The 72,089-nt window shown below is 41.6% G+C and overlaps 1 protein-coding gene across 2 annotated transcripts; it reads right to left on the bottom strand.

The window, feature by feature from the left end:
• Positions 1-1,646: 1,646 nt before the first annotated feature.
• LOC147454611 (uncharacterized) lies at positions 1,647-37,701 on the bottom strand. Of its 2 annotated transcripts, none has more exons than XM_086516506.1 (10): positions 36,367-37,701; positions 7,289-7,488; positions 7,076-7,202; positions 6,718-6,786; positions 6,500-6,634; positions 6,288-6,380; positions 6,010-6,197; positions 3,626-5,327; positions 2,741-3,473; positions 1,647-2,655 (listed from the first exon to the last, which is right to left on the bottom strand). In XM_086516506.1, the coding sequence occupies exons 1-9, from the start codon at positions 37,429-37,431 to the stop codon at positions 2,766-2,768; spliced, it is 4,287 nt and encodes a 1,428-aa protein (XP_086372632.1). In that variant the 5' UTR covers positions 37,432-37,701; the 3' UTR covers positions 1,647-2,655; positions 2,741-2,765. The 2 variants fall into 2 exon arrangements, with proteins under 2 accessions (XP_086372632.1, XP_086372631.1); XM_086516505.1 differs by having other exon boundaries at positions 5,977-6,197; positions 36,367-37,699.
• Between the last annotated feature and the right edge of the window lie 34,388 nt (positions 37,702-72,089).

The raw sequence follows: 72,089 nt of genomic DNA on the forward strand, positions 1-72,089 counted from the left end.
TGTTTTCCCAAGAAGCTCCTCTTCATGTTTGTCTTTCCACTTAACATGGAGCCCTCCTCCATGGAGTAGTGCTCTCTACAAGTGTTGTCATGACAGTCCTCTTTGTCCTTGCCTACTACAATGGTTTTTGATAGCTCCCATTCGAACGACTCTCTCATGTTAAGATCTTAGGTAGGCATCGCCCCTTGAAAAGATAGGTATGAAAATAGCGTAAGAATGCATAGGCAAGCTTTTGAGGTTCTTTGTGAACAATATCCATAGAGACTCTAGATTTAAAATTGGATCTCTCCCATGAATTTGTTATATAGCTCTCCTCTAGAAATTTTTTTAGAGGTGTCCCAATTTTAACAATACGGCTACTACTTCTTGATGCCTTTGAGGGCACTTCCAAGCTTGACAAAGTGGATTGTCTCCTTTTAATTCCTTATATAGCTCTCCTCTAGAATTGTTTCTAAAGGTGTCCCTTTTTTAACAATACGGCTACTACTTCTTGTTGCCTTTGAGGACACTTCCAAGCTTGACGAAGTGGTGGTACAAGATCATAAATGTATGTAGTGCTTTAAGGTTGAGAATACCCCCAATGTGTGTAGCTCAAACCTTCAAAAACTCAATTCAATCAAGGTCATGTTTAGTTGCAAAAAATCTTTTTGCATTTTTTTTAAATTTGTGTATCAAATTTTTGGTCCTTTTCGAATCATGAGGATGCAAGGTAGTATTAGTGGATGATATGTCGTAATGGCATGCAATGAGTGCCTTGGAGTGGCATGATATTGGTGCTCATGTTTTTCCTACACAAGTCAAGTTTCTTCACCAAGAGTGGGGTGCCCAACCTAGAAGGTGGGTCCAAGTGATTACTAAAACTACAAAGGCTCGTATCAAAGCAAGCTCTACTTCTAGTAGTTTCATATACCTTGAATCGAGTGGGAGCGATGGCACACGAGGGTCAACTCAAGATTGAGGACAAGGATTATCAACATTGGAAGTGGAAGATGCAAATTGAAGATTATCTCTACCAAAAGGATCTCTATTCATCATTGGGAGACCTTACAAAGAAGCCCGTAACAACCATTTATCAAAAGGCATTGGGAACATTTTGGCTTTGCTTAGCATCAACGATGGCATTCAACGTTTCAGAGATGATGACCATAAATGACTTGATAAAGTCGCTTACGAAGCTTAGAAGATTTGCGATGAAGTAAGGCCACTAGCAAGTAACTAACCCACAAATTACAAGCAGTGCACAAAACTAGCACTATGCAATAAACATATGATACAAGCAGCGTAGAGATACAACCAAAGAAGCTTAGAAGATTTGCGACGAGAGTAAGGCCACTAGCAAGAAACTAACGCACAAATTATACGCAATGCACAAAACTAGCACTATGCAGTAAACATTTTACGAGCAATGTAGAGATACAACCAAGGAAGAAGAAATCTTAATGCAGAGAGAGAGAGAAAGAGATGGGGAAATTGTAGGTCCATTTCAAGTTCAAGGTGGGATTGCTACCAAAAGGAAGAAACAAGATTGGCTTTCATAAAGACACATATCATGATCAATAACTCATCAAATGAACCCTCAACTGCGATGGAAGTACTTCCTCAAGAAATCGACTGTCACAAATTCTTTTCTTGATACTTGCGTACTCGCTTGAATACCTTTCTTCAATATTTCACCTTTTATATCAGCAAAGCACCAATATGGCACTGTACAACAACACAGTAGGACAAACATATGGTCCTCGTGTGTGTGTGTGTGTGTGTGTGTGTGTGTGTGTGTGTGTGTGTGTGTGTGTGTGTGTGTGTGTGTGTGTGTGTGTGTGTGTGTGTGTGTGTGTGTGTGTGTGTGTGTGAGAGAGAGAGAGAGAGAGAAACAGAAACCCTGCTCTTTTTGAAGGTATTAGAGTTAGGTAATAAGGCAGGGGAAGTTATGGAGCTGAGGCATCTGCAGCTAGAGTTAAGAGCAGAAGACAACATGGTGTCACCCCATTACATGTCACAATTTCTTCCCCTGAATATTCAATGTATCTTTCTTCAATATCTTTTCGGTAGGAGGGTACCGATGCGGTATACCCATTCATATAGTACAACACGAAGTAGGACAAACATATGGTCGTGATGAGCCTGTGAACAAGAAACAAACTATCAAAAGACCACACACACAGACCCCTCGGTTCTTTTTCTGGTATCAATAAGAAGTTGTGCCAAGGGAAATTCACACATCTGCTTCTAAAGTTAAGAGCAGAAGGCAAAGCAATCACAGCCCAAGTCTTTCTTTCATGATGATGCCACCCCATTACATACAAATTGTCCTGTGGACCATCCAAACTCTGCTTCCCGCCTCATTCAACAAGGCAATGAATTGCTCACAAATGCGAAGAACAACATAACTTGTAGTGCTGCTGCCTTGAGTCCTGTAAAGGGCTTCCTTGCAGTAACTGCATAGCTTACTGCTTTGCAGAATGGGTCCTTGTTTCTTCCTCTTTTAATATACAGGGATATCAGGGCTGTAGAATGTAAGACAGTTTGCTACCTTAGCATTATGCTATCTGTAAAGCTACAAATTCTACATCAAAAATTGGCTCTCTATGCAAAAGAGCTAGAACTAATGGCCAGACTTCTGTAAATTGTATGCACCCGAAATTGCCCAAGAAGAGACTGCAGCATTAACCAAAAACATCAGGATCAAAATCGACCAAAATCTCAAATTTCTCAACAAAAGAAAAATGAAAAGCCCTCTCACCTCATCTGGATCACAGAGACTTGAATCAGCCACTAGCCCACCTCCTTTTGCGAGGCGGTCTCTCTTGCCTTGAATCATCCTTCTCCATCTGCTGATGCTCTTCTTGATCCAATTTGCGGACATTGTCTTTGTCTTCCACAGGAACTTTGAAGCGCTCTTTCCGCTTCTCCAATTTCGCTGCCATGTTTGTACGAGGCATTGCCGCATCCTCCTGAGGATGCTCAGGAAGATCTGTAAAATCCTTCTTGTCTGCATTTAAATCGACTTCCTTACTATGAGTCAAAGTATCCCCTTTCTCTTTAAGCTTTGAAGCTTTCCCATTTGCTTGCTCTGACGAAGAAGAATGTTTCCCACTCTTCCGATCTGCAGCGTGATGTCGATTGCCCTCCTCCAAATCATCACATAATCCAGATGAATCACGATGCTGCTTGTCTCGAGAGCCTGGCCTGAGCTTGTCATCTCTTTTCACCGCAAACTGTGATGACAGCCTTTCAGATATCATATTGGCTTCCAAATCCTTGTGACTCATCCAACGCTCAAGCTTCGACCGACCTCTCTGTAGCTCATCTTCCCCAGAGGATCCTCCATCTCCAGCATCAAAGTGTCGTGCCTTGGAACTAGGTCTACTGAATTTAGACTGATTCAACTCCTTGGTCTCCTCAGGGTGGGCTTTAATGCCTTGGCTATCTCTGGTCTTTGCAATCAAGGCGGCGTCCATTTTCTTCCGATGGCCCTGCTAAGCAGAAAGTATCTGGTTCAAATTCTTATTGAACTGCCCATGCTTTTCATACAAGTAAACAGCTTCTTTCCTAAGGCTTTACGTTATCAAAACAAAGAGTCTTTCCACCATAAACTAGACAAGTAGTAGGGCCAAAAAAGTCTCACCTCATTCTTTTCAGTTGCAGATCGTTTCCTCTTATTGGTGTCAGTAGGATCTCCTGATTGAGTTGCCAGCTCACTCATTTCCCTATCGAAGTCTTTGGTTCTTTTACTATCAAGTTTGTGCTTATCGGAGTGCAACCCTCTTCCAGAAATCCTGGGGTCGTCAGACGACCTTGTATGTTTTGAAGAATCTCTGTCATAACTTTCTGAAACTTGAAGGCCCTCGTGATCAGCAGTAGACCGAGCCCGCCCATCATGTAACCGGCTTCTTTCCTTGCCATAATCATCTGGACCTTTTCTTCTATCTTTTGAATGACTTCTGGCCTCAGCCGATCTTGTGCTGTCACTCATGCGGCTGTCATCCCTTCCACGCCATGCTCTTTCAGCTCTATCCTCATCGTGGCGTCTGCTGCTCCTACCAGAATGTGGTGCTCTTTCATCATCCTTATGAGCTCTTCCATGTGAGTCCTGATAATCTATATTTCGCTGTCGTTGATCTTCACTATCTCTTAAGGTTCCATCACGTGTCTTAGCTTTGTGACGATCTTCATGCCTCTCTTTCTTTGATGAATCTTCTTCTTTTCTACGCATATGCTGATCTGAGCCTACAGCATTTCTCTCTCGATCCTTCTTAATGGCAGCATCCTCTGGTCGATCTTTTCGCCTGTAATCATCCTCTTTCTTCCTCCTATCTGAATTATGCCAATCTAAAGGCTCCAATTCTTTGTCTCTATGCTGAATGTCTCTAACATCCCTGTGTTGATTATCTTTTTCAGGCCTATCTCTTTTATCTTCTGAATCCCTTCTCCTTGAATCATGTCTGTCCCTCCTTTCTCCCTCCTCCTTCCTTCTTGATTCCGGCCGACTTCCTGCTTTGTCTCTAAAATGTGTTGTTTCTCTGTCTTCATCATCTCTTTTCTTTGATTCAGATCTACTCCCTGCTCTATCCTTGTGGTGTACTGCCTCTCTGGCAAGGTAACCCTTTTTCTCAGTCTCGTCTTCTCTTCCCTTTGCACGACCATCATCTCGGTCCTTCGAGTGCCTCAATAAATCCTTCGATGTTACTTTTTCTGAGAGCCCCTGTTTAGGCCTTTTATGGGACTCTAAAAAGCTATCAGAATGAAGGTGGACTTCACTCTCCACTTCGTGTCTGCTTGGAACTTGCTTTTTATGATAAGATTCGGACTCCTGTCTGAGATCTCTGTACTGGTCTCCCCTGCTCACTTCAGAATAACTACGATGTTTCTTTCTGTGTCGTGAGGCATCTTCCCTAACATCCATAGCAGATTCTCCACTATCTCTAGACTCTTTCATGTATGCTGCACTTCTAGCTGATTTCTGACCATCACCATTATCCCACGATGCTGTGTGAGAACCCTCAGGAGAGACCAGTCTCTGTCTCTTTGATGAGCATCCAGAACTCTCAGCTTGAACCTCCCGTGAGAATCTCTCTCTGGATGTAACTACAGTAGAATCTTCTATCCTTTGACCTGCAGATTTATCATTGAGACGCTCCTCATCATGTATCTCATCACCAGCATCTTTATGACTCTCAATCTCCCCCTTGTCTAAGGGCCTTGGATCTTTCTCATGAGTATCCCCGTCCGGCTTGCTTTCAGCATCTTGATGTACAGTTGCACTTTGGCTCCGGATGAGCTCCAAGTCCCTTCTCTCTTCAGCTGGGGGTTTGGATGTAGCTCTTAGCCTTAAAAACAGAAAACAATTACTTTAAACGTCAGTCACTTGTTACAAAAGACATAAAACAGGTAGAACTCTTACATTGCAAACATAATCAACTACAAAATGTTTGTTTACTATACTCCAGAAAAACTGGTCCTTCATGAACCTAAAATTCAAGTGTACACAGTTTTCAATCCAGATCCACATTTCTTGTGACCAGGTTATGCATTCACACTCTCAATCAAACATGATATGATTGCCACCTAAGGCTCGAGCCAAAAAAAAATTGGGACATGTTATACAGCGAACTACATTGCCAGTTAATGGACACTTTAGACCGATGTCTAAGAGTTAATAAGACGATTTTCAACGTGTGAGAGCAAGAGGATGGTCCTTCACTGACCCATAGCCAATAAAGATATTTCCATTGCCCCATCCCATGCAGCTTGTTACATAGCTATGGAGCAGTCAGGCATCAACCCCCTTATAATATGGCTTCCTAATGCATTGGCAATGCCTGATTGGAAACGGCACTGCATGACCTGGCTGACGCTTAATATGTGAACCAGATTGAACCCACTTATAAGAATACCTTTATATACTTCAATCTCTCAAGACTCTCTATGCTCTTATGTTAGTGCAGGCAATGAAGCAAATAGACTCTTGTGCCATACATTCTTTCTTTCTGCCAAGGATGTTGCTCTTGCCTCATCTTAAACGCGGCCTTTGGCTCCTCTACTAACTGTTCTTCCTCTTCATCTTCCTGATCCTCGTCCTGCTGCTGCTCCTCTTCTAATGCATCCTTGTCTACCTCTCCATCCATTGCTTCCACATTCTCCTCATGCAATCTTTCTGTTTCTAAATTCTGTATCTCAACTGCATCAACCAATAGTATCTGCTCACAAAAACCAGGTTCAACCAATCAAACACAGCATGCTTACAATACAAAGAATTCGAACACGAACGTAATTGTATCCCAACATACACTATCAGAGTCCCGAATTCGTTGCTTCCTTGAATCGGCAGATGGGCGTCTATCTCCTAACCCACCCTCTACCTCAATAGGCCTCCCTAATGGCTGCACACAGAATTAGCACATCTAATGTTTTAGGTGACCATCATAAGTATTTTCCAGCTTTTGCACAACATGCAGGCACATGCAATTCATACAAGCATAAGACCAAACAGACTATAAACCATGGGCATGTAGATTCTTCGTCCAGGAGCTGTTGCAGTGGAGTCAGTGTCCAATAGCCTATGCTGTAGCTTGTCGCCTGCTTCCTGTAACCCAGCTGCCACAGCTAGCTCTGGTGGTAGATCTGGATCATAATCCTGAAACAAAAAAAGGCAAGCTACTTTATGTGATTCATCGTAGCAGGGAAGTTTGAATAACTGAACAGCGTAAGACCAATCACCTGTTCATTCCGCCCACTCTCATACACTCTTATTTTGCTCTGCATGGTGGATTCCAATCTCAATTGAGCCTGTCACAAATAGATTGACCATAATAGGCGAATAAATTAAAAAACGACCCTATTCCAAAACAAACACCTAATGAGTTTACTAAATGCATGGAAAAATAAATGAAGCAGCCATTAACACCCTACACTTTCTGCATCAGAAATGATCAGGAGAAGTGTAAAGGATGCACCTTCACGGTGGCTTCCTCCTAATACTATGTTCTCTCATAGATCCTTGTGCTACAGCACTTTATCTGGGTGCTACTCTACCCAAAAAAAAGCTTAAAAACCAAAAAAAAAAATTGCCGGCTACCAGTTGCTTGCAGTAATCCTTCCAGGTTGTCTCATCAAAGCCAAAATTGAAAAAATCAGAAATATCAACAGCTGACTGCCGCCAAGGCTTCTCTTCAAAAGAATCCAGATCAATTTCAAACACTGTCCTGCATACAAAATCTGCAAGGATCAATGCCAGCCAATGGAAGTATTGCCAGCTGCATATCTGTTGACAGGAAGGACCTGCACGTACATAGAGGGTGGTAGAGTGAACTCGAAGCTTGACGGTGTGGACCAGGAAGAGAACTGCGATGTAGAATGAGGACCAAAGGTGCTCCTGCCAGGACCACGCCAATCTCCCCTCCCATTGACAAGCTTTAAAGGACCACCTCTGCCTCCTGGAGTCTGCCCAGTTGACCCATTATACACTATTGCAGCACCTGCTCTCACATACTGAAAAAGAAAAAGAAAGTTCAGCATAAATATGTCATATTAGGATAAACGTTTAAAACAATGCTTAATATTCCAAATTTGTGACCAGCACATCATGGTCTGAAATAAATTACCCTTGATTAGCACAGACACAGACAATGCAGCACACATTTCATAGCATGAATCAGCTAGTCCAACTCCATGATGCCTTTTCCATTATCAAACCGAATCTCCTTTTCAGGACATTTTATATGAGAAGATTTCTAACTGCTGCTCTGGAATCTGTCATAATTATCTTCCCTAAGAGCTTGAACTTACTCTTAAGAATGATCCATGGTTCCCTACATGGTTTTCGTGTCCCACAAAATATATCTCCATACCTTTTAACACCTTGAGAGCACATATCCCAAGGTATGAATTTACAACGAATTCCAAGCTCTAGGACTTGGGCTTTCAGTCTATCAGAGCTCCTAAGCTCAAAAAAGAAATTGCTCTTCAATTTTCTGAAATGGCACCGCAGGGAATACTCTCTCTGATGAACCTGTAGAATGAGTGGTACTAGGATAGGAGGTGAAGCAGCCAATAAGGAGGGTCTATGTAGGTACATCTGGGGCATAAATCGCGCTACTCATAGAAACGACTCACGCCCCAAGAGTTCACTAAGCTTACAAATGGAGTGAATAGCTTGGTTAAAGTGAAATCCGCTCCTTTTCTAACTCTGATCTATGTTTCACCTTTGCACCTTCATGTGGCCTCCCCTTGTGACTCTGCTACATCTCTGTCTCTCTTGCATCGCTGCCTGCTTTTGCTCTTTGTTAACCGGCAAGCCACTTGCAAGGCGGTGAATCAACCCCTAAGTCATGCGCCCCGCACAGCTACTTTTGTAATGATAATCCACAGAGTACAACTACCGTGGAGTCACTCTACAGATGCACAACCATTCACTGATCTGTTGAGAGTGGCCCCCTGGGCCTCCTCATAAAGGCACACGGGCCCAAAAGCAAGACTACTAAAAAATTGGCAACCCAAAAAGCACTCGTGCTTAGAAAGTCAATGCTTTCAATAACTAGTGATACAACACAGCCACCCTAATAGTACGACCCTGCCCAATATCACCCGGAAGTCGTCGCCAACCTTGGCTCCATTGTTCCTTCAATCACCTATGATGTCTACATCCGGTCTGTAAGGTCATGCCACATCATCACTTTGAGAAATATACGTCAAAATAGAGAGTGGAAGATGCAATGAAGACAAGAACTGACCTCCAATCCAATGGACACCTCGACTCCAATCTGGATCAACTTCGAATAGATCCTCTGACACGAGAACACTGGCAATGCCACATGAATGAGCAAGGCAACTATGGAGAAGACAAATCACTAAGGTAGAAAGGGACAGGGCATCTAGCTGCGTCTGCATAATCAGTCGTATGTGGACACAAAAGAGTTCTATATCATGCCGTTGGAAGGGTGCAATGCGCTGTTGGGAATCCTTTGGATGTTCCAAATACATGGTGTGCTAGATGTCTTCGACAAAAAGATCACCCTTCAACATGTCAAAGGTGGCAGCGGAAGATGCAATGAGGACAAGACCTGGCTCGTGATCCGGTGGGTGCCTCGACTCCGATCTAGAACACCTGCAATGCCAAACACATGAACAAGGCACACCTGTGGAGAAGAGAGATCACATAGGAAGAATGAGACAGGACATATGAGAATGAGAGAGAGAAAGAGAGAGAGAGATCTGGGAAAGGCTCTCCATGTTGATGACAATCTGCTCATACAAGTGACCAAGGGTGGTCCGGCATAGAACTCACATAGACCCGAGGACACACACAACTGCCACTGCTACTGACACCTACTGCAATAACTGTGGAAGAGCAATCAACTGCCTGACTGGCTGCCCCTCCTACTGCACACCTCCCCAACATCTGCTCATGGTTGGCTGCCCAAAACACAAGCATGGAAGGCTGCCTGCAAAACGCTAGAGCTGCCCCCCACTCATGCTTGCTGTCTGCAAGCCTCTAGGCAAAACGCTAGGGCTGCCTGATGGGAAAAAGCCAAAACAGCAAGGAAAAACGCTGGGCTGCCTGGTGGAAAAAACGCCAGGGCTGTCAGCTGCCGATCTCCATGTGCTGCCCACTGAGGCACCCAAGAGAGGGCGCCCCCCTGCTGGGACTGATCTGCATTGTGTATAGGCTCTCCCCCTCCCCTGCTTATATAGGACACAAGCCTGGCTGCCCGACCCAGATAGCCAACCCCACGACTTGGAAAAGAAGGGTAAAACATGGGAAGGAGGGGGAAAAATAGGGTGAGCCTGGGATAAAATATCCCAGGCCTCCAGGAGCCAATGTGACCATGGAACAGAGCCAAAACCAGAGCTAAAAATGGATATACATGACCTGACATGAGAGAACAACCTCACACTGACCGGGCACAACCACAAAACAGTCCCCCACTCCCTAATCTGCTCCTGGGAGATACCAGAGCTACCACCGAACAGGAATATGAACTCTAACACAGCTTAGGGGCAAAACTCATATTTGGGATGTAAAGCTTAAAGGGGAGTCTGTCCCTATTGTATCAGCTTTGGCTATCACTTCTGTAATTAAGAATCATCTTTCTACGTACTTGATTTTTACACGTGATGTTTCAAATAATTGTCAGTCAACTTTATCTGTGTTAGATAAAGAAAGGTCAGCATTTTTGCGAGAGTTTAATGACTGTTTTTCTAATTCATTATCGTCACAATTGCCGCCGGAGAGGCCCGAGGACCATGCGATCGATTTGGTGCCAAGGCTACAGCAGAAAGAGATTATGGGCCAGGTTGAGGAGCTTTTACAGACGGGGCTGATTCAGCCTAGTTCTTCACCTTTTTGCTCCCTAGTGCTGCTAGTGTAGAAGAAGGATGGCTCTTGGTGCATGTGTGTTGACTACCGTGCGTTGAATAAGAATACCATCAAGAACAGGTTTCCTATTCCAAGGATTGATGATACCATCAGATTCGTATAAGGCTAGAGGATGTGCACAAGACTGCGTTTAGGACGACATTTGGTCTCCATGAGTTCTTAGTGATGTCGTTCGGTCTTACAAATGCTCCTGCTACATTCAATAGCATGATGATCAGATTTTCCGCCCACATCAAAAGTTTGTCGGCACATTCTTTGACAACATGATAGTCTACTCAAAGAATGAAGAGAAGCATAGGCGTCACTTGACCATTGTGTTCGAAGAGCTACGCAGTCACGAGTTACTTGTCAATCCTAAGAAAAGTGAGTTCTTCTTGGAAGAGATTCGCTTTCTTGGCGAGATAGTGTCAAAGGATGGTGTCCGAATGGATCTTGCCAAGGTTAAAGCAATCAGGACATGGCCAGATTTGAAGACTGTGCATGATGTCCATAGCTTCTTGGGCTCATGCTCTTACTACAGAAGGTTTTATCAGGAACTTTGTCGAGACTGCTTTCACCCCTACATGCTTTGCAAAACAAAGAGGTCACGTTCAAGTGGACACAAAAAGAGATTTCAGCTTTTAATCTCGTAAAGGAAAAGATGACTTCGGAGTAAGATAGACCTTAAGAGCGGGTACCATCAGATTCATATAAGGGCAGAGGATGTGCACAAGACTGCGTTTAGGACAACATTTGGTCTCTACGAGTTTTTAGTAATGCCATTTGGTCTTACAAATGCTCCTGCTACGTTCAATAGGATGATGGACTAGATTTTCCGCTCGAAATTCATAGTCTATTCGAAAATGAAGAGGAGCATAGGCGTCACTTGACCATTGTGTTCGAAGAGTTGCGCAGTCATGGTTACATGTCGTGAATTCTTCTTGGAAGAGATCCACTTTCTTGGTTGGTGTTCGAGAATCCCGCTAAGGTTGAAGCGATCAAGACATGGCCAGACTTAAAGACTGTGCATGATGTCCGAAGCTTCTTGGGATTGTGCTCTTACTATAGAAGGTATATCATGAACTTTGCAGAGATTGCTTCACCTCTACATGATTTGCAAAAGAAAGAGGTCACTTTCAAGTCGACACAAAAAGAGGTTTCAGCTTTTAATCTCTTAGAGAAAAAGCTGACTCCAGATCCAGTAATTGTTTTACCAAATCTTAGGAAATCATTTGTGGTCCAGTGTGATGTGTGCGGCAAGATGGTCAGGTAGTAGCTTATGAAAGCAGAATCTTGCAAGGGCCGGAGAAGACTATGCAAATCTATGAAAAAGAGTTATTGGCCGTGATTCATGCGCTTTCCAGTTGGAAGCACTACCTCTTAGGTGCTGATTTTGTTGTCCCGAGAGACCATCAAACCTTGCAATACTTCCTAACACAATCAAAGTTAACGGAAAAGTATATACGATGGGCAATCATTCTTTCTATGTTCCACTTCCAGATTATGCATGTGGAAGGCAAGAAGAATGTTGTGGCTGCTGTGTTATCAAGAAAACCACAAATTTCAGTTGTCTCAATTCCTTATTATCATGAACTTGATGACATGAAGGAATGATATGCAACGGATGACGATTTCGTGAAGGTTTTTGAACAGTTGCAAGAAGGACAACGCCATGAGCACTACCTCCTCAGAGACGGTTTTATGATGATGCATGGCAAACTATGTGTCACTAGGCCATTGCAACATAAGGTCATGGAAGAAAGTCAAGTCCCATTGTATGCAGGGCATCGTGGAATGATGCGACAGTGAAAGCGGTAGAGACATTCTTTTATTGGCCTACTTTCAGGAGAGATGTGGATGCCTTTGTGTGAGCATGCTTGATTTGCCAAAAGGTCAAATTTGACAGGCAAAAAGCACCAGGGTTGTTACAGCCACTGTCGATTCCGGGTAAGCCATGGGAAAGCATTGCTATGAATTTTATTTTTGATCTTCCAAGAACGCCGACAGGAAATGATGGTATATGGACCATTATCTGCACGTTCAGCAAACATGCCCATTTCAATCTTGTCAAGAAGAAGACAAAATCTAATCAGATGGCACGGTTGTTCATATACAATGTGTTTAAGTACCATGGTATGGCACAGTCAATTGTCAATAATCGTGATCCTCGCATGACGAGTTTGTTTTGGAGAGGATTGTTTGAGAACATGGGCACTACCCTGAAGTTCTCGTCTTCATTTATCCACAAACTGATGGACAGTTAAAAGAGGCTAATTCTATTGTCTTGGATCTAGATTCTACTGAAATGTTGTGTGTCAGATAATAAGGGCAAGTGGGAAGAGTATTTGCCTATGCTGGAGTATGCGTACAACAATATGGTGCATTCGTCCATAGGCAAGGCACCTTTTGAGATTGTTGAAGGTGGCAAAAAGGTTCCTCCTATTTTGCATACATAGGACAAGATCTTTGAGGCAGATCGATATGTGAGAACATGGATGAAATGTATAAGAAAATTGTCACAAACTGATGACATGTCAAAGCCCACTTGCAGATGTGGGCCGAGGGGCCTAAACCCTAAGTGAAGAGGCAGAGCAGCAGGAAATAAAGCAGGGCTCACACACACACACACACACAAGAACTTGCGAAGCGGGCTGATGACGTGGCAGATTTTCGAAAATCACACTAGCTGATGATGTGGCAGAACTGTACGGATTTCCGCTTTTCACGCTGGCGATGCTGACGTGGCAAGACTGTACGGATTTCCGTTAATTGCACTCGCAGCTTTTTGGCCAGATGCTTTTGAGTTTGAAGGCTTTTCACTGTAATTGCTTTTTAGGCCAAGGGCCTTTAAATATGAGGTTAGGGCTCATTCTCTGGCATGCTTCCTGGAGAAGATGCAGAGTCTGGAATACCGGCTTGTACTGTGCTGATGCAATATAAAGAAATACTGAAAGGGGCGCCAAGGTTTGGGGCCAATACTCTCTGGGGTGGAATTCCGCCGCTCTGTGTCGCATGTCGTCTCTCTCTCTCTCTCAGTTCAGTTGTCAATGAAGTGCTAAAAGTCTGTTAAGTCTATTCTTTTCTATTGGCACGTGATACCCGCTTGTGATAAAAATCAAAGTTCCTTGGAGAAGACTCAAGCAAAGCAGAAAACGGTTGCTGATCGTCACCAGCCTGAACTGTTGTTTTCACCTGGTGATTGGGTTCTACTGAGGTTTGAAATGGCAAGGTTAAAGAAGATGAAGGGCAAGGAACGGTTGTTTCCTAAGCTCAGTATGCGTTACTATGGGCCTTTTCAAGTGCTCGATAAGATCAGCGATGTTGCTTATAGGCCGAATTGCCTAACACTTGGAAGATTCAAAAATGCGTTTCACGTGAGTCTTCAAAGACCCTTTGTGGGTGATGTGCCAGAAGATATGCCACAAAGAATCAGCCAGAAGTTGATGAACTTCATGAGATCTTGGTACCTGAGCAGATTTTGGCACATAAAGAAAGAAAAGTTAAGGGAAAAGTTGCACGACTTTCTAAAAATGGCTTTTAAAAGATGCAAAGAGAAGAAAATCTCCTTGAGCCCATTTAAGTCAATATTTATGGTATAAAAAGGCCAACTTTTAGGACATATTGTCTCTAGAAATGGTATTGAAATGGCAGAAGACAAGGTTAAATGTGTTCAGCAGGCCAGAGCACCAACCACAATATCTGAACTAAGCTCACTCTTGGGATATGTCGAAGATTCATTCATATGTTTGCAACAAAGGAACTTCCTCTATATGAATTAACTCAGAAGGAAAAGAAGTTTACCTGGACCCCAAATATGAAGCAAGTTTCCAGTGTTTGAAGGAGGCGATCACAACGAAACCGACACTTCGTCAACTAGACTAAGATGTTATTTTCCATGTCCAGGTGGATGCGTTTGGAATGCGATAGGAGTAATATTGGCCCAACCTCATGGGAAGACAAACTACTTCGCCAGTCGCCGGTTCAGTATAGCTAAACAAGATTATTCCACAATAGAGCGAGAGGCACTGGGAAAAGTCTTTAGTGCTACGAAGTTCAAACGTTATCTTTTAAGCAAGCTATTCCACTTGCCAAGAAAAAATATATATATTGATCCCCCTCTGCAAGGAAGAGATGCTAATGGACGTCAAGAAGACACTATGAGTTACAACAACCCGTAGGAGGAAAAGACGAAAAGAGGTGTTGCAGGCCACAAGGGGATCTTCGGATCGGAACAGTCAGCCTACATGAGCAAAGGCCCGGAACAATAACACTCTTTGCTGTCTCTGTGCTACGGCTTAGACACTCCAAGCAAGAAATCAATGTTGGGTTAAAGGCCTAAATAACCCCTTTTTGTACATTTTTAAACTTTGTCCAGGTTCATAGAACCCATTTTTTTAAAGTCACTTATAATAAAAGTGGGAAAACACAAAACTCACTTATTGAGTTTTCCCCAAAAACTCTCTCTCTCTCTCTCTCTCTCTCTCTCTCTCTCTCTCTCTCTCTCTCTCTCTCTCTCTCTCTCTCTCTCTCTGTTTTCGATTGCTAGCGCTTCTTCTCTGCTACATTGTGCCTCCTACTTCTTGCCTAATCCTGCACTACATCGCGACGCGCACCTATCGGTACCCTCTGCTTCACGCTTTCAACTGGTATCAGAGCCCTAGGGTTTCAAAACAGCCCTACGCAGTCTGCTGAACGGCAAGTTAAATTCGCTCTCCCGCGATCAATTTCGCTTCCATCACAAAGCCCCTTGTTTCCGGGGTCGAAAAGGTCACCAAAACTGCCAAAACAACCCAAAACAGGCTATTTTTAGGTCAAAACAGGTGATTTACAAGTTATATTACAGGTTAAAACAGCAATGCCCAGGTGTACCAAAGTTGTGGGATCACATGTATTGATGTTTGTCACGACAAATTGAGTGAAAAGTTGAGTACATGTGCTTGAAATTGCACATTTCAGCTGAAATTTCAGATTTGGATTGTTTCATGTAAAGAAACTGTGGCTCTTTGTATGCGAAGTCTTGTGGTTGCTACTATTTGCTAAAATTTTCAGCCTATTGCATCTCTCTTGTAATACACACTTGTGGTTGAATTAAGATGGCTTCTTCCTCTTCCACATCTGACACTAAAAGTTTGATGAAAATCAAACGGTTCGATGGTCAAGGCTTCGACCTTTGACAAGAACGCATGCAAGGTATCCTTTTCTTAAAGGATTGTGAAGATGCATTGGAACAAAATAAGCCGACACGTTTGTCTGACGAAGAGTGAGCCAGGTTAAATAAGAAGGCTATGGCCTACATCAAAATGGCTATCAATGATGACATTTTGACGGACATCAAGCGTTTTGACTCTGCTTATGCAATATGGCAAAAGCTAAAGTCCAATTATGAAAACACCACGCATGTGAACCAGACGCATTTGATGCAAAAGTTGGTGAATATACAGCTTGATGACTCGAAATCAGCTTCTGAGCATTTGAGTGCTTTTACAGGTGTGTTGAGTCAGTTGCAGAACAGTGGGCTTTAGCAATTCGATGATAAGCTGAAAGCTATTTTCTTGCTTATGACATTGCCAGATACTTGGGAAACATTGGTTGTCTCCTTGAGCAACAGTCACACCCTCACGTATGATGGTGTGAGAGGGTCTTTTCTCAATGAAGAGATTAGACGCAAGTCTAGTGGGGAAGGTGGCAATTCTGCCTACGATGCAAGAGGTAGAAATCAAAAGCGTGATGTGGGCAACAGGACTCAAAATAGAGGTAAGAGCAAGACAAAGGATAAGAATGTCACTTGTTATCAATGTGGCAGAGAGGGTCACAAGAAACCCGATTACAGGTATTTCAAGAAAGAGCAGGAAAGGAAAAAGGAAACGCAAGATAAGAAGAAGAAAGATGAGAAGAATGGAGAAAAATAAGCAGGTAATTCCTCCAAGGATGCTGAGAATGCAAATGTATCCTCTTGTGTGGTCATTGAAGAGTTGTCAGGCGTTGAGGAAATTTTGGTTGCAGTTTCATGCCCCTCAAATTTGGTGATAGAGAATACAGAAGACATGCTTATCTCCAAGAAAGATGTCATTGATGCATTGCTTAGTGCTAATGATGGCCTATCCCAGTCTTGGATAGTGGACTTTTGTGCTTCATTCCATGTGACTCCATTTTGGAGTGTTTTGCTACATATGTTGCATGCAATTATGGCAAGGTGTACCTTGGTGAAAATTTTGCTTGCAACATTGAGGGAATGGGTACCATGCGTTTGGCTCTTAACGATGGTCAAGAGCTTGTGTTGAATGATGTCAGGTTTGTACCAAGCATTAAGAAAAGTTTACTATCTGTTGGCCAGTTAATTGCACATGGTTATACTACCATCTTTGCTGGGGGTTCATGGAAGTTGCTTAAGGGCTCTATGCTTGTTGCAAAAGGGTCTAAAAGAGGTACTTTGTACTATCTTCGATGCAAAGCTTTGCCTAGCCAGTTTCTTGTTGTTGATGAAGTTGCTTCACATACAGAATTGTGGCATAAGAGACTTGGTCATACGAGCCAAAAGGGTATTGATGTGCTTTCCTCTCTGAAGAGGGTTGATGTAAAGGCAAAAACTTAACTTTTTGTAACGATAGTCTTTATAGAAAGCAAAAGAAATCTTCTTATTTACTCTGGTGTCTCTCGCAAAGCTAATCCTCTTGATCTTATTCACTCCGATATATGCACTAAGCCTGTTAAGTCTTTTGGTGGTGCATTGTATTTTGTTACATTCATTGATGATTGTACTAGGAAAGGATGGGTACATTTGTTGAAAAGTAAGAGTGAGACTTTTAATGCTTTTAAGAAGTTTCATGCTTTTGTCACTACGCAAAAGAGTACTAAGCTTAAAAGTCTCAGATCTGATAACGGAGGAGAGTATGTATCTGCTGAATTTCAACGTTTTTGTGATGAAAATGGGATTAAAAGGGAGTTGACAACCCCTTATAATCCATCTTCTAATGGTATGGCTAAGAGGTATAATCGTACTTTATGCGAAAGAGTGCGTTGCATGTTGTCCACCGCTAATCTTTCCCAAGATTTTGGGGGAGGCATTGAAAACTGCATTTCATATTTGCAATTGCTCTCCTAATAGTACACTGAAAAATGACATTCTAGAGGAGGTTTGATATGGCAAACCTGCCTCTTATGATCATTTGAGAGTATTTGGCTGCAAAGCTTTCGTTCATGTACGCAGCTTGATATGAAGTCCATTAAGGGAGTCTTCCTAGGCTATGGGAAAGAAGGTGAAATGGGCTATAGAGTGTGGTTACCACAGTTTAGAAAGGTAATTCGCAGCCGAGATGTAGTGTTCAATGAGACAAAATTGCTTAAGAATGCTACAAAATATGATGCTGATAAGAAGACAGCCTTCCGTGCCACCCATTGATGTTGAAAAAGAGCATCATGATGCATTACTGCAAGCTGAAATTGATAATCAGTCAGTTAACCTTTAGCCAGAAGAGATAGGACATGATATTGATGCTCCTAATGAGGATGGACAACCACCTGAATTGGCTGAAAATGATTTTCAGCAGCATGATAGAGCTGAAAATGAGTTGCCTTATGATGTAGAACCGTTACCTGAGAATGTAGATCATTGGGTACGCAGATCAACTCGTTTGAGAAGGCAACCGCAGAGATTTAATCCCTCTTTGCATCATGTAATGTTGACAGATGAGGGTGAACCTCTTACTTATAAAGAGGCTAAGTCATGTGAGTCACGCAATAAGTGGAAGCTTGCAATGCAAGAGGAAATGAAATCCTTGTATGCAAATGATACTTGGGATATTTTGCCATTGCCTAAAGGGAGAAACGCTCTTCCTAACAAATGGGTGTACAAGATTAAGACTGTGGATGAAAAACCCAAGTACAAGGCAAGATTAGTTGCAAAAGGATATGCACACAAAGAAGGAATTGATTTTCAAGAAATCATTTCCCCTATTGTAAAGCTTACAACTTTACGTGTCCTTTTTGCTCTTGTTGTGGTGCTTGATTTGGAATTGAATCAAATGGATGTAAAAACAACGTTTTTGCATGGTGACATTGAAGAGGACATATACATGAAACAAACTGAAGGTTTTGTAGTTCCTACACTTGAGGAACTTGTATGCAAACCGAAAAGGGCTCTGTATGGTTTGAGACAAGAAGTTTGACACTTTTATGTTGTCTCAAGGCTTTAAACGCAGCTATGCAAATTATTGTTTGTATACGAAAAGGGATGAAGATGGTAGTCCCATCGTACTTGTTCTCTATGTTGATGACATGCTGCATGCCGGGAAACATAAGACTAGCCTTGATGCTCTGAAACATAAAGTAAATTCAGCATTTGCTATGAAGGATTTGGGTGATGCAGAGCATATTTTGGGCATGCGTATTAAAAAAGATAGAAAGCTGAAATTGTTGTTTTTATCTCAAGAAAGGTACATTGCAAAAGTACTTGACAGATTTAATATGGATGATGCTAAGTCTCTTGGGGTACCTTTACCTCCATACACTAAGCTTATCAAAGCAGATTGCCCTAAGGATGAGGTGGCATTGAAAGCAATGAAGGGAATCCCTTATGCATCGGCTTGTGGTTCTCTTATGTATGCTATGGTTGCCACTCGTCCCGACATTGCTTATGCAGTGGGAGTTATTAGTCGATACATGTCGAATCCTGGCAAAGCGCATTGGCAAGGCTCGCTCAGGACATGTATTGAACGTATGCCCTGTTTGGAAACATTCGAAGCATCAGCTTTCTTGTAACAAGGCGTCTCGTTGATGGTATGCCAAACGAGGCCGTTTAGGTTAGTTTTCACCGGATTCCCGAGAATTTGTTCGTTGTTGCCGTGAGTTCTGGTTAGTGGCCAGAGGTTCTTCTGTGATAAATGCCAACTTTCCCTTCATGAGCTTGTAGCCGACCGCGGCATGGTCCATAAGCTCTTGCATGGTAGAGGCTTGCTTGGAGAGACAATATTCTTGCAAAGGTGATGGTAGTGCAATGGTATAGCGCTCGCACTGGTCCTCCAAGGAAATGAACTTAAAGAAGGACACCGGAAGGTACACGTCGAGAAACCTTTGGTTATAGTCGTCCATGGTTTCCATGGCAAGCATTTTCAAGTTGCCTCACTCTGCCTAAATCCGGACTTCAAATATCGAAGTCATGTAACTACAAGCAAAAACTGTCTTGAAAGCTTGCCAGGTCCTTGGAGCATGCGGTTGTGTCGTGATTGAACTCCACCATTGCATAACATTATCTTTAAGAAATCCCGCTGCTCGAGAAATCTTGGATTCTTCTGTATAGTTTCCCAAAGCATAGATGTTGTCGAATTGCTTTAGGAACTGCAATGCTTCCTTGCGATCTTTCACCCCAGAAAAAGTGAAAAATTTGATTGTCATGCCTCCATCTTTGAAATCTTTGGGTTGGTTAGGTGCATATCAAGGGTATGGATAATAAGGGTATCCATATGGGCTCCAACCATTGTAGCCTGGTGGCGGTGGTGGTGGTGGGGGCAATGGCGGTGGCAAAGGCAGTTGCATTGGATTAGGGTCAAATGGCTGCACCATATTCTTGAAAACTCCCCCGATCGGAACAGACGGTTGAGAATGTCGCCGGTTGGAAGCTCTCGTACTTTCTGATGCCGGAGGAGGAGGTACCACCTGGGGCATTAGAGAGGGTAACATGTAGTTCAAAAATTGTTGAAAACTTTGCAACATCGGAAGATTCTACTGAGGATAACGCGAAAGAATGTCGTAAAACTCGTTGAGCAGAAACTGCAAATATTCTGTTGAATCCATGAATTCCATGTCTTGGGTTCTTTATGGCTTATGCCCTGTAAGACAGAGCCATGAAGACGGGAGTGTGCCCGATACGCGATGAAGTAAGGGTGGGAGTGGCTAATAAGTTCGGGGTCAGGACCCGAAGATACTTCAAGTAAATTTCCAATAGCTTTGTCTGCTCTTTTGTAGGACCAGTATGCTTTCAGAAAAGCACACGCCTGATGCTTTGATACCACTGTCACAAGACGGGCACCACATGCCAATAGAAAAGAACAAACTGAACAGACTTTTAGCACTTCAATAACAACTGAACTGAGAGAGAGAGAGAGAGAGAGAGAGAGAGAGAGAGACGACACACAACACAATGGCAGAATTCCACCCCAAAGAGTATTGGCCCCAAACCTTGGCACCCCTTTCGGTATTTCTTTACATTGCATCAACACAGTACAAGCCAATACTCCAGACTCTGCACCTTCTCCAGGAAGCATGCCAGAGAATGAGCCCTAGCCTCATATATAAATGCCCTTGGCCTAAAAAGCAATTTCTGTGAAAAGCCTTCAAACTCAAAAGTATCTGGTCCAAAAGCAATGCCAAAAAGCTGCCAACGTAAATCACGGATGTCACGTGCACATCGAACCCTATGTGTTCGTGGACAAGCTACTTCATGACATGGGTTCAGTTCAATTCAGTCGGTCTAGAATAGGAAGTGATCTGGCACTTCTGTGAGTCTGTTCGCAGACCGTGCATGTCCAGACACTTAGAATAGATGCATATCCTCTGGTTGCACACAGCATGATCATTAGATTACAGTTAGAACCCATCAGTAGCATTTTTACAGTGCATAGATCTATTTTCCTTATTTTTGACTTTTTTCACTTATTTATTAAGTGACTTTTGTTGGAAACTGGGTAGGGCAATTTTCACAAGCAAGTATATATAGAAACCTAGCGCTAGCACTTTCTGACAGAAGAGCCAGCAAGAGCACTTGCTCAACAGGCACCTTCTTAGCAAGACCCCACAGACAACAGGCCTAGCGTTTTCTGCATCAGCATTGACCTAGCGTTTTGCTTCCAGATCAGCTAGCATTTTTGCATTGCAACAGCATGGCAACAATACGACCTCAAATCAGCCCTAGCGATAGCAATTTCCCCAATAGATAGCAAATCAGCCCTAGCGTTAGCAGAATCCACAATGACAGCAAAATTCAGCCCTAACGTTTTTGGAGCAGCAGGACATTCAGCGTTTTGCAATTCCATCGCGACAGATTCAGCCTTAGAACCAGCGTTTTCAGTTTTCAGCAGTCAGTTACCGCAGAAGAAGTCCCAAACCTCGCAGATCTCACCTTCCCGCAACAGATCCTCGCCGCACGATCAGATCCATCGAAGTTTGCAGTTTCAGCACGGAAAACACACATTTCAGCATTTGCGTTTTCAGCGCGTCGTCATCGACATAGAGTCAAAATTCAGCAGATAAAGATTTGCCTTTGCAGATTTCAGCACGTCTCGTCGTCGTCCTCATCGTTGTTGACATCGTCGGCAAGTCCAAAGCATTGTAGAGATTTGTGCAATCAATAGTAGACCACTCTCGCCATAGAGAGTGGGGCCTTCGGAGGAGGGTTTGACAACATTCTGGTGTCGTCTTCTTCTCTCTCTATCTCTCAGTCTCAACACCTTCATTCACAGTGTTCACCACTTTGTTTGTGTCCATTGCACTCTCACTAAAGGAACGGAAGACTCTCCCTTCTGTAAGTAAAAGGAATCCTTGAGCACAGTTCGGAGCACTCATCTTGAGCAAAGTTCAACATTCACTTATGCTGCACCTTACAACGGAATTCCGTACAACTGCCACGTCAACACTCAGCGCAAAAAGCAGAAATCCGTACAATCTGCCACGTCATCATGTCAGCGCAATTTTCGGGTTTTCATACAGCTGCCACGTCATCAGTCGGTTGCGTATGGTCTTGCTTCATCTTCTGATGCTTCTGTCTCTTCACTTAGGGTTTACGCCCCTTGGCCGGGATCTACAAGTTGGCTCCATTCTTCAAGGCTTGACATGTCAGCAGTTTGTGACAAACACTCTGACCACGAGGAGAGGAAAACTGCCGAGGTAGGAAATCGATAGCATATCCAAGTCAAAGAAGCTCGAGCAGAAGAGGGAGAAGAAGAGGCTCAATAGGGAAGGCATAGTCCACAATAGTAGACAAGATGACAAGATAAGCAATCCATCCGTGTAGAGACCGCTGTATCTGCAATCTTCCAAGAGAGGAGTCGTCTCAAGGGTATATATATATATATATATATATATATATATATATATATATATATATATATATATATATATATATATAAGCTGCAATATGTATACCTAGATGAATCCAGGATAAGCCCAGATTCACCCTTAAAGGTAAGTGCAAGGTATAGACCCATGATAGTCACCCACAAGACAATATAACCATTAGCTCCATCATGCATAGTATTGACTAAACACCACATCCACACTAACGTCGTCAGTGCCCAATAGTGGGTGTAGAACTAGGTACTAACATATGCTCCCAAACACAACACACCACACACACACACACACACACACACACACACACACGAGCATACATCAACACAAAGTTCAACGTATTGAGTTTCTGTCATGACTCCAGAGATCAAGGGCAGACTCGGCCAAAATATAGCCTAGCACTAAAAGAAGCATTAAATAGAAAATATTAGCACAAAAATGAGGTAGTTGATAGGGCATACGCACCACAAAAGATAGAAAGAATTAGCACAATATCAACTGGTCATAACTCGGACGAAAACTTCACAATGTGAAGTCTACATGTCCGCTATACGACTAAAAAATATACCTAGCTGAATCCAAGATAAGCCCAAATTCACCCTTAAAGGGAAGTGCAAGGTATAGACCTATGGTAGTCACCCACAAGATAATATAACCATCAGCTCCATCATGCATAGTATTGAGTAAAATACCACAACATCCCCACTAACGTCATCAGTGCCCAATAGTGGGTGTAGAACTAGGTACTAACATATGCTCCCAAACACCACACACCACACACACACACACACACATGTACGTGAGCATACATCAACACAAAGTTCAACGTACTAAGTTTCTGTCATGACTCCTGAGATCAAGGGCAGACTGTTAGCTGCAGCGGAAAGTGAATGTTGAACTTTGCTCAAGATGAGTGCTCCGGACTGTGCTCAAGGTTCCTTTTACTCAGGGAAGGGAGAGCCTTCCGTTCCTTTAGTGAGAGTGAAATGGACACAGACAAAGTGAATGAACACTGTGAATGAAGGTACGTGAGACTGAGAGATAGAGAAGAGAATACGACACCAGAGACGACGTAAAACCCTCCTCTAAAGGCCCCACTCTCGATGGCGAGAGTGGTCTACTATTGATTGCACGATCTGATACAATGATGTTGATGCAAATCTAATGGCTATGTCGATGTCGACGGGTGGACGACGAGAACGATGCTAAGGCTGAAAACTGAGAACGCTGGTCTGGGCTGCTTGAAAAACGCAAGGTGCTATGGTTGGAAAACGCTATCTGCAGGGCCTTGCTTCTCGCTAGATCTGCTGGTTGGGAAGCGCCTATGCAAGGTGAAAACGTTGATGGCAGTGTTGAAAAACGTTGGCCTTCTAGGCTCCAAAAATGCCAAGTTGGTAGGGGGGATCGTCTTGCTGAGAAGGGTCTCCAAAGGCCTGTTGCACTTGAGTGGCCTGATGCTCTCCTTCTTCTGCGAGATAGTGCTAGCTTTGGTTTGCTTATATATTATCTTAGCAAAATTACCCTGCCTAGTTCCCAACAAAAATCACTTAATAAATAAGTGAAACGTGTCAAAAATAGGGGAAATAGGTTTGATGCACTAAAAAATTCCCCTGATGGATTCTGATGGGAATGTTGATGATCATGTTGTGTGCAACCGGAGGATATGCATCTAATCTAAGTGACTGGTCATGCACGGTATACGAACAGACTCACAAAAGTGCCAGATCACTTCCTATTCTAGACTGACTCGACTGACTGAACCCTGGTCATGCTGTAGCTTGTCCACGGACACAGGGTTGAATGTGTCACGTGACATCCCCTCCTTATCAAAGTGAGGTACGGGTACCGAATTGTATGGCGTCGAGGGAGATCGCTAATAACATCCGGAATATTGGATAGGACTCTTCGTCGGCCCACTCTGAGGTGTGGGTCGTGCAATACTTGAACTTCATAAAGGTCTGCAAAGCTTGCTTCGCTCGAAAAAGCATCCACTAACACATCATCCTTCTGAACAATCACATCATCTTCATGAAAATCCTCATGCTTGTGAGAAATCACATCTTGATGATCATGGAAATCATCATGCTTGTCATTGTCATCCATATCATCATGCTTATCATTATCATTCAAATCATCATGCTTCATTGCTTCCCATAATCATGCAAATCCTGGGTGTCATGCTTTGGAGAAGAAGAGACTGAGAGAGTCTCCTTCTCCTGAATCCGTTCAATCTTCGCCTGCACATTTGCAATGAGAGAGGGAGAATGAACAACTTCCTCTCCACGAATGACAATGGGAGAATCACTTTTGGCATTGAGAGTGAAAGTGTTAGCCTCCCAATCAATGAGAGGGTTAAGCTCATGAAACCATCGAATGCCCAAAATCATATCACATCCTGAGAGAGGAGAGACAAAAAATCTTCTACGAAAAGCAGTTTGTTGAATTGTAAACAACACAAAAAGACACTCTTTCGTGATGAGAAAGTCCATACCAAGAGCAAAGCCAGAGACCTCAAGAGGAGATTTTTGACTACCCTCTAGGCGGGCTTTCTCAACAAGAGAGGTTGATCACATCATGTATACTACCTGGGTCAAACAATATGACAAAACATTGCCCCGTCATATGACCATAACATTATGAGAGACTCATCAATGGACGGGTCAAGAGAAACTTGGGGCACACTCGTATTATCATTGATTGCATTGACAGAGGAAGTGGGTTCTGTGGATTCTTTAGATTCATTCGAGTCAAGCTTAAAACACATTCTTTTATGTGACCCTTAATGTGACAATGGAAACAACGACCTTCCTTAGAATAAGTGCTTTGCTCTTCCGACGTGATGTATCCTCCTAAAATTCCTTGTGCTACCTTTTCATCTGGAGTGAGCTTAGGTTTAGCAATTGTGTTAGCCTTACGCTTAGATTCATTGGAAGAATTCTTTTCTGAGAGACTGTTGGAAGATTGGTTAGAAGAGTTACCGTTCTTACCATTCTTACCGTTCTGAGAAGTCTGCGAGGTACTTGTGGAAGTCTTGTGCTCCTTAGGTTTTCCCTTGTTGTGCTTCATCTCCTGTGAGAGCAATCGCTACCGCCTTGTTGAGATCAATTGGATCGAAGATTTCTACATCAAACTTGATGTACTCGTCTGACCCAAAAAGGAATGCCTCTTTACGCTCATCATCCGTCTTGCGTAATTGGGTACCTAGCTGCAAAAAACGATTAGAAAAAGACATAACCGGCATACCATTTTTCTTGAGAGCGCGCCAATCGTCCTTCAATCGTGCGAGGTACTGAGGTGGCATAAACCGCGCCTTGAGCTTGTCTCGGAAATCAGCCCAATTGAAGGAAAGGGGCGTGAATTTGTCGGCTTCCTCTAGGTGCGCGGCTAACTGTGCCTCTTGCCATGCGTGGTACCAATTGATGGCGTCACCGGCAAGGTACATAGCTGCCGTCAAAACTTTGCTATTTCCTGTCTTCTTAGTTGTCGCAAAATAAGCATTAAATTGATGCAACTAAGAAAGAATAACCGTAGCATCCATCTTAGCATCATACTTACTGAAAGTCAACTTCTCTGTGACTGGATTGTTGGAGTCCGCATCGTGGCTTGCGCCACTTGAGGAACTCCCACGATCTTTGGCTAGTTCGGACTTCGAGGCAAGTACTTGTTGAACCAATTCTTGAGTACGGAGTTCTCTTCAAGCCTCACGCTCGGCCTCTAAGGCCGCTCATCTTGCTTCAGATTCCTCTTGTCTTTGTGCTTTCCTTTCTTTTCATTCAACGCGCTCGCGTTCCAAGGTAATGCGAGTCACTTCTTGTTGTATGGCAATTCTTTCGTTGCATTCTTCGCGCTCGCGTTCCAAGGCAATGCGAGTCGCTTCTTGTTGTATTGCATTTCTTTCGTTTCGTTCTTCGCGCTCGCGATCCTTGGCTTCCTGTCGTTCTGTTTTTCTTTCTAGTTGTGCCATCATCTCCATCATCGACTTGACCATTACCTCCATAGGATTTGGTACAACTTGTAGCGTAGATGGGGAAGGGGGAGAGTCAGAAAAATCTCTTGGAGGGGAGAACTCTTCATCGCCTCTCTCATACTCATCACCTGTATGCGAAGTATCCATTCCGCTTCGGGTGATGACCATGCACTATGATGTTTGGTTCTTGAGGGTCGTGGGTTCTTGGGTCCTTGAGGGTCTTGAGGTTCTTGGGTTCTTGAGGGTCTTGAGGTTCTTGAGGGTTTTCTTTCGCTTGCAATCTTTGTTTGAGAAGGATCTTCTCTTCACCCAAGTTCTGATCTTTTCCGCAGGCGCACCCCTTGGCGGCCTTGCAGGTTTCTTTTTCCCACCTCACGTCAATTGGCCGACCGCTAAGTGCATGGTCCACTCTCAATGAGTGAAAAGAGGCAGAAGGGGAGGCTGGACAAGCCCTTCTTTCCTGGGATTCCTGTCACTCTTCAAAAACACGATTAGGAATCGACACGCCCAAGCGAACTTGGATTCGTGCGACCTCAACAAGCAAAAAAATATATTGTGATTCTTTCCTTGAGTGATACAGAACACTGTCAAAGCTCTGATACCAATGTAAGGTGCAGCGGAATGAATGTTTGAACTTTGCTCAAGATGAGTGCTCCGAACTATGCTCAAGGTTCCTTTTTGTTCTTATGGAAGTAGAGCCTTCTGTTCTTAATGAGAGAATGCAATGATCATAAACAAAGTGAATGGACACTGTGCGTGCAAATGAATGAGACTGAGAGATAGAGAGAGAGGAGATTACAACACCAGAGACGTTGTAAAACCCTCCTCCGAAGGCCCCACTCTCGTCGGCGAGAGTGGTCTACTATTGATTGCACAAATTGGTACAAACTGAATGCATGTCACTGATGCAAGTCTAGGCTAGATCGACGACGACAACAGAGATGGCGAGACCGATCTAAGGGCTGAAAATTGAGGTTTATGTACTGCTGTCCAAAAACACCAGAGGCTGAAATCTGATGATGCAGAAAACGCTGATTTAGGCTTCTTCAAAAACGCTGTTTAGGCTGAAAACCTGCTGTCCAATTTGCTGGTTTGGGGCTGATCTTGACTGCTGATGTCTTGCTTGAAAACGCTAACTGCTGCCCTCTGTGGCGATGGAGATTTGCTTGAAAAACGCTAAGTGCTGAAGACTTCTGGCGATGGTTTCTTGATGATGAAAACGCTAGGTGAAGGGGAGTCTCTGCTTCGAGGGAAAACGCCACCAAGGGGTTCTTGCATGAGAAGTTGCATGTTGAGCGATGGAGCTCCTGCTGCCTCTTCTGCCAATTAGTGCTAGTCTAGGTTTGCTTATATACAAGCTTACTCAATTTGCCCTACCTACTTTCCAACAAAAGTCACTTGAAAATAATAAGTGAAAAATGTCAAAAATAGGGAAAATAGGCTAAATGCACTAGAAAATTCCCCTGAAGGATTCTGATGGGAATGCTTATGATCATGCTCTGTGCAACCAGAGGATATGCATCTACACTAAGTGTCTGGGCATGCACAATCTACGAATAGACTCACAAAAGTGCCAAATCACTCCTAATCTAGACTGGCTGGACTAACTGAACCCTTGTCGTGTTGTAGCTTGTCCACGGACACATACGGTTGGATGTGTCACGTGACAGTCGGAACTTAGAGCAAGTGTCTACTGAACTAGTTTTTGTCCTATGTCTATTTTTACAGGGTAATCGAGGGCGATTACAATTCTTTCAATAGGGGGTATGTCACAAAGTGATGACGTGGTATGACCTTAAGGACGGACTTCGGACAGAGAGGGGTCAAATCCCTAAGGAAAGATGCAGAAGAAGTTTTACCAACTTTCAAGTCTTGCCGACAGGCAATTTCCTCAATTCAATTCAAAACATGTGCCCTTTCATGTATGTATTGCTAGAGGCATGTAGAGAAAGATGAAATGTTTGCAATAGTTTGTCTAATGAATGATTTGAACTTAGTGCATCAAGAGATGTGTTACGAGATCTGCAAGATTTAGAGTGATGGCTAAGTGATTGAGAACTGTATGTGAACTGAATGAGATTCTAGTACGTTGTCACAAACTGCTAACATGTCAAGCCAATGAAGACCTGCAGAATCCAGATCCCGATCGAGGGGCCTAAACCCTAGTAGCAGCAAAAGAAGCAAGAGCTCTCACCAACTTACAGATCCTCATCGAGTGTTAGGTGCAGCGGAATGAATGTTGTATTTTCTCAAGATTAGTGATCTTTACTGCTCAAGGTTCCTTTTAGTTCTTAGGGAAAGAGAGAGCTTTCCGTCTTGTAGAGTGTTGTGGTCACGAACAAAGTGAGTGGATGTTGTGCATGCAAATGAATGAGACTGAGAGAAGGAGAGAGAAGAGATACGACACCCGAGAGGTTGTAAAACCCTCCTCCGAAGGCCCCACTCTCGTCGGCGAGAGTGGTCTATTCTTTGATTGCACAAAGGTGTACAATGCGTATGCAATGGACTATGCAACTTGGTCTATGCCGATGACGACAACGGTGACGACGACGACGATGACGATGGCTGAAATCTGAGATCTTCTAATCGCTGAATTTCGGGACTGTTTCGGTGGCTGAAAATGACTGTTTTGGCTGCGTTTTCTTGGCTGAAAAATGAGGATTCTTAGGGCTGAAAACTGATGGTCTTTACGGGCTGAATCTGCTACACTTTAGGTGAATGATCCCGGTCTTAATTTGCTGCTGAAATCCAAAAACGCTAGGGGCTGAAATTGGTCCTTCTGTCGCCGGGGTTCTGCAAATGCAAAAACGCTAGGCTGATCTGCTGTGTCGTGATGACGCTAGGGCTGATCTGTTGTGCACAAATCGCCAAGGCTGATCTGATGCAAAAACGCTAGGTCTTCTGTGGAGAAAACGCCAGAGTAGTCGCGGGGGTTGGTCTTGCTGAGAAGTTGCCTGTTGAGCAAGGTGCTCCTATTGCCTCTTCTGCCAGAAAGTGCTAACTTGGGTTTGCTTATATATTAACTTAGCAAAATTGCCCTACCTACTTTTGTTAGGAAGTCACTTAAAAATAATAAGTGAAAATAACCAAAAATAGGAAAATAGGCTAAATGCACTAGAAAATTCCCCTAACTGATGCTAATGGATTTTGATGGGAATTCCGATGATCATGTTGTGTGCAACCGGAGGATATGCATCTATGCTAAGTGACTCGGCATGCACGGTCTACGAACAGACTCACATAAGTGCCAGATCACTGCTAATCTAACTTGATCGGACTGATTGAACTGATTGAACCCTGCTGTGGTGTAGCTTGTCCACGGACACATAGGGTTAGGATGTGTCACGTGACATCCCCTCCTTTTCAAAGTGAGGTACTGGTACCGAACTGTATGGCATCGAGGGAGATCGCCAACAGCATCCGGAATCCTAGAAGGGACTCTTCGCCGGCCCACTCTGATGTGTGGGTCGTGCGGTACTTGAACTTCATAAAGGTCTGCAACGCTTGCTTCTTTGGGCCGCGCCGAAAGCGACACAAAGTCTTCTGAATCTCCTTTCTTGCTTCAACTTCGTCTAGAGTCCTGCTTCTTTCGTTTTCAAGAATCTCCATGGCTGAAAATTCCGGAAACCATCTCCAACACAAAACCATGAACATACCCATTCCATGTAAAGTGAAGGAAACAAATCGTGTCTTCTCGAAGGACTGTGTATGCAAGGTAGATGAACAAACAGATGGAGTGACAACCCGTTCATCAAACACATGCAAACAATGTGATCGAATCTTGTTAGTTTGATCGAAATCAATCAATGGTGGCAAATCACAATGGAAATGCCCATGCTTGGTGCTCATACAATCATGTGCTCTTTCGGAAACTGTGTCATGCCAAGGAAGAGACACGGAATGTGACTTCTTGACATACAAACTTTTCAACTTTTTATGAACAATCTGCATACATTCGTGCTCATCCATGAGAGAAACGTGCTCAACATACAATACGTCATGCCTAGGAAAAGGGATCACATAACGATGTTGACTAAAATACAGGAAACCTTCACGAATGAAACACTCGAACAATGCGTGCGTATCAATCATGCAAACACATAATACTTCCTGTGATGGTTCTTTGGACCAAGGCTCGAGAGCCAAGATCGGTTCTTCGGGATCTATCAAATCTTCTTGTGGGGGATTTGTGGATCTCGACTCGAAAGCCAAGATCGATTCGTGGTGATTGATCAAATCTACAACGAGGTTAGCTTCACTAGAAAAAGCATCCACTAACACATCATCCTTGTGAACAATCACATCATCTTTATGCAACACATCATGCTTGTGAGAAATCACATCTTGATCATGCAAATCATCATGCTCGTGAGAAATCACATCTTGATCATGCAAATCATCATGCTTGTCATTGTCATCAAAATCCTTATGCAAATCATTGGCATCCAAATCATCATGCTTATCATTGTCATTCAAATCATCATGTAAGTCATGGTCAATCGAATCATCATCATCATGCTTCACACAATCATGCAAATCTTGTGTATCATCCTTTGGAGAAGAAGAGACTGAGAGAGTCTCCTTTTCGTGATTCTGTGCAAAGTACGCCTGTACTTGAGAAAAAAGTCGCAACATCTCTTTGTTCTGTCAGTCGCTCTGTTCTTTGAGGGCTTTGTTCGTACGATCAAATTCTGCTTGTCTTGCTTGGTTCTCTGTGTGTCTGCGTTCCATTTCATCTTTTCTTTCTTTGGATTCACGATCCAATGTGGCTTGTCGTTCTTTGGCTTCCAAGCGTGCTTGCTCGTGCTCACGCGCTATGGTTGCCATCCTTACGGCATATCTTGCTTTGCGTTGTAAATCCTGTTCCATAAACAACAGCTTCAACTCCTCCTTTGGAGTTAATGCAATCGGTGTCGTAGATGGGGAAGGGTCGGAAAAACCTCCTGGTGGGGAAAATTCTTCTTCACCTCTCTCATGCTCATCACTTCCAACCGAAATATCCATTCCGCTTCGAGTGATGACCATTCTGAAGTCGTGGGTTCTTGTGGGTTCTTGGGGGTCTTGGGTTCTTAAGTTCACGAGGAACTCGGGTTCTTGGGGGTCTTGGGTTCTTAAGTTCACAAGGAACTTGGGTTCTTGAGGTTCTTGAGGTCCTTGATTCGTGAGAATCTAGGGTTCTTGAGGTGTTCTTTCGCTTGCAAATCGCGTTGGAGAAGGATCTTCTCTTCACCCGAGTTCTACCCTTTTCTGCGGGCGCACCCCTTGGCGGCCTTGTGCTCACACCAAGGTTGCTTTTTCCCACTTCACGTCGATTGGCCGGCCGCTAAGTGCACGGTCCGCTCTCAATGAGTGAAAAGAGACACAAGGAGAGGCTGGACAAGCCCTTCTTTCTTGGGATTCCTGTCACTCTTCAACAAAACACGATTAGGAATCGCCACGCCCAAGTAAACTTGGGTTCGTACGATCGCAACAAGCAAAAAAAAAATTCTTGTGGTTCTTGTGGTTCTTTCCTTGAGTAATGCAGAACACTTCCAAAGCTCTCATACCAATGTTAGGTGCAGCGGAATGAATGTTGTATTTTCTCAAGAATAGTGATGTTTACTGCTCAAGGTTCCTTTTAGTTCTTAGGGAAAGAGAGCTTTCCGTCTTGTAGAGTGCTATGGTCACCAACAAAGTGAGTGGATGTTGTGCGTGCAAATGAATGAGACTGAGAGAAGGAGAGAGAAGAGATACGACACCCGAGAGGTTGTAAAACCCTCCTCCGAAGGCCCCACTCTCGTCGGCGAGAGTGGTCTATTCTTTGATTGCACAAAGGTGTACAATGCGTATGCTATGCCGATGACGACAACGGTGACGACGACGACGACGATGGCTGAAATCTGAGATCTTCTAATCGCTGAATTTCGGGACTGTTTCGGTGGCTGAAAATGACTGTTTTGGCTGCGTTTTCTTGGCTGGTTTCTTAGGGCTGAAAACTGATGGTCTTTACAGGCTGAATCTGCTAGACTTTAGGTGAATGATGCCGGTCTTAATTTGCTATTGAAATCCAAAAACGCCACGGGCTGAAATTGGTCCTTCTGTCGTCGGGGTTCTGCAAATGCAAAAACGCTAGGCTGATCTGCTGTGTCTTGATGACGCCGGGTTTGATCTGATGCAAAAACGCTAGGTCTTCCGTGGAGAAAACGCAAGAGTAGTCGTTGGGGTTGGTCTTGCTGAGAAGTTGCCTGTTGAGCAAGGTGCTCCTGCTACCTCTTCTGCCAAAAAGTGCTAACTTGGGTTTGCTTATATATTAACTTGCAAAATTGCCCTACCTACTTTTGTTGGGAAGTCACTTAAAAATAATAAGTGAAAATAACCAAAAATAGGAAAATAGGCTAAATGCACTGGAAAATTTCCCTAACTGATGCTAATGGATTCTAATGGGAATTCCGATGATCATGTTGTGTGCAACCGGAGGATATGCATCTATGCTAAGTGACAAGGCATGCACGGTCTACGAATAGACTCACATAAGTGCCAGATCACTGCTAATCTAACTTGATCGGACTGACTGAACTGACTGAACCCTGTTGTGGTGTAGCTTGTCCACGGACACATGGGGTTGGGATGTGTCACGTGACATCGAGTGTGACCAACAACTTATAATAAAGTCTTACCAACTTAAGGGACCCCTTCCGATGGGGCCTAAAAATAAAGTACCCACACACACACTCAGAAGACCTCGCATAAAAATTGATGATGTGGCAGCTATACGGACGCTCGAATTTCACGCTGGCTTATGACGTGGCAAACAGCACGGACTTCTGCAAATTGCATTGTTGATGTAATAGATTTGGACACTCCAAGCCGATGATCTACAAACAAAACTAAGAGAGACGACACAGCACGAAGAAGTTATGTGCCTAGAGAGACTGGCCCAAAGACTAGCACCCCTTTCTTTATTATTAATGCTTCACAAAGTACAATGTGCGAGGGTTCTTCTTAGCAGCGCTCCCAAGCTCATCTACCTGAGACTAAGGCCCTGGCAATGAATTTATAGGCCCTGGGCCTTCCAAACGCAATGCACATGAAAAGCTTCAAGGTCAATAACATCTTGGTCCCAAAAGCTAGGGCTAGAGCTACCGGCCTAAGTCGCGCCAATCCGTACGGCCTACCACGTCAACAGTGCCATAGAGTCATTCCACAAAATAATGTCAGCCTGTCAGTACCCCTAAAATCTCAAAAAGAATTTAGTGACTTTATTCAATCTAGACATATGACAAAGGAGTGGAGTGGCTCCCCTCTTGTGCAATCTGTACTGCACCAGATTCAATTTGTTGATTCATCAATAACTTTTGGCATAGACACTGCTAAAAGCCCAAAAGCTTAAAGGTACAGCTCTCTCTGAAGAGAATTTGCGATGTTGTCCTCCATCCACTTTGCATCGAAGGCCAAAAAGACTAAAAATACCCTTGACCAAATTATCTGATGGATTTATCTTGAGGTATTGTGGAGGTAAAAATGCGCCTTCAAATCCCCTCTTGGAACTCTTCCCTACTAAATGTGAGAGGCATAACCAAAAAAGACGCATCATTGGCAACCTTGTGCGTAGCCAACTTCTTCATCCACTCCTCTTTCCAGATGATAGCATCACCCATGAGATGTATAGAGGCTAGAAAAACCTTATTATTTTCATACTTTTTTGCAACCTTAAAGTAAGAATTGAATTCATGAAACCAAGAATAAACAGCAATAGCATCCATTTTACCATCATATAAACTGGATCTTCTCGGAAATCGATTCATCGTACCCTTCGTAGCCTTTGCAATGTTCTGACATGCCTCTCATAATCCTGCTCAAGCGGGGAGCGATGTGTTAGGGTAGAGATTGAATGGTGCATAACCTATCTCTCTTGCTTGTGAGTCTCTCCACTCCTCACGCTCAACCGCATCCACATACTCTTTTCGACGCACCTCTTCTTGCCGCATCCTCATCATGGAGTCCATGGGATTGGATGGATTGGGAGGAGGTGAAACTCAATACGCGGAGGGGAGAATAGAGGATCAATCATCATTCACTATAGAGGTATCACCTTGATGGTCAGAGGTATCCATGCCGCTACCAATCTACCACCATGCAAGGATTTCTTCCCTTGTGTAAAAGTGGTATGACAGACTTCACTTGCACTATCTACCCCCTCGCAGGCACACCACAACTTCATCATCCAATATGTAAGAGTGGCATGACATACTTCACTCCAAGGTACTATCTACCCCCTTGCAGGCACACCAAAACTGCAACACATTTTATACTATGTAAGATTGATCCTACATCCACCCGAAGGCCTGCTATTCCAAGAGTGGGAGGAGTCTTCCTTGGAATCCACTAAAAGCACCAACTCAAACACGAGAAAAAAAACTTGGCGACAAGTGCGAACAAAGCTCTAATACCAATGTCAAATGCAACAAAATTGAGAGATTGGATAGAATCGAGCACTCACACAATCACAATCCTATGTTGTTAACCTTGCGTTCCTGAATGAGACTTTGTGTTCAAATGTCTTCTTACTCAGAATCAATAGAGAGATGACTCTATATATGATGTTATCATATAGAGAGTTAGAGAGATGGTAGAGATGGAAAGAGAGAGAGAGAGAGAGAGAGAGAGAGGTGACTCGAGAAGATACGCCGATCGGATCCCAAGCATTTAGGGTCGTATTTCCTTTTCATCACAAATGATATACCTCAATGCATGACTCAACTCGAAGTTAGTACATTACCGCCGCGGCAATTCCTCAAGATGGCAAACTTAATGCACCGATGAGATCCGGTTCCACATGGGTTGAGAATGGCCACCGAGGGGAAGAACTAGGGCTGATTTGTACACCTGATGTGAGAGGATTCAAGGGTTGAATGCTGGCTTCAAAAACGCAGATCTAATGCGCTTTCAAGGCTGAAAATGCAGGAAATCTTGTTGCGGATGGGGGATGGCATTGGCGAGGACGGGCAACAGCAGCACTGGCACAATGTGAGAGGAAAAGCAGACGCCCTTGAGTTTAGTGCACCTGCCTCGCTTCGCGAGAGAAAAGAACCTCAAATTGTGTTCAAGGACCGTGTGAATTGTAAATTGACTTTTCACACATGTGTGCACACATCGTTTTAGGGTATTGCCAGGACCCTAAAACGTGATGCATTGGACCTAGGAACTAAACCAACACATTGAAATTATCCTAAGCTACACAATTGGTGTTGCTGGATGCCCATTGAGCTGTAACAACACTTGTTAAACACACATACAAACCATTTATCCTAGAGTGTTCCAAGCGACAAAACCTGACCTAACAAACTTGTACAGGCAAGCAGGTCCTGCAAATAGGCTTACAAAATTGCCAAACCAAAACCCCTAGGATCTAGTGCAATCTATGTTCTTGCATGAATGGAATAGCAATCATGGCGCAACTATCTACCTAGCAATCCTAGCTCTCACTTTTTGGTGTAAATAAGAGAGAACATAAACTTCTTTGCAGAAAGATCTGGTTCCGAGAAGATATTAAATGCAAAAAACGAGTGAGTATGTGACCCTTTTCTCGTAAAAGGAAATAATAAACTCAGCATTTCTTTTTCTACCCAAAAACTGTTGAATCTCTAACAAAAGAAGCCCAGTAAAGACACCCAAATGGCTCAGCAAAATGTACAGTTGGCGGAACAAAGCATTGGCGTCCATGTCAAACAAGGAACACATTTAGTGAGACACTTCATCAAAAGAAGACATATTGCACAAGCATGATGGAACACATTTTAAAATCATCAAGTGAGACACTTCATCACACAAAAAGAAAAAACATTAGGAAAACATACTGCAAAAGCATGACAAAATCTTCTCTTTTTGTTTGATTGATGAGATGAACAAATCAACTGAAAATTGAACAGCATCAGGAAAACAGAATCTCCTATCAATACAGACCAGCAAGAGATGGAGATGCCAGAATGGTGGAAGAAGCACCAACCTTGTAGGGAGAATTGTAATTATGATAACCATAAGCCCTTGGAGCCTGAGGGGGTGGTGGGACACCTGCTAGAACCTTGTCTTGTTGCCCTTTGTTATCTTCAACGCCAGTTTGCTTCTCTCCTGCTCCATCTCCTTGAATTGCTTGAGTATCCGGGGCCTGCAACAACTGATCCTCTCCATCCTCAGTGCGTTCGAGAATTATAAGATTGTCATCGTCTTCATCTTCACTTCCTGCTTCATATCTGTCAGAGGCTCCTTTCTCCCCAGATGCATGGTAGGGATACTCATTCAACACTATTTGCAAACCATCATCACTGTCTGTGTCCCAATCATCTGCAGCATCCATAGCCACACCTCCTTCAGGTCGCATACGCTGCTTTCCGACTTGCTGTTGCTCCCAAGCATCTTCTGTAACATCCCCATTATCCCCCATATCAAAAAAAGGGGCACTCACTGTGGTCGAAAGCCCTGGTATGGTAATAGTATGGTTCGTAACATCGGGACCCACAGTATGCCCACTCAAATAATTACTCTGAGGCAGTGAAGTAAGTTCTTGAGTCGGCATGATGCCAGGTACACACACCGCAGCAGCTCTGTTGGGATTTGAGGAGAGTGAAACAAGCCCACCGTTCTCCTCGACATTCTCAGTCTTTGAGATCTCAGTTAGCTTAGCAAATTCTTCCTCTGGGTCATCGATTCCCGTTCCCTGTGTGTCATCCGCTGGTACCTTTCTACCTGAAGAGCCCGACTTACTGTTGTAGCCAAGCAAAAGAAGGTCATCATCCTCATCGGAATCCCTGTCTGCAAGCTGATCGGGCTCATGGAGCTCGGCAACAAGCACAGGAGAGTTTGTCATTTGAGTGACGTGACCTTCAGGAGGAGAACGGGGGCACGGAAGTGTATGCACGGAAGGGGTGGTAACATATGCCTTGTCGTCTTCGATATCATCATCATCAAAAATTGCGTAGCTTGAGTACGAATTATGCAAGCTTCCAGCTTCACCAGAGGACAGACCCACGACTGCTTGATCGCCGTAAAGCTCCCCAAAGTCGTCGTCGTCCATAGCCTCTCAAATCACCCAAATTGATGGTGCCGCCCTAAATGCTCTTTCAGGGAAGAGGAAACGGAAGAGGAAGAGCGACAGTGTGATAGAAGAGTACCTTGTCACAGATGAAGAACGAAGCTGCGTTAGGGCCTCACGGTGTCTGAGGAACTGAGCCAGAAGAGAAGGAAGAGACGAGGAGAGAGAGAGGGGTAGCGACAGAGAGAGAGGATCCCCTCTCTTGAAAAGCAAAGCTTATTTTGTTGTTACTTAACTTGCTGGTGTTGGAATTGCTTGTAACCTCCCTCCAATGGGCCTCCATATGTTATGTGTGCTCCTCGTGTTGGAGAAATGGCAACATTATGAGTTGAATTTAAGGTAAGCCTTGCCTCAACACTATATGTCAAGCCTTGTGCCAAGCAGGATTAGTGCATTGCAATTGAGTGCTCTGCAAACATGGAGCAAGGGAGTGCCAAAGTTTGGGAGTGAAACAATGGAGATAGATAAATTCACAAGCGCGAGTGATGGAAAAAGCCTTGATGGGTTGATACACAAACACGAGTAATGCAAAAAGCCTTTATGGGTTGATGACCAAGCTTTAACATAATGGTGAGTGTTTTTGAGGAAGGAGATTGCTACACCACCTACATGAGATCCCACACCACCTTTTTGAATGTGTTCAAATTTGGTGAAATGTAGGTATGTTGTTTGTGAGCTGGCTTTCTTTCGTTTGCATGTGAGAATGAATGATAAAACATTGCTATATGTAGCTAAGGGAACTTTTTTCCCACAAGATTTTTTCCATTGGGTGTTTGGTCTGAAGCGCCACCTTATGGTTTCTCAACTCAAGAGGGAACAACATACACACTATCCAGGCTCACGTTTCTTCTACAACTCAAGAGGAACTATTTTTTTCTCTTGTGAATGATTCTTCTTCCTCTTCCCTACCCTCATTCCCCGCTAGCTCTCTCCACCTTCGAAGGTGTTTGAGGCCTTGGGACTGAGGCCGCGGAGTAGTTAATGCTTTTTGCAAAGTTTATGTTATGCTTGTGATGCATGAAGCTTTCCATCTTCATTGCATCACCTAGGTCACAAGGAAACAAAGATTGTATTGTACCAAGTCTCTCTTGTCATTGCATAAATATGAATAAGCACTATGTAACATCCATTATATTGTGGAGTTAGAGATTTTTTGGGATGTTTAGTTCAAAATAACCACTCCACACAAGGGTCTTCTCTTTTCATGAGAAGAACAATAGTTTGAGATTTACTGCACATGTGGAGATTACATGTACCTATGGACTTTGGCATAGGCTGCCACACTATTTTACGTGTAACACACAAGTCGGGCTGACAATCATCTACTTGATCGATCTACACAAGTATGTAACAGTTTCAAGTTCTTGGAAGGGATTGTTGTAGGATTAGGAGCATCAAGTTTTGCTCAGCTCGGAACCTTGACCAAGGTAGACTCCACCATGAGTTTGAGATCCCTTTTGGCCAAGGGGACTACGAGGTCAAGGGTTTGGACAAGGGCCTAGCAAGGGGCTACGGGCCCAATTGCTTACAAAGTGGATTGGCTATATAAGGCACCTTTCCCAAGCCATTGGGCTAGTAGCCCCCTGCTAGGTCCTTGCTAGACCCTTATCCTCACAGGGACAATCTCTTTAGAGGGTCTAGTTGTCAGTTTGATTGCAGTCATATATTTTTTTATCACAAATCATTTTGCCTAACGTAGCTTTATAAGAAAGCATTGGTGTGCTAAGTAAAATTTTTTAATGATTTTTAGAGGAGAACCTCTTCAAGGGGGAGGTAATGTCTTGAAAAGGGTGGTCCTAGTTGCTACAAGGTTTTGGGAGCACGGACTAGGGAGGTTCCTATTTCAAGAATGCACACTATGTATAGGACCTCTATGTAAAGTAGTAAAGGGTGGTTGGGTGGAGCATCGTGAGCGATGTTAGAGTCTTGGGTCATGGTTAGTGTCATGTTATTACATAGGGATACAATTTCTTTGTCAATCAACTTAGAGACTCGAGGATCCATATGTTTAATGTCCATCTTAGGATAAATTATTAACAAGGATGACACAAAGCTTTGATCTTCCTCAACAAGTGCCAAAGTTTCCATGCTCCTACAATGGTAATAAAGCTTTTAAACTGCTACTAGCTCAAAACCCTACAAACAGGATGGGGACTCGTTTTAAAAAAGGATAACAAAACCTCTACCAAAATTTTGGTAGTATCGTGTAAGTATGAGTGTTAACTTTTCCAAACCATTTCCTCTCTGCCTTGGGAGCCTCTCCAAAGGTGTTTTGTTTATTGCAAAAAGTAAAAAGTAAAAAATATACTATCAATCTTGTTTTTCTATATATGATGCAATGCTTACCAAAGTTGATCGAGGGCCTAAAACCCTTTACCAAAGACAAATGTGTAGACATTTCTGGAGTAGGTCACACCCAACTAATATATCTTGAAAAATAAGAGATTCAATAAAACCTTCTTTCATCATCATCTTTACAAAGAGGTAAGAAAAGGTCTCTTGTGTGAGGATGGTAGAAGTAGTTTCTCTTGTCACTACCATAAGAAAGTGGCTATACATACACGACCATATTCTTTTGTAAATTACTATATTTTTTCCTCAAAGCCTCATAGAACTAGACTCATGGTGCATTTTGGTTGTCATTCTCATGATGCACAATGGTTACACTTGAAAGAATGAAGAGATTGGTCTCAAATGTATTGTAAGTGGATAGCAAACATGATCCTTGAAGGGTTTGGGTGGTTGTTGCAAGCCAATTATTGATTGACAAAATTATTGCAAATAACACTGTGAGATGGAAGAGAAAAAATTGAGCAATATTCATGCACCCCTAGTGCAAAATAGAAGGTGCATGTTATGCTTCATGCGAGTTGTTGATTTGCGCTCCAAACTATTGTGAGTAAATGCAACCCTACAAATGTATCTCCTCTGTAGCAGGTTAAAAACCATTGTGGCTCTTCAAAAAGAGCTAATGCATGAATTGTGGGCGGTGATATGAAAATATTTTGGAGTTGAAACGAGAACAATAGCCACTTTTCTTGTCAGGTAGGTCCAACAAACAAGTGTTTTCAATTTAATATGTCAACTAAAGGACCTAGCTCTGGTATTGGTCTAGTAAATTGGATGAAAATGACTAGCAAGGTGGACTTGTCAAAAGCATGCATTCATTTAAAGCATACCCATAGGATAGAGGGTTGGGCAACCATGTCTTTCTTTGTCTATGGCCCAAAATGACTACTACAATTGGGAGAAATCTTCAAAAGCAATTCCCTTCTCCTCCTAAGCATACCCTTTTGCCATAAGTCTACCTCATATAGAGATCAACACTACCTTATGCTTATGTTTCAACTCAAAAACCCAATTAGTACTAATGGCCTTTTTTTCCAAGAGGCAAGTCACATCAAAACCATGTGCCATCATACTCATATTGCATTCCACCCAACAATTTTTTTGAATATTGGGATTCATCAAATGACAAAGTCTCTTCTTCATCCTACATGACATAACAAAAACATACCAACCTAACACATAAGAGGCATGATAGCATTATATTAGACATTTGGTTAGTAATCATGTCCTTGAGTTGGGGAGGCTAAAAAATGCTCATGCACCTTTGCGGTTGAGACATTCTCTTGCCAATTAGGTTTACGTAGAGGAAAGTATATGTTGATTGTCTTTTCAAACTTTTTGCTTAGTTAGCTGCTCTTTTCCTAGGAAGATTGTATTTCTTTTTGTTTCTGCATCCCTAACTTCCTATGAAAATGAATAAGAGTCTACATCAACACTAGGGCTGGCCCTAAAAAGGATAATTTTACCAAGGCCTAATGAATTACATTATGTTGTTCAATTCGTTTTTTACCCCTTAAATTATTTTTGCTCAAAGAGAATTCATGAGATCTACATTGTACTAGAGGGTCTAAAGACCCCTGAGGACACGTAGATCACCCTAAAAATGCATTTGAAAATCTAAACAAATTCAACTAGAGAAAGGTGCACTGAATTTACTATCATGCAAGTTTTTCACCAACCATCTTGGAAAACCTCTAGCTTGCTCATTTTCAACGTATTGTCACCAATGGCATCCTGTAAATTTGCATCAAGAAATGGTTGATTTGTGATGTCATTTGAAACTTGCATAGGGTACAAATTTATGTGAAAATTAAGCATAATTCATAGTTCAACTCAAGGAGTTACTTTGGGAATACAACAATGTTTTCCTTACTTATTCACCTACTAGTTTACTATCTGTATAAGATGTACAACACGGCATAGATGCCATGTCAAGTAGTAAACATGAATGCAAGCCATTGGCTTAGTCTTAGAGAAGCAGCTGGGGTAAAACATCAGCTTGTGGACTACTACCTCAATAGAGGTTTCATACAACCCAGTTATTCACCATGGGCTTCTCTTATTTTATGGTGAAGAAAAAAGATGATGCTATATGAATGTGCATAGATTGCCATGGATTGAACTCAGGTACAATCAAGAATAAGTATTGGTACCAAGGTAAATGTATTGTTCGATCAATTACATGGAGCACGCTATTGTAAAAATAGATATATGGTCAAGGTATCATCAAAGTATGCATGACTTACAAATATACCCAAGAATACCTTCAAACATGGTTCAAGAATTAAGAGTTTTTGGTTGTTCTCTTTCGCTTGGCACCAATGTCCCAACTACTTATGGATAGAGGTTTGAAACCATAAGTAAGTTCATTATCATGTTTCTTGAGGACATCCTGGTTTCTGCTACTAGCAAAGAGGGGAATTTGAAACATCTTCATTGACTTATTGCTTCAACACAAGCTTTATGCCAAGGCAAGTAAGTGTGATTTATTAAGACAAAAGTACTCTACCTTGGGCATATTGGTTTAGCAAATGGTATAGCAATGGATACCTCCAAAGTGGATGCTATTCTTAAATATTTTTCACTACTCTATTCATTCTAAAAACATATGATACAATTGATATAGTTAATTCACTATGCCTAGCATCATAGTTTTGCTATAGTTGATCTAGTTAAACCATTTGTTATATTTTAGCCTAGTTTTGATAAGCTCAATTGCATAGTTATAAGAACCCAAAACATTGGGCAAGTTATTTTAGAAAATGGTATAGCAATGAATACTTGTTATAGTTGATCGACTTCAACCATTTGTTCTAGAAACAAATGCTAACTCTAGAGCTATTTGTGAAGTTTTACGCTGAGAGGATAGGCTGACGGTTTTTGGGTGTAAGAAACTCAATAGTTCATTTAAAAATCATTCTCCCTATAAAATAAACTCTATGATATAGTGTACGCTTGGAAAAAGTGGATATATTATATGTATGGAGCTTAGTTAGAGATTGTGCTTGACCCAAATCAAACTACTTTAAAGGGTTGAAAGGCGCAGGGGTTGAGATTCTTCAAAAGTATGATGCTTGGCTGCAGTATCACAAAGGTTGATACAACATTGTAGCAGATGGTCTTTGTATAATTTCGAAGATATATTTTGTTCACAGAGTGAGTTTTTAGCCTCCTTTTAGTGTCGATGTGAGCATGACAATGCATACTCCAAATTTTGGAGGCATGGTAAAATAAGGGATCCTTCTCTCCAATGATGGTGGTGTTTCTATTTCCTCCACACACAGATCTCATCCATCGAGGGTTGAGAATCAAGTCGATTGAAGGATCTTTGATGGGTACCTACTTCACAAGGAACGAGTATGTGTATCTATGGACACATAGATTTGGTGCCAAATCTTTTATGAATGTCATAAAAATATTCCAAGCACATAGCATCCAAGGATATGGAAGGCTTATGCACTCGTGAGATGACAATTTAATAGGTTAACATAGTCATGTTTAGGACTGTCTTGCATTGTTAAAAACATCCATGTCATAAAGCAATGTGCGTCAAAGCAAGTGGCATCCCCTTGAGATTTTGAATGGTAGATGGGAAAGTATTTCTATTTATTTTATAATAGGCCTTACTACTTAGTATGAGGACATGACTGAACTTGGGTTATTGCCAATACGTTGACCAAGATGTGTAGATTTTATTCCCACTAGCTATTTGTAGAGCATGCTCATAGGCTTTATGGTTTGATTAGTACCATGGTAAGTTATCATGATCCAAAGTTTGATATTAAATTCTGGAGGGCTCTTTTTAAGCAATTGGGCATGCAACAAACCTAAGTATATATGATCATCCAAAGATAGATGGTTAGACAAAAAGGCTCAACCAAAAGCTAGAAGATATGCTACAAGTATGTCAACAAGAAGCAAATAGAATGGGAGTAGTATCTCTTGATTTTTGAGTTCAATTACAATAGTACGAAACATTTACTATCAAGTTTAATCCATTTATACTCATGTCTAGCTTTTGCCCTAGGTCACCACTGTTGATGGGGTTAGCCACTAAAAAAAAATTACATGTCATGGAATTCCTTAAGGACAATATGGATACCTTACATATGGCATGCCAAAAGGTTTAGCAAGTTAAAGATAGTTACATAAAATATCTAGATGAAAAGAGACATCGGGCTAACTTTAAGGAAGGTAACAAGGTTTTATTGAAGGTTCCAAAACATTTAGAAAGACTACAAGTTGAACTCACACCTAAGATATATCCAAGCTATTATAGACAATTTGAAATACCTAAGCAAGCAGGAAAAATATCCTAAAAATTAGCTCTTCCACCAACCTCCCAAGTCCAACTGGTAAAAGGTAATTTGTTTGCAACAATGCTTACATCATGACAAAAATGTTGTTAATCAAGATATACTAAAAATTGGTGCAATTTTTGAAAGCACGGCCATTCAATTGATCAGCCAAAAATGATTGTGCACGCAACAAATTGGCAAGTACAAGTAATTCACATTGGATTGCAGATTGAGCTATTAAGTGTCCAAATTTTAAAAGGCTACAGTCAAATCTTGACACTTTGAGGCTAGAATTAGTCAACTCTTTTGAGTTTAAAGCGCAGTCAATTGCCAAGATAGCTTTGGCAAAAGCAGTCTTGTCAAGCTGAAGCAAGAGAAATTTTTCTAATTAACACCAGAATCTGCTAAAGGACAATTTTCAGAGATTGAGACAGCATGGACACGAGTCGAGTCGAGAGTTCAAGTGAATCAAGGCCACTCAATAGCAACACAAGCACAAGTGCAACATAGAAAAATTTACAACTATATGGCTATAGTGGAGGCAAAGTCTTATATGCAAATTTAGAAGGCCATAGGTATCTAATGAGCTAATAAAAATAGCACAGGAGCCAAGATCCTTTTGATCATAGTAAAGCCAAATCTGGAGAACTCCCAAATGTTTACAAATTTAACCCAAGTGTTTATCTAGATATCTGTAGAAGCTAGCAAACCATAAAGTTGGTGCATGTGCAATCTAGGTTAGTGTACATGGATTATAGTGGTCGAATCTATAGTCGAGAGTTAGAATTGAAAGATCCAACAAATCAACCAATAGAAGCCAGTCTAACCAAAGAACCAGGTCAAAGGCAATACAAAGGTCAAGATGGAGTAGTCTACAGCTTGATGCTCAGTGTTCTAAAGGAAGATGCTGACAACTTAGCCAACACAAAAGCTGAAACTTCTCAGCAAGAGCTTCATATGGAAGAACCAATTGAAATACCACCCTCATGCTGTATTGCTCAGATTGTGGAAGAAAAGGTGGATATTTTTCGGAGGATTTTCTGAGAAATCCAAACAACAAGGACATAGTAACAGCAAAGCAAAGCATGGAGCAAGCAAAAAAAGTGAAAATCTATGTAAATGCATCTAAATCATCATTTTGGGTGCAATTAGATGATTTTGTATTACCATTAGAAGCACCAGTAAAAGCACAAAGTCAGAATTTGCATGAAGATGCACAGGCACATGAAAAACTTAAAATTGATTCTTTAAACAACAAATTCCTCTGTGAATTTGGTCAAAGTGTCTAGATATCACCGAAAGTTGAAAAGAGTGTTAGGTTTGTAAGCGATTCTGCATCCACTACCACTAGTGTGCAATCATTCACGAGTCTACAAAACACATCAAAGTGAATGCTATTAGCATTGTATGGTACACATAATTCATATGCACATTATGTATACCGAGAAGGTCAATTGTACAAAAAGGATCGACCGATGTTTAAATGGCCCACATACCAACTTATAGAATTGTGCCCAATGATAGATCAGGAAGGATGGTTCATTTCAGAGGAAATAATCTATTATAGCCCATCCTCTCTAGAGCTTAATGACATTACCCGAGTGAATCAAGAAATCTGTTCATAGCCAAATTCTCCCCCATCAAAAATCAAGCTTCGACGTTGTGACCAAACAAGCATATACTTGACCAAAATAGCCGTAGATATCGATGAGAGTTTAAAATCTATGATGTCGTGGGTCTTGAAACCACAAAAGCTCATGTCATAGGAGACCCATGGGATGGACAATATCAGGGTGAAGATGATCCTATCTACAGCTTGACTTGGGGAATTATTTGTCATGTTTCATGGAGTTACATAGTAAACTATGCAGAAGGTTCACATATACCAAACATCCATAGTTCTACCCAAAGTGTACCCTCACAGTTCCCAAAGTGAGATTAAACCAGAGCCAAATAGTTTTGAACTCTCATCATGGAGTAGGTTTTAGTGATCACCCTAGGAAGGGGGAAGCTACAAACCAATCAAGCTCAACCCTAGTACCAAGAAATGCTACAACAATTAGAATCCCTAGAGCTTCTAGCCAACAGACCCCTTCAAAGGAGAAACCATTGAAAGATCATATGGTTGTTGGAAGTTTCCAGTTGACCCAGATTCCATCAAAATCTATAGACAAATGCTTGTATGAAAATCATCAGGGACAAAAAGTTTTAGTTGATCTCCACAAGTCAAAGTCAAAAGCCGACAAATCCCATAGTATTCAAGCAATTGAGTGTGACCAAGCTCACATATGCACATCGAGATGTAGATGGCAATGAATATCAGTAGGTTCATGACCTTGTACAAACCACTATAGATAGCAAAGCTGGAATCAAAGATTATCAGAAGATGGTGCAAAGCCTCAAGCTGCCAGAACAGGTGATAGATAGGTCCAAATCAATGAAAGCTAAAACATAGAAGACCACACAAAAGTCACCACCAAAATCTCCTCCAAAGAGATGGATTTTGCCAGAAAGTACAGTGGATCTCTTAAGATCAAAGGTTACCCAGATGTAGGCAGATAATGCTCAACGGCTGCAAGGAAAAGGTGCAGTATCTCAGTCAAATGAGACAACATTGACTGAAGTAGATAATCAAAGCAAAGGAACAACGAAATATAGTTCAACTCAAGGACACCATCACAACAAAACCAGACATTACAGAAAGAAATCCTGAGAAGGTCAACTGCAACATCATTGATGAACATGAAGAAAAGCTGTCAAGTGAAGTAAAGCTAGATTTTCATCTAGACAAGAACCTCATGTCTTTTCGCACTTGGGAAAAATGTGGCCAACCGCAACTAGAAGATGCTCCTGAATTCATTAGCATATCTGGAGACAAAGGAGCATAATGCTGGGGAATCAATTCCACCACAATTCAAATAGGTTCAGATCATAATATCTCAATTTCATGTGATAACAACAAAAGATATAATAGATAACATGATATTGGGAATGCCACTAACCCAAAAGGTTTTAGAGATATAGAGTTCGACAAAGATGCAGTCGTCACAGACAACAAACAATGAAGACCAAGACTGGTCACCCACGAACGACAACATGAAGTCCTCGAGTAAAACTCAAATGGAGACCAATGCCACAACAGAGTTTATTGAAGATGAATCATCTCCACCCAACAGAACTTCGGACGAGCTTAAAGCAGATCAAGCCTCAAGAAGTGCAGATCAAACAGAGCAAAAAGCAACCACAAAAGCTGTTGAGAAGAGGATGCCACCAAAGCCAGAAGTAAAGAATAATGAGGTTGCAAAAAACCAGGAAGCAAATGGAAGTCCTAGTGGAATTCAAAGTCTCAAGTCACCTTCCATAGAGACACAACGAGATCATGACAAGACCATGGCAGAAGCAGGACAAAGATCTTCAAGAGAACCACCAATGAAAATAGCTATAGTCCTCAACAGTGTAAATGGATCTAGTGTTGGATGCAATGCTCTACTCTATAAAGAAGTAGAGTGCAATATGGTTGCAGACAGTATCCAAAGAATACCCGAGATCACTCTAGGTAAAGAGGATAGCAAAGCAATGCTAGGTAAGGTTACAACTCAAGAAGGAATGGTTGCTATGCTTAACATCCAAAAGAATAAAGAGCACGTAAAGTTTCACATAAAGTCTTCAAAAGACATGCATGTGGATGTCATCCTTGGATATCAATGGTTAGACAAACACAAGGCCTACAAAGAAGACACAATGCTATTACTCTCTTTTCAAAGAGGTAGCAAGCAACGGTTACATATACCAATAATTTCAGATTCACAGTTGAAGAAGTCGCAAGAATCAAAGACAAATCTTGCAGACAAAGGTAAAGCTAAAGTGGACCTTCCACCAACTACCACGAAAAGTGTGAAATCATATGCCTCACATCAAAGAACCCTCATGGATTAGCTTCTTCACGTAAATCAGGCTATAAGAACTTTAACTCAATTGCTGCAAGGGAGCGACCCAAAAAATCAAAGGTATATCAGCCCAAGTACTCAAGAAAGCAAAAGAAAGTCGAGCAAGTGTTTGTTCCAAGCAGTTTAGTAAAAGTCAGTGATACAGTGTGGATCGAATGTTGAGGATCAACACAGAAAGACAAACACATGGGATGGATAGCATCGCAATGGAGCTTAAAAGAACATGAGTACTATAGAGGTAACATACAGATATGGGTACCAAAACCACAAGTCAGGGCATATAAAATGAATTCAAGACCCTTTCAAGAAAGAAGTCTCGATGGGTATCAACCTCAACATCAACCTAGGATACCTAAGAAGCAGGTCTACAACAAAATGACATCAAATGCTACTCAAGTCTACCACAACTCTCAAGAGGATACAGAATAAAGATGGACTTTAAAGAATCTTCCTCTTGCACAAAGGTTCTACAAAGGCTACACAAAGATTTGGCAACCAATCAACCAAAGACCAACCGCAACTGAGCCAAACCTGTATGAACATCTCGAGAGTTCAACAAGACCTCAAGCCAGCCAAAGTCAACAAGGAATCTACGAAGGTAATAAAGAGATTTGAAGTCCTAAGTCTTCCAATGCTTCGAGTCAAAAGTTAGATGAAGACAGTCAACCGAGGCCTACGACAACATCAAAGGATCCTTACAGAAGGCCTAATTGGAAAATCAAACAGACAATGGAGTCGTCAAAGTCAAAGGAGGACAGTTGGATTGACAAAGATGCAGATTTCAAGATAAAACAGGTTTAGCAAAAGAAACCCTTCAATAATCCTCTCTTTGAGGATTCAAGCTTACTATGTGTCACTAGAGCACTATCGCTCTACCTCTAGCTCTACAGAGTCTACTAACATGTCCTACACAACTAAAAGCTCAACCTTGTGAGTATGGTGGAGATCACTTGCAAAGGAGAAGTGTCTCCTTGTATGTCGCTCAATACATGCTAGCAATAAAATCAAGACTAGGCCGTCTCGTACCTCATATAAATGCATATGATATACCAAGCAACTCGAGGCTCCCTTGGAAATCACTAGCGATATGCAATGCATCTAGAAAGACTACAATCTAAGCAGTATACGACATCCATAATCTATTAGTTGTCTCACTAAGATCAAACTCTATCTCATCTGAGGAACATAGCGCACATGGCAAAGTATATATCATGCACCACTGGATAGTGACAAGCATACATCTCTTTCTTTTGCAATGTCAAATGCCGATCCATCAACCAAATGCACACGAGCAAATCTTCCGCTAGAGAAAGTGCTATACCACTCACGATGTGGTGTGACATGGAAAATTGCACCCTAATCTAGCAACCAACGGAAAGAAGTGCCACCTTTAAAAGACATGTAAACAAGGGGAATGCAGATGAATAATGTGACATGATCACCATTGGCATACGAAGACATCGCTCTAACATGAATGAAACCCATATTTGCATCTAGCATACAACGTTGCCGCTACCCTCATTCATGGAAAACAACGATGCCTAATGTGCATTATGTGACCGTCATACCAACAACACAAGTTTCCACATGAACAAGAGCTTTCTCTCTCACGATTCGTGTCTTCAGACTCTGACACATATATTTGCTATACGGATGCCAAGAAACCAAAACTATGGTGAGAAATCCTAGGAGAATTCTGACAGAGTCTCCCTTGTAAGTTGAGCAAAATCTCAACCATAAACCATGCCAAAATGGCAAAACAAAGTGAGAGATCACTCGACCATTACAGTAATCCGTTGATACTCGCATATGCACAATGTAGCTCTACCAGAGCAATGTATAGTAGTAGTGTCCAATGTATGCTCTAAACCAAGCAATGTCAACGCATAAACAATTTGGGGATAACAACTCTCAGAAGAGGAGAAAATGCATAATCATATGTGTAAGTAAAGAGAAAACATGATGCTCAATACCCATCCCACAAAACCGCATGCAAGATCTCATAACTGCAACTAACTTGTACATGTAACCTGTAGGACCAATCACCTAGCTTCTTGTAGCCTATAGCCACACGAGCAAATGCAAAACCCACTCCTACAAGAGTGGGTACAAGATGTTGGGATGCGAGGTTTTGTTGCATCTCTTTTGTTAACAACCCCTTCCACCTCACGTGTTTAGCCATGTGAAGAACCTCTTACAACCTTTGTGTAAAGAGCTACCATTTGTATTTGTGCATGGGTAGCCACATCTTGTGCTCATGTGTCAAAAGCATTTCTATTTGTATAAGCCTAAATAGAGGCACATTTTGTTGAATAAATGTAAGCTTTATCATTTGTAATTATACTCTATTGTATTGTGCAATAGTCTCTCTGTTAAGCTCTACGTTTACCTCTTCAAAGCATGCCATTAATGGCACACTAATCCACCCACCCCACACCTTTTGGAGTATGTGGGGGAGAAAATCCTCCAAAACAAACATCAAATGACATGTGATGTGAGCATTCTCTCAATTGTACCTTACCCTCTATTTGTGTCGGGGGGGCTTGTGTGTGCCTACACCTTGATGTTTTGTATGCCCACAGCCTAATGTTTTGTGTGCCTACACCCTTTGTGTCTAGGGGAGGCAACTTTGTCTTCAAGGGGAGGATTGTTAATTGTGTGCCTCACCCTCGTGTGTTTTGAGGGGAGGATTGTGTGAGTGATATGCAACCAAAACCCACATAGGGGAGGATTGTTGGGATGCGAGGTTTTGTCGCATCTCTTGTGTGAACAACCCCTTCCACCTCATGTGTCAAGCCATGTGAAGAAACTCATACAACCTTTGTGTAAAGAGAAACCACTTGTATTTGTGCATGGACGGCCACATGTTGTGCTCATATGTCAAAAGGATGTCTATTTGTTTAACCTTATATAGAGGCACATTCTGTTGAATAAATGTAAGCTTTATCATTTGCAATTATACTCTATTGTATCGTGCAATAGTCTCTCTCTCAAGCTATACACTAACCTCTTCAAAGCATGCCATTGACATAAATGACACACTAATCCACCCATGTCAGAGGAAGATAACCGATGTGGATGCCAGGCGTCACTCCTCTATGGAAGAGGCACCTCACTCGTGTACTATTGATGTTGCATCCATAAGAATCGCTAGGAAGGTTTTTTGAAGGCCGAGAAAAGGGCAACATCAGAAAAAACTCACCTCCAATGTGCCATCACCTACGAGATTGTCGGGCCAATGTCGGGGGATGCTCGAGCTTACTCACCCATGTGCTAGCCACTTGCATGAGCTGCTTTCACTCTCTTGGGTCTTCCTTGCCGCCCTATGGGAAGGGCCTCTAAGAAGAGTCCCAAAAAAAAACTTTTGTAATAAACATCAAGAAAAAAAATACTCTTGTGTGCAACGAAGGATTCTGCTTGATCAACAGAGAGAGGGGTGACCTCCTTCTAAGACCAGAGGAAACTGAACCATGCAACTATCCACCCAACCTCGCTATATATAGACTCATAGTCTGCTAAAATATAGCACCCCTTGATCGCATGTCCGTCATGGCCCCTGGCCTACCCAGTCCTACCATAGGCATGACATTACTCCCCCCTTCAAAAAGGTTTTCTTCTTCGAAAACAAAAGTGGTGATATCTTCATAAGAACACTAATGTTCTTTTGTAGTGTCATCCTTCATGAATCCAGCAGTCCATTTGGTCGAAACACGATTCACTAGGAGGTTCAATAAAATCAAGAAGAGCATCTTGATTTTCCACGTTGTTGTCTCTTTGCAATCGTCTTGTGTAACCGGCTCGTATCCACCAACATAGCATATAAACTCCATTCAGAACTAACTTGAGTATGCTATACAAGCTAGCACAAGTAAGATGTATCTAAAAGAGTACCTCTTTTCACTTTCGATGAAAGTAACTGGCTCACTAGTAAAGTATGTCCTTGACTTAATATCGTTCTTCATCAGTAAACAACACCACCATAACCATTGTTTAATGTTGAGATTCTGATTCAAATAGGAAGAGGCTAAACTTAGTTGCCCCTCTGCTTTGTCTCATGGTAAACAAACTCCAAGTAGAGAGATATTCTTTCTAATTGGGTTGCTTTATACTAATGTACGCATCGAGCATATCCTTTAGCACAAGATCAATACTTGTAAATTGCTTATCCTCTTCGATAAATGACAATATTTAGTGTGTTTCCCCACCGTTTATAGAGAGTCCTCCAAAATGACCGGTAAACAAGGATCACAATTCCTTGCATTATTGTTGATTAAGGAATCATTTTAGGAATAACCAGCTTCGTTAACTATGGTGAGTTGATCTACAAGCACCCAAACCGGGCCATGACCTCTACTGGTGATTAGTATATCTACAATTAATCTCATAGAGAGATTGCACATATAGTGCAAATTGATTTAGAAGCTACTAATGTCATGAATGTGCATGCTGCTCCAAATCAACCTTTCCTAAACTCTAGGGCCCATAACACCTAGTGTGCAGTTATTTACCTCTATCTCTATAGAATCTACTAACATGTCCTACACAACTAAAAGCTCCGTCTTGTGAGCATGGTGAAGCTCACTTGCAAAGGAGACACGTCTCCTCCTCTCTCGCTTCATCCATGCTAGCAATAAAGTCAAGACTAAGCCGTCTCGTATCTCATATACATGCATATGATATACCAAGCCACTCGAGGCTCCGAGTGTTTTTTTTTTGGGACACTGACTTTGAAATATTACTCAAGTTTTTGGCGAGAAAATGAATCTAAATTTATGAATTTGGCGAGCAAAATATTTTAAAATTAAATTTATCATTTTTTCAACAAAAAGTTTAATTTAGACCTTAATCGGTCATTTTTTTCAATATCACGTGTAAGGATAAAAGAAACATCTCTTACAACTTTTTATACAATAGAAAGAAGTGATTTAAGTAGTGCCACCTAGACTTTCAAATAAGTATCAATGTCACAACACACCTTATATGTACTAGGGTTTTTCTAGGAGACAACATCTTGTTGAGTAGGGTAAGGTCTTTGAAATCTAGATGAAAACTGAATGAGGAAGTGTGAAGATCTCCCACCTCCTACATAAAATCTAGTCAATCGAACCTACTTGGCCCTTAATCTTGCCTACCATCAAGTTCTTTAGTAGGCATATCTTCGGCGACTAGCTACCCCAAAATACAAAACCTTATAGCAAAGTCTGGCGAAAAACATCTTAAGATCTACACCAATGAGAGCCAAGAAAAAGCTCAAAATTATCAAGATTCGCAAAATTGGTAACTTTTAGCCCAAAATAAATACACTAGAGGCTCCCTTGGAAATCACTAGCGATATGCAATGCATCTGGGAAGACTACTCTCTAAGAAGTATACGACATCCATAATCTACTAGTTGTCTCACTAAGATCAAACTCTATCTCATCTAAGGAACATAACGCACATGGCAAAGTATATATGATGCACCACTGGATAATGGCAAGCATAAATCTCTTTCTTCTGCAATGTCAAATGCAAATACATCAACCAGATGCACACAACCAAAGCTTCCGCTAGAGAAAGTGCTAAACCACTCACGATGTGGTGTGACGTGGAAAATTGTACCCTAATCTAGCAACCAACAGAAAGAAGTGCCACCTTTTGAAGACATGTAAGCAAGAGGAATACAGGAGATAAATGTGACATGATCACCATTGGCATACAAAGACATCGCTCTAACATGCATCAAACCCACTAGCATACATCGTTGCCGCTATCTCAGTCGTGGAAAACAATGATGCCTAATGTGCCTTATGTGATCGTAATACCAACAACGCAAGTTTCCACATGAACAAGAGATTTCTCTCTCACGGTTCGTGTCTTTAGACTCTGACACATATATTTGCTATATGGATGCCAAGAAACCAAAACTATGATGAGAAATCTTAGGAGAATTCTGACAGAGTCTCCCTTGTAAATTGAGCAAAATCTCAACCATAAACCATGCCAAAATGGCAAAACAAAGTGAGAGATCACTCGACCATTACAGTAATCCGCTGATACTCGCATATGCACAATGTAGCTCTACCAAAGATATGTATAGTAGCAGTGTCCAATGTATGCTCTAAACCAAGCAATGTAAACGCATAAACAATTTGGGGATAACAACTCTCAGAAGAGGAGAAAATGCATAATCATATGTGTAAGTAAAGAGAAAACATGATGCTCAATACGCATCCCACAAAACCGGATGCAAGATCTCATAACTGCAACTAACTTGTACATGTAACATGTAGGACCAATCACCTAGCTACTTGTAGCCTATAGCTACACGAGCAAATGCAAAACCCACTCCTACAAGAGTGGGTACAAGATGTCGGGATGCGAGGTTTTGTTGCATCTCTTTTGTGAACAACCCCTTCCACCTCATGTGTTTAGCCATGTGAAGAACCTCTTACAACCTTTGTGTAAAGAGCTACCACTTGTATTTATGCATGGGTAGCCACATCTTGTGCTCATGTGTCAAAAGCATTTCTATTTGTATAAGCCTAAATAGAGGCACATTTTGTTGAATAAATGTAAGATATATTATTTGTAATTATACTCTATTGTATTGTGTAATAGTCTCTCTGTCAAGCTCTACACTAACCTCTCCAAAGCATGCCACTAACATGAATGGCACACTAATCCACCCACCCCACACCTTTTGGAGTATGTGGGGGAGAAAATCCTCCAAAACAAACATCAAATGACCTGTGATGTGAGCATTCTCTCAATTGTACCTTACCCTCTATTTGTGTGTGTGGGGGGGGGGGGGGGGGGCTTGTGTGTGCCTACACCTTGATGTTTTGTGTGCCTACACCCTAATGTTTTGTGTGCCTACACCCTTTGTCTCTAGGGGAGGCAACTTTGTCTTCAAGGGTAGGATTGTGAATCGTGTGCCTCACCCTCGTGTGTTTTGAGGGGAGGATTGTGTGAGTGATATGCAACCAAAACCCACATAGGGGAGGATTGTTGGGATGCAAGGTTTTTTTGCATCTCTTGTGTGAACAACTCCTTCCACCTCATGTGTCAAGCCATGTGAAGAACCTCATACAACCTTTGTGTAAAGAGCAACCACTTGTGTTTGTGCATGGAGAGCCGCATGTTGTGCTCATGTGTCAAAAGGATGTCTATTTGTATAAGCCTATATAGAGGCACATTCTGTTGAATAAATGTAAGCTTTATCGTTTGCAATTATACTCTATTGTATCGTGCAATAGTCTCTCTCTCAAGCTCTACACTAACCTCTTCAAAGCATGCCATTGACATGAATGACAGACTAATCCATCCATGTCAGAGGAAGATAGCCGATGTTCATGCCAGGCGTGACTCCTCTATGGAAGAGGCACCTCGCTCGTGTAATACTGATGTTGCATCCGTAAGAATCCCTAGGAAGGTTTTTTCAAGGTCTTCAAAGCCGAGAAAATGGCAACATCAGGAAAAACTCACCTCCGATGTGCCATCAACTACGAGAATGTTGGGCCAATGTCGGGGGATGTTGGAGCTTACTCGGCCATGTGCTAGCCTCTTGCATGAGCTGCTTTCACTCTCTTGGGTCTTCCTTGCCGCCCTATGGGAAGGGGCTCTAAGAAGAGTCCCAAAAAAAAACATTTTTTTAATAAAAAATCAAGAAAAAAAAACTCTTGTGTGCAACGAAGGATTCTGCTTGCTTCTCTTGAAGATCAACAGAGAGAGGGGTGACCGCCTTCTAAGACCAGAGGAAATTGAACCATGCAACTATCCACCCAACCTCGCTATATATAGACTCACAGCCTGCTAAAATATAGCTCCCCTTGATCGCATGTCCGTCCTAGCCCTTGGCCTACCTAGTCCTACCATAGGCATGAGATTACTCCCCCCTTCAAAAAGTTTTTATTCCTTGAAAACAAAAGTGGTGATATCTTCATAAGAACACTAATGTTTTTTGTAGTGTCATCCTTCATGAATCCAACTGTCCATTTGGTCGAAACACGATTCAGTAGGAGGTTCAATGTAATCAAGAAGAGCATCTTGATTTTCCACATTGTTGTCTCTTTGCAACCATCTTGTGTAACCGGCCCATATTCGCCAACATAGCATATAAACTCCATTTAGAACTAACTTGAGTATGCTATACAAGTTAGCACAAGTAAGATGTATCTAGAAGAGTACCTCTTTTCACTTTCCATGAAAGTAACTAGCTAATATACTCATTAGGAAAGTATAAGTCATTGACTTAATATCGTTCTTCATCAGTAAACAACCACACCATAACCATTGTTTAACGTTGAGATACTAATTCAAACAGGAAGAGGCTAAACTTAGTTGCCCCCCTGCTTTGTCTCATGGTAAACAAACTCCAAGTAGAGAGATATTCTTTTTAATTGGGGTGCTTTGTGCTAATGCACGCACCGAGCATATCCTTTAGCACAAGATTAATACTTGTAAATTGCTTATCCTTCGATAAATGAAAGTATTTGGTGTGTTTCCCCACTGCAGTTTATAGAGAATCCTCCAAAATGACTGGTAAACAAGGATCACAATTCCTTGCATTATTGTTGATTACGGAATCATTTTAGGAATAACCATCTCCATTAACTATGGTGATTTGATCTACAAGCACCCAAACCAAGCCATGACCTCTATTGGTGATTAGTATATCTACAATTAATCTCATAGACAGATTGCACATATAGTGCAAATTGATTTAGAAGCTACTAATGTCATGAATGTGCATGCCGCTCCAAATCAACATTTCCTAAACTCTAGGGCCCATAACACCTAGTCTGCATTTATTTACCTCTATCTATATAGAACCTACTAACATGTCCTACACAACTAAAAGCTCCGTCTTGTGAGCATGGTGGAGCTCACTTGCAAAGGAGACATGTATCCTCATCTCTCGCTTCATGCATGCCAACAATAAAATCAAGACTAGGCCGTCTCGTACCTCATATACATGCATACGATATACCAAGCCACTCGAGGCTCCCCTGGAAATCACTAGCGATATGCAATGCATCTAGAAAGACTACTCTCTCAGAAGTATATGACATCCATAATCTACTAATTGTCTCACTAAGATAAAACTCTATCTCATCTGAGGAACATAACACGCATGGCAAAGTATATATGATGCACCACTGGATAATGACAAGCATACATCTCTTGCTTCTGCAATGTCAAATGCCGATCCATCAACCAAATGCACACGACCAAAGCTTCCGCTAGAGAAAGTGCTAAACCACTTACGATGTTGTGTGATGTGGAAAATTGTACCCTCATATACCAACCAACAGAAAGAGGTGCCACCTTTTTAAGACATGTAAGCAAGAGGAATGCAGGAGATAAATGTGACATGATCACCATTGGCATACGAAGACATCACTCTAACATGCATCAAACCCATATTTGCATCTAGCATATATCGTTGCCGCTACCTCATCCGTGGAAAACAACGATGCCTAATGTGCCTTATGTGGTCGTAATACCAACAACGCAAGTTTCCACATGAACAAGATCTTTCTCTCTCACCGAGTCGTGCCTTCAGACTCTGACACATATATTTGCTATATGAATGCCAAGAAACCAAAACTATGATGAGAAATCCTAGGAGAATTTTGACAGAGTCTCCCTTGTAAACTGAACAAAATCTCAACCATAAACCATGCCAAAATGGCAAAACAAAGTGAGAGATCACTCGACCATTACAGTAATCCGTTGATACTCGCATATGCACAATGTAGCTCTACCAGAGCAATGTATAGTAGTAGTGTCCAATGTATGCTCTAAACCAAGCAATGTCAACGCATAAACAATTTGGGGATAACAACTCTCAGAAGAGGAGAAAATGCATAATCATATGTGTAAGTAAAGAGAAAACATGATGCTCAATACCCATCCCACAAAACCGCATGCAAGATCTCATAACTGCAACTAACTTGTACATGTAACCTGTAGGACCAATCACCTAGCTTCTTGTAGCCTATAGCCACACGAGCAAATGCAAAACCCACTCCTACAAGAGTGGGTACAAGATGTTGGGATGCGAGGTTTTGTTGCATCTCTTTTGTTAACAACCCCTTCCACCTCACGTGTTTAGCCATGTGAAGAACCTCTTACAACCTTTGTGTAAAGAGCTACCATTTGTATTTGTGCATGGGTAGCCACATCTTGTGCTCATGTGTCAAAAGCATTTCTATTTGTATAAGCCTAAATAGAGGCACATTTTGTTGAATAAATGTAAGCTTTATCATTTGTAATTATACTCTATTGTATTGTGCAATAGTCTCTCTGTCAAGCTCTACGTTTACCTCTTCAAAGCATGCCATTAATGGCACACTAATCCACCCACCCCACACCTTTTGGAGTATGTGGGGGAGAAAATCCTCCAAAACAAACATCAAATGACATGTGATGTGAGCATTCTCTCAATTGTATCTTACCCTCTATTTGTGTCAGGGGGGCTTTGTGTGTGCCTACACCCTGATGTTTTGTGGGCCTACACCCTTTGTGTCTAGGGGAGGCAACTTTGTGTTCAAGGGGAGGATTGTGAATTGTGTGCCTCACCCTCGTGTGTTTTGAGGGGAGGATTGTATGAGTGATATGCAAACAAAATCCACATAGGGAAGGATTGTTGGATTGCTATGTTTTGTTGCATCTCTTGTGTGAACAACCCCTTCCACCTCATGTGTCAAGCCATGTGAAGAACCTCTTACATCCTTTATGTAAAGAGAAACCACTTGTATTTGTGCATGGATAGTCACATCTTGTGCTCGTGTCAAAAAGCTGTCTTTTTGTATAAGCCTATATAGAGGCACATTCTGCTAAATAAATGTAAGCTTTATCATTTGCAATTATACTCTATTGTATTGTGCAATAGTCTCTCTCTCAAGCTCTACACTAACCTCTTCAAAGCATGCCATTAAAATGAATAGCACACTAATCCACCCACCTTAACCCTACACAAGAACACAAACCTATCAAAGTGAGAGTCAAAACGAGATCAATCAAATGGGAGTAAATCTCAATCACTAAAGCATCAGGGAGTAAGTTGCAGATACATAGGGAAAAAGGGATAGATTTCCCCTAAATTCTGAGCAAAATGCACCAAAATCACATAGATCATAAACACGCGCTCGATGTCTCAGTACAAAATCCACATATGGCATACATAAATTGCCCAAAAGATTGCCAATCTAGTTCACTCCTGATCAAGCAGGTACATGGACAAACCGCATAGACCATAAATAGACACTTGGTGTCTTAGTAGCAAATCCATATATTTTTCACATAAATTGCCCAAAAGCCTGGAAATATAGATCACTCTTGATCGAGCGAATCTACGAACAAATGCACTTGTCCCAAAGTAAACATGCGAATCTACCACCTGAAAGCAATAACTATCTCACACGATATTTGCATATGCAGACGTAGCAAAAGCTGCACAAAACCTTGTTGTAAAACTCTCTGAAGTAATCCACAATGTCATACATGAGCACTACCAATTGTACCTCATAGTCCACGTTGGGAAAAAAAATTGTGAGCAAAAAACCTCGACAAAACTGCTCTAGAAGAATCGTCAGAGTTGTAAGTCATCAAAAGAGACTATGTTGGAACTGAATGGCTCTTCATACACACTCGAAGAGGGTTGGTGCTACTCTCGCTCAATCCATCTCCCGCTATGTTGAGAACGGGATTCTAGGGAGTGTTTGTTAGAGAAATATCACTCTAGATAAGTGTGGGAGAAGAGCCGGTGTCGAGGCTATGTTAGAGAAAGATAGCTATGTTGATGCCATGCATCACTCCTCTATGGAAGAGGCACATCACTTGGGTAATATTGATGTTGTAGTCATCCGTAAGAATCGCTAGGAAGTTTTTGTCAAGGTCTTCAAAGTCGGGAGGAGGGCAACATCTGGAAAAACTCACCTCCGGTGTGCCATCAACTACAAGAATGTCGGGCCAATGCCCGAGCTTACTGGCCCATGTGCTAGCCACTTGCATGACCTACTTTTGCTCTCTTGGGTCTTCCTTGCCGCCCTATGGGAAGGGCCTCTAAGGAGAGTCCCAAAAAAAAACTTTTAAAAAATCAAGAAAAAAATTACTCTTGTGTGCAACGAACGATTTTGCTTGCTTCTCTTGAAGATCAACAGAGAGACGTGTGAACTCTTTCTAAGACCAGAGGAAACTGCACCATGCCACTCTCCACCCAACCTCGCTATATATAGACTCATAGCCTGCTAAAATATAGCACCCCTTGATCGCATGTTCATCCTGGCCCTTGGCCTATCTAGTCCTACCATAGGCATGACATTACTCCCCCCTTCAAAAACGTTTTCTTCCTCCAAAACAAAAGTGGTGATATCTTCATAAGAACACTAATGTTTTCTCTAGTGGGATCCTTCATGGATCCAGCTATCCATTTGGCCGGTACACGATTTAGTAGGAGGTTCAATGAAATCAAGAAGAGCATCTTGATAGTCCACATTGTTGTCTCTTTGCAACCGTCTTGTGTAACTGCCCCATATCTGCCAATATAGCATATAAACTCCATTTAGAACTCAAAAGAGTACCTCTTTTCACTTTCCATGAAAGTAACTAGTTGATATACTCATCAACAAAGTGTAAGTCCTTAACTTAATATCATTCCTCATCAGTAAACAACCCCACCATAACCATTGTTTAAGGTTGAGAATCTATCCAAATAGGAAGAGGCTAAACTTAGTTGCCCCTCTGCTTTGTCTCATGGTAAGCAAACTCCAAGTAGAGAGATATTATTTCTAATTAGGTTGCTTTGTGCTAATGAAAGTACTGAGCATATCCTTTAGCACAAGATCAGTACTTGTAAATTGCTTATCCTCTCTCGATAAATGATAGTATTTAGTGTGTTTCCCCACCGTTTACAGATAGTCTTCCAAAATGACTGGTAAACAAGGATCACAATTCCTTGCATTATTGTTGATTAATGAATCATCTTAGGAATAACCATCTTCCTTAACTATAGTGAGTTGATCTACAAGCACCCAAACCGAGCCATGACCTCTATTGGTGATTAGTATATCTACAATTAATCTCATAGAGAGATTGTGCATTTAGTGCAAAATGATTTAGAACCTACTAATGTCATGAGTGTGTATGCCGCTCCAAATCAACCTTTGCTAAAGTCTAGGGCCCATAACACCTAGTGCATTCATTTAGAAAAAAATAGATTGGAACTTGCATATTTATAATCGTACTTGTTGCCAATGCTTATGGCTAATGTTATGTTCAATGCTCACAGGAAAACAACTAAATACTTTCCACGTGAAAACTATGCTAACCTATTTGGACCATAATAGGATGTGAAAATTTATCACATCCAAGTACCAAATGAACTAGTTCATTAGTTGAACATAGTCGTGCTATGTATGTAAACAACCATCCATCAATGTTGTTTATAGTACTTGTAATCTCAACAAGTTTGTACTTTGTACCCGACAAGTTATGGCCACTAAAATTGCTCTTGATACTATGTGCCCAAAATGGTCTAATAAACGGATGTGAGCAACACCTAGGGACTCTGTCATGACACATCATTAGGAACTAGCCCCTAGTGTTAGTCCGAGAGACTTATATTCTCCACATGTTTAATATGTCTCAGATAAAGATATCCAAAAAAAGAGCATCCTACAAGTACGAGATGTACTTGTGTGTGGAGGTAACTATAAACACTCTACAACATGAGTGAGCTCCACACTGGCTAAACTTAACTCTGTGAGTTTCTAGACCATGTTGCTCCTATTGTGACAACATGTGCCAAACAAAACTCCACCATGTAGGTCCTTAACTGCATAATACAAAAATGTATCTAGGACACTACATCCCAAAATTGTTTGCTCCTACATGACCTTGTCATGTCTTTGAAGTGCGAAGTGGATGAAAGCATTGAAGCTTATACACCCTACTTGGAAAAATTGATCAAAGCATATTCAAAAAGGAAAATAAACCAAATCAGATGCATGTCTGGAGGTTGAACATAGTGTTCACTTACTCGTAGTCAAATGCACATGACCAAATCTCCTACCTAAATAATCCTAGTAACACTAATTGAAAGATCAATGAAAATTAAGTAGCATTGCGTGGATAACCCTGGGTGTTGCCTTTTAAATCCAAACCCCTTTGGTTTAGAGTCTGTATAAAAACTACTGAAACTAGCAACCAACAGTGACTAACACAGTCTATCGTGTCTTATAGTGATTGGAATCAACTTGGGAAGTTGAACTTGTTCACTACCCCTTGGTAGATTGCAGACTTCTTTCCTTGAAAGTACAATCATGATGAGATCACACTATGGTCATCAATACCTATGGAGTGATTGTATATGAGCTAAATTATACCCCTAAAAATACCACTCCTAGAGACATAATCGTTGTTGCAACTAAGTAATAGATCTTCTCCATTTGGAATCTCGTTCACAAATAGGTCGTGAAAGAATCTTAGCTCTCCGTGAACAAAAAGAAAGACACCCCACAGAAAGTAGTCATAGTAAATTTTCTTGGGTGTTTAAACAAAAGATCCCTAACTTTAAGACTCTCTTAGTCTATTCATGTCGTCCCATGAATTATTTGCTTGATAGCAAGGCTATGCCTACTTGCTATCCATAAACACATCATTCGTATTGCCGTCACCTTGTGCATAGAACTTGCCCACCGTTGTAGTCATATACAATGATCACAAGGAAATATACTAGCATCAACTCTTTTTGAACAGAGTAGTTGATGTTATAGAGGAAGCGTAAACCATGATTTAGTGGAATGAGTCCACAATACTGGCATGCTATGCATGAATATCAGAAACATAGTGTGAGAAGCCCTTGACTTCAATGAAAGTCTTCACAACATGAGTAGATGCCATATGTGACTTGCACAATGTGTATAGACATGGATACATCACAGGTGGTCATTGCAAACCATAAATGTGAGCTTGTATCCACTTATTGCCAAACTTGTGTGCTCTTATCCTTAATTCCCCTTGATCCTTTTTCCCAATTATAAACAATCTTTAGAGATGTGAGAAAGACAGTGGTAGTATTTGAGTCAAACTTGGGCATACTCCTACAAAGCAAACTCAAAATCAAATAAAAAAGAAATATAGAGCTTACTCTCGATCATGTCGACAAATTGGGTCCGCCATAATTGATTACTTTTGGCACTCTCTATTTCTCATAGCCATTATTGTCAACCTTGCTCTTGTTGCATACAGACTTATCCATATCAAGATCAGAGTGCATCTTGATGCGCCCATATAGTGCATCTTGTTGATTTGTTGCGTCTTGATGCGCACATATAATTCTTTGCATGCCACTGTAAACTCTACATGCCATGTCATGATCTCCTCATGCAGGTTGTCCAAAGCTATTGCGTATTTCCTATCATGGTTTCAATATTGTTGCATGCTTGACAAAGCTGCATGGGATTTGTCCCTTAATAAGGGGGGTGCCCAAAGTTAGGGCACTCACCAAAAAAAAACTTAGAGGAAAAGGGCATGGCGGCAGCACACTGAGCGACAAAAGAGAGAAGGAAAGATGCAGCCGCCGATAGCCTTTGAATCCTCTCGCAGAAAAAATGGGAGCTTGCCCTCTCGCCGTTGTTGCGCACCCATCAAGCCAACTCTTACACGATTTCATGCATGCCAACTTCTCCCCCTCCCCTTGACTAAGTGATGGTTTTTGATGTCCTTGGGCTTGCTTATTTCCTCCATGGGAGGGCTTATTCGTGCGGCCTGCCATTCTTGGCTTGTCATGAATCCACCTTGATCTTGGAGTCCTTGCACCCATCCATGCACCACGATCGTCTCCTTTGTCCTTGCAAAAGTATTTTCCATGTCCCCTAGTTCGCTATGGACAAATATATATATATATATATATATATATATATAGAGAGAGAGAGAGAGAGAGAGAGAGAGAGAGTCCATGAGAGCTCCACGATTTCCCCCCTCCTCCATCTCCCCTCTCCCGTGAGCTTTGATACCAATCTAAGAGTAGAGGGGACTCGACCATGCAACTCTCCACCCAACCTTGCTATATATAGACTCATAGCCTGCTAAAATATAGCACCCGTTGACCGCATGTCCGTCCTAGCCCTTGGCCTCCCAGATCTTACCCTACGCATGACACTCCTCCTCCTCATGCTTGGCTCACATTTTTGTGTGTATGCAGCCACGGGCTGCATCCTAGTTGCCTCCTTAGTCGTGTTTGACCACGAATAGCATCACGTGTGGCTGTGTGCGCCCTACTTGGGCAACCAAGATAGTGGCACCACCCTCTATTGGTCCGATGCCCTTGACCCTGCCCGCGTCTTCTCCTTTGCTCCAGCTACCGCACGCAGGAGCCTCTTCTTCTCCAAGTGATGCTAGCTAGTGAAACTCTGCACAGGGGTGGGATGCCCTGCCATTGCAGCCGAAGCTATTGGCTACTTGTGTGTGAGCCACTTGGACATGGTGATTTCTTCTTGCTGCAGATCCACATGAGCTTCCTTGCTCCCTTGGTAGTCACCTTTTTCTCTTCAAGGTCTTATTCCTCCTCTCTTCAAGCTCAACTCGGGTCTTCTTCCAAGCTTCCCTCAAATCAATGTTCGATTATGCTCTACTTCCCCTTTTCCTGCTCTTACACCAATTCTCACCTTCCAATGTTCCATGACACAATTGTGTTAGCTAAAGCTTTTTGAGAAAAAACAGCTATGATGGGCAAAAATATTTGGCCAAAAATGGGGTCAATTGAGAACTTTCTTGCATCTTGGTTACCTCTCCCCAATCTCACTTTTCCTCGTCTTAGGTGGTGGTTGATATTGTGGTTTTTGTTCTACTATAATATACTAAGCATGCTTATCATGCCTAGAAAAGGGGTTTAAAGGGTTGCTACCCAACTCTCTCAAAGTGTTATAAGCGGGCAATTCATTACAACATTTGCATCAATAGGCATAAGCTAGATCATAATATAGTATTGGGGAACGTGCTTGTGGACATGTTTGCTGCTCTTTCTAGATGTAAAATATCATGGACTAGTGTTATTTCTTGTGAGATTGTTTGACAGAAGACCCTTCGTTGTGGATACGCTCAAACAAGCAAGGCAAACAAGTTCTAGATTGTTAGTGACAAATGCAACATGAGGGCATCTCTTTAGATGCATTGACCTATGTGCACATCCTCAAAGCCAATGCTAGGATGGGAGTCATTAACAAGGGAAAGAAATTTCACAATTAGATATGTATTGACCCGTGTGCGCCTCTTCAAAGCCTGTTACGAGACTGGGCACCCTCTTGTTGCATGTGGTTAACTGCAATTGGGATAGCTGGCTTAATGGTTAATTATGTGTTGTCTATTTGATTTTTACTAATAGTGAGTGCATGATGATTTGTAGATTGGAATTCTGTGAGTTGACAAGGAGGCACTGGCAAATAATAATCCTCTCGGTCATTTTATTCTTGCACATTATTTTAGATATTTTATCAATAAACCGCTGTGACTGCTTTGTAAATAGGATAGTGAGAACTCACCCTAAGAGGGTCATGAAATAAGTAATGTGTTCCACTCATAACTAAAGTGGAACTAAAGTGGGACTAAAGTGTAAAAGAGGGGCCTCCAATTTTATCAAATGTCCTCGATAGCACTTTTGAAAGGTAGATGAGAAGAACGACTGCTTCAATTTGCAATCTTGCTTGCACACGTGCTTGTCAACCTTTCACCATCTCTTCCAATTTGCCAAGTACACATTGACACACACGAGCATAAATTGACAAGGAAAGAGTGTAAGAGGGATTGTAAGAGATATAGGCATAATCATGGAGTACACAGAGTAACACAGCATAGCATAAGAGAGAGGGAAGGGAGAATTTAGGGCATCTACACAAGAAAGGCCTAAAGATTGCAACCCCAAACTCCACGGCACCTCTTGTGGAGTTTGGTATTTGATATCTGATATTATTGTTAGTGCCAAAAATTTGAGGCCCCTCTTTTACATTGTAGTTATGAGTGGAACACATTAATTATTGCATGACCCTCTTAGGGTGAGTTATCACTATCCTATTTAAAAAGCAGCCATAGTGGCTTATTGACAAAATATCTAAAATATTATGCAAGAATAAAATGACCGAGAGGATTATTATTTGCTTGGCGCTTCCTTGTCAACTCTTAGAATCATCATGCACTCACTATTAGTAAAAATCAAATAGACAACAATTAATTAACCATTAAGCCAACTATCCCAATTGCAGTTAACCACATGCAACAAGATGGTGCCCAGTCTCATAACAAAGCCAATGCTAGGATGAGAGTCGTTGACAAGGGGAAGAAAATTCACTAGTAGATATGTATGCCAAGTGTGGTGCTCTTTCCTAGGCCAAAAATGTTGCAAAAAGGCATCATTATCTCTTGGATCACTTTTATTGTGGGTCATGTTTAAAATTAGAAAGGGAAATCGGTTGTATAATGTTATGAGCAAATGCAACATGAAGGCATCTCTCTAAATGCAATGACTTATATGTGCGTCATAAAGGCTAGGGCTCTAATTGAAACCGTTGACCAAGGAAAGTGAATATATCGTGAGATTATGAGGTAGGGGCTTTTAGGGCAAGATATAGTGACGCATGGTATTCTTATGGATATATATATGTCAAGTGTGTTGCTCTTTCTTTGGCAAAAGAGTGTTCTAGAGAAGCTCCCTTTTAGAAACTCCTTCCCATGAAATATTTTGTTTGACTTGATTGCCTAAAAGGCTCTTTTATCACGAATAATAAGGATGATGGTAAGGTACTCTAAGCTCTACAACTAGCAGTACAATTATGTAGGATTTTTAGCAAGTCCTTCAAATAAGTATTGATAATTCTAAATGCACCGGGTAGACTAAAGTAAAAGAAAATATGATCCCTATTCTTTGGTGTTTAAAGTGTCCCCCAATATGGCTCAATTCGAGCAAAATAAGAATACGGGTCATAAGCAAAATTTGCTACCTTTAGAAAGATTGGTGTTGTAAACAACAAGGCTTAGATTGACCTTTGAGAGGACTCAAACAAAGAGTAGGAGGGAAAGAGTGTTCTTTGTTCTCATACCTTCAGCAACGCAGCAACTGCTCCTAGAGGATTATGAATATCTTCGAGAAGGGGTGCAACAAAGCCTTGAGATGAAGCTTCGACCAATACAAAATGTAGACTAACATTCCATATTTTAGTTTTGTGTATGTGATCTTAAATGTATTGATATCACTCTTCAATGTTTGAGTCAAATACATCACATGTATTTGAAAGGCTATGGATGAAGCTGACAAGGACTTAAAGAGTGCGTGGGCAATTAGCTCAATTTTTGTGAGGAAATCCAAACTCCGAGCAAAGTTTTCCAAGCAAAAGCAAACCCGAATGAGGTGTGGCAAAGCACCTCAACATAATAAAAGCATGATAGGATAGTAGCCAAGTGAAATGCACAATTCTACCTTATATAAGAATCTTGAACTTTTTGTCTTTGTGACGAGTTCAAATCATCTTTTAGTGAATAGAGATGGAAATCAAAAGGCAAAAGGCACATGAAAAACATCTTCTCAATTAGCAAAAACATTTAAAGCTAAATATTCAAATATAGTCTACAAGAATACTCTAGATTCTATGTTGTATTTGTTGACAAATTCCTATTGTTTAGCAGATAGAATCGATGAACAAATATCCAAGTATGTTCTCTGCTAGGTGCACTAACGGTATAGAAAAAGCATATTGTCACCTACCATAAGCATCAAAGGGTGGTATCCAAGCTTAAAGCACAAGCAGAGCCTACAAAAAATGTAAATGAATATTGCAATTGACCTAAATCATCTATTGCTACTTACCCTTGGATTCTCACACAACAACTGACAGCACTTGGCACACCATCAAGAAGCCATGTGTTGCTTTGCCATTAGATCCCACCTGGTTGCATGTCGTGCTTGCTTACACTAGCTCCACTCATGGCACTCTCTCTAATTCTCATTAGTCAAGCAAGTTATTTTGATTCTTCATTGTGTATTGAGTTCATTCTCTATTATACTCCTAGTTATCTATTGGCTATGGTGAAACCATGAATGCCAAAATGGTGTACATAGCCCAACAAGTGGTATCAGAGCTTGGTGTGAGATTATTAGCACTTCCTAATCAAATCACCCTTATATGATCTTAGTAGGTTAGGATTATTATTAGAATCTATAGCGCTAAAACAACTTGAATGTCATTGAATATGTGCAAAGGCTAAAGACCTTTGGGCCACTGTGTGAATTGCTTAGGAAATCTATACGGCGATTGAGAATCCAAAAGATCTCCTTTGATGGACATAAAATGGGACATGAAAAATGTGTTTTCACCAACACGAATATATGAAGTTGGACACACTTTGAAAGTATGAGACTAATCATAAACACAAAAATAAGAAAGTGGCTACCCATGTAACCCAAGAGCATGGCTTTATAAGACAATACAATATATAAAGAGCCTTTTTGAACACCAACTACACATGTATGCAATTGCGTATTCACCAACAACACTTTGCCCAACATTATATATATGTCCATCAACCAAAAAAATTATTAAGAAAAAGGTTTTATTAAAAAACTCAAGTTTGACAATATCTCCATCTTTCACCATTTATTATACTCACACATTTAAGTGTGCGCACACAAGAATTTACTTGGGTCCTGTAAGGAATGTGGAATTACCAAAGAAAAGGGTAGTACACATTAATTATTTTTCATTAAAATACTTTGAAGCACCACCAAGTTCTAAAACTTTTGCAAGCTTAGCAATGCCGATAATTTTTCTCCACCTCCCATTTTCTCTAGTGATCCTTGGTGCAATATGAAACTCAAGATTATAGACGAGGGGCAAACATTTCTTTGACATTTATTTAATGAGCAAGTAGAAGTTTGAAAAGTGATATGTTGCTCTCGCCTCCTACATGTTTTGAAACTTTATCTACCTCAAATGAGTCCTTGCAAGGGTTTTTACTACAACTAGGTTTTATTTAAAAATTGTTCTTTTGTGTCCTAATGGATCTGGGCCTTGGCTAGTTCTTATACAAAGGTTTTAAGTCACCATGACACGTTGCAAAATTAGCAAATGAACCAATGCTCACATAGCTATAGCATAAATTTTTGAGTTGAAATTGTCATTATCTCATTGACTTTCATTTTTCAAGGTGACAACTTTAGATATCATTGCCATAAATTTGTCCTTCTTGAAAATCCTCCTCATGACCTCACCAAGCATGCTTCTCTAACGAGGCATCACCTAAAGCCATCCATTTCAACGGGGACGACCACATGTAAATTTTGAGCTTGAGAAGCTCCCTTGATCGGCAAATAGGAGCGATCCACATTGCTCATTGTCTTAATTAAAGTGTTTGTTTAGATTAATTGTTTTCTAGAGATCATGTTCCAAACCTCGCTCTAGCTATCCGCGCCGCCATGGAAGGTGACACATAGCTTCAGGTTAGGCATGTGGCATTGAAAACAAGGTGGAGTCATATGGATATCGTTATGTATTGAAGACTCCATGGGTTGCAGGTAGCAACGTCAAGGGAGAGGTGATAGTAGGCGGGCCAAGCGCATGCATGAGCGTGAGAGGATGTGTGAGCATCACAATGGAGACTCCGATAGTGCACCAAATATGGCCAGATGATGACACCACCTCTTGTATTGGCTTTCGAGTTCTAGGGCTATCGTAAATGCGTGTCAAACAATGCAACCACTAGTACAAAAGCTAAAAGTGTTGATTTTGGTGAGCACTGGTCAGCAGCCTGCTAGTTACAACTCAAAAAATGAGTCTATAGTGCAAGATGGTTGCAAATGGAACAACTTGTGTCATTTTTTAAGATGTGAGCCATCCTTGAGCAATTATCAACCAAGCTCCGAGACCTACTATCAAATTGCTCTTGCTACCAAGGATGATGTCGAAGATGGCTTGGAAGCTCCATTCAAATAGATGAGGCCACTTTTAGTGGGCGAGAGAGAGAGAGAGAGAGAGAGAGAGAGAGAGAGAGAGAGAGAGAGAGAGAGAGATGCATGCTATTGATGTATGTAATAGTCTTCGAGGGGAGAGAAAATTCTATATCAATCTACCAAAGAAAAAAAGGAAGGAAACTCTCTAATTAGACTTGGACTATTTTATGCATGTAATACTCTTTGACGGGGGAGAAGCTTCTATATCAATCTACCAAAGAAAAAAAGTAAGGAAACTCTCTAATTACACTTGGACTATTTTATGCATGTAATAGTCATCGAGGGGGGAGAAGCTTCTATATCAATCTACCAAAGGAAAAAAGGAAGGAAACTCTCTAATTAGACTTGGACTATTTTCTTATGAAAATTAAAAGGTATTCCTAATGCCTAGACAATTCCCGATGCCAAAAATTCTACTTACCCAACTCCATGGATGATGCCAACATGCCTCAAGAACTCCCACTCACCATCCATGTTTATGTGGATGGCTAGAGTTGGTGATTAGACGAGTCTAGATATGATGCATTATCTACAAACCTAAAATGTATGTCTCCCTCCATCCCTCTCTCTCTCTCTCTCTCTCTCTCTCTCTCTCTCATATTTTGTGTTTTGGGGCAAGTTGCTTGGGTACTACATTGCTCAAAAATGTTCGCCTGCCAAGTGGTAGGACTCAATTTCTGTGATATCTTCTCTTCCCTTTCGGAGTGACGAGGAGAATGCCTATGGGTTGACCATTTCCTCTTGGGAGGAGTTGACGACCGTCTAGACCACCGTCTTCGTGGAGCCACATCTTCAAAGGAACTTAGGGATTTGCTTCTTTCTTGTTCTTTGGATTCCTCCTCTCTTATGAAAGAGAGTCTTCTTTCGGGAGTCTCATCAAGAGACCTCCTAAGCTCTCTCTCCTCTTGGAGAGGAAGGGAAATCCCATAAGCACGAAGTTGTTGAGTAACTTTGGCTTGCAAAGTAGGGCTGCCCATAGCTTGATGCAGCCTAATTAAAAGATAATTAACAAACATGGGGGCATCATCATTAGCACTTTCATGTGCAAAATCAAAATTATCAATGTTTATTCTACTCTCTTGGTTATTGTCAGCCATGCTAACTATACTTATGTGTTTGCTTAGTGTATTCTTTGGCAATTCAAAACCTTAGTTGCTACTCTTCTTAGCCTTTGAAAATCAGGTCTTAAGTATCTACACCCACGGCTCAAATTGGTTAATTATAGAGAGTAGTGGAGTGGATCTAACACAACAGAATTGCTGAGGGATAGCTCCTTTTGGACTTCTTATGGCTCAATAATGGTAAAGCTATAGGCAAGTCTAAAAAGACCCCGTTATTAAGACCAAAGCTCCCGAGGTGTGCACCATATCCCACAGAGTTTGCTCAACAAAACCGATAATAGATCCAATCCCACTTACCCTAATATAATTAACAAAATCAACCATTAATAGGCTACTTATGGACCTCTCTTCTTAAGCAAGAAAAGAGAAACCGAATGTTCTGCTACCAATGTAATGGAAATGGCCTATGAACTTTGAGAATAGCGGAATTAAGAGAATTAGAGTGAGCATTTTTGTGAGATTACTTTGAGAACATAGAGGGTGAACTTAATTGATGGTAGCAACATAAACATAGTACTTAATTAACTTGGCATGAACAATACTTTTGCAAGAGAGAGATTATTAGAGAACATGACAATAGTTGAGGACCGGATTTACTTGGAGCCAGTCCCCCCTCCAAAAGTCATTCGTATTATAGATTCTACCATCAAGAGAGACTTGGTACAATACAATCTTTGTGTTTCTTATGACCCATGTGATGCAATGAAGATGGAAAGATTCATGCATCACGAGCATAACATAAACTTTGCAAAAAGCATTAATTATCCCAAGCCTCAGTCCCAAGGCCTCAAACACCTTCAAAGGTGGAGAGAGCTAGCGGGGAATGAGGGTAGGGAAGAGGAAGACGAATCATTCATAGGAGAAAGAAATAGTTCCTCACTTATCATGGCTCTTCTTGCTTAGCATAGCATAATAGCATAGTAATGAAGATGAAGAAGATGGC

This window comes from Adiantum capillus-veneris, chromosome 7 (assembly GCF_014529385.1).
Source record: "Adiantum capillus-veneris isolate H3 chromosome 7, ASM1452938v2, whole genome shotgun sequence".
Classification (NCBI taxonomy): domain Eukaryota; kingdom Viridiplantae; phylum Streptophyta; class Polypodiopsida; order Polypodiales; family Pteridaceae; genus Adiantum; species Adiantum capillus-veneris.

What these genes read in the sequence shown, in the direction of transcription:
- LOC147454611 (XM_086516505.1), bottom strand. Translation starts at nt 37,431, where the DNA reads ATGGACGACGACGACTTTGGGGAGCTTTACGGCGATCAAGCAGTCGTG. An exon ending in AGAGTGGGCGGAATGAACAG is followed by an intron (nt 6,635 to 6,717) that starts GTGATTGGTCTT and finishes TTTTTGTTTCAG; the next exon opens with GATTATGATCCAGATCTACC. An exon ending in GAATTCGGGACTCTGATAGT is followed by an intron (nt 6,198 to 6,287) that starts GTATGTTGGGAT and finishes TTTTGTGAGCAG; the next exon opens with ATACTATTGGTTGATGCAGT.